Source organism: Diabrotica virgifera, chromosome 4 (assembly GCF_917563875.1).
Source record: "Diabrotica virgifera virgifera chromosome 4, PGI_DIABVI_V3a".
NCBI classification, from domain to species: domain Eukaryota; kingdom Metazoa; phylum Arthropoda; class Insecta; order Coleoptera; family Chrysomelidae; genus Diabrotica; species Diabrotica virgifera.
Window position 1 is genome coordinate 65,076,484 of NC_065446.1, and position 71,108 is coordinate 65,147,591.

Below are 71,108 nucleotides of genomic sequence, written 5' to 3' on the forward strand. Positions count from 1 at the left end.
TATTGGGACAAAAAAAGTGGAAATAGACAAACATAAACAGAACAGCGTTTTTTATAAGGTAACTATTGTGGTTGATAAATAATAAACATTGGAACACTACAAAAAGCTAAATGGTCAAGCAGATAAGAAAACCAGTATACCAGAGGCGAAGTTCTGCTTGAGTTTTAAGCAGTGTTGCCGGATTTAAAATAAAAACAACAATCTACAGGAAATAAAAATAAGAGTACTTTCGAAAAATAAGAATATTTTTGGTGCGTGGATAAGTGGACACACCTCCGCGTGGTTGAAACGGGTGTGGCTCATTTTACGCTACGTAACAAAATAGTAAAATTCTAATCTCTGAGATTGGATAAAAGCAAAGTCTTACGAACCGTCGAAGTGAGAAAGATTCTAACGCTAGCCTAGAGATTTAGAAAAATAATCCATAGTCGAAAAAAGATGGAGGAAATGATGAAAAAGATGAGTGAAAAATTAGATTGTATGGATAATAGAGGCATAAGAATAGAACAAAAACTAAATGAAGTGCAAAATGATTTACAGCTCATGAAACTGGAAATCGTAGAATTAAAAGCTGAAAATATAGCATTAAAATCAGAAAATAAAGTACACGAAAAAAGAATAGAAGATCTAGAAAGAGAGGTAAGAAAGAAAAATATTATAGTATACGGTATAACAGAGAAAGAAGGTGAACAAGAAAATGATATGATAAAAAGTATACAAAATATGGCAATTAAAATCCAAGTTCCACTAAACGAACACACAGACATAATAGACATAAAACGCGTTGGTATACAAAGAGATCCCCTAAGACAGTTACCGAGACCTATACTACTGGAACTTAAAAACGGTTCCAAAAGAACTGAAATATTGAACCAATCGAAAAGACTAAAAGGAACATACATTTACCTAAGTGAAGATTATTCCAAGGAGATACAAGACCAGAGAAAAATACTGAAACAACACTTAAAGGAAGCAAGAGAAAGGGGTCAGAAGGCATCGCTAAATTATAATAAGCTAAAAATAAACGACAAAACATATACTGTGGAAAGCTTAGGATACAAGAGGACACAAAGCGAAACGATGAATACTAAAACACCTCAAGGAAAACCCAGAGGAAGAACATATACTGAAAGATCACCAGGAGATGACGAAAATGAATCAGAAAATATGGCGAAAATAACCAAGACTGCAAATAATTCCGGCACAAAGCCAAAAAATTGAGATTGTATGTAAAAGTAGCACATAGTAAAGAATACCGGCAAACGAATATGGAAAACGCATTTATGGAATGTAAAGAGACTGTAAAGAAAATGGATGAAAACCTGAAGACGAAACTAGCACGGAAAAAGAACAACGAATCAAACATAAGAAAAAGAGATAGAAAAAGAAAAACCAAGAAGAAAAATAGAGTAAAAGTAGGAACCTGGAACGTTCAAACATTATTGAGACCAGGAAATATGGAAGAAGTAGCAAGAGAAATGCAAAGATACAGAATAGACATACTAGCACTACAAGAAGTACGATGGAAAGGAGAAGGAAATATCAAAAAGAAAAACTACACAATATACTACTCGGGAGAAAACAAGCAAGGGAAAAACGGTACAGCATTCATGGTTAACAGTAAGATTAGGGACAAAGTTATAGAATTTAAAGCGATAAATGGACGAATGTCGTATATAAAAGTAGAAAACAAACAAGCCAATATGACAATCATAAACATATATGCACCCACAGAAAATGCACCAGAAAATGATAAAATTGAATTGTATGGACAACTGGAAGAATTATATGAAAGATTACCCAGAAATGATATAGTACTAACGGTTGGTGACTTTAATGCAAAAGTAGGCAAAGAAAACCAGTATAAGGAAGTAGCAGGGAAAGAAACTATTCATGACGAGACAAACGATAACGGAAGAAAATTATGCCAACTAGCAGCAATAACAAACAGTTACATTATAAGTACAAACTTCATGCACAGAAGAGAGCATAAAGTAACATGGTTGATACCTGGCACAACAGATGGCAATCAGATAGATCACATATTAATATCCAAAAAAATGAAAAGCAATAATGTACGATGTCAGATCATTTAGAGGAGCAAACGCGGACACAGACCATTTTCTAGTAATAGGAGAAATCAAAATGAAGATAATTAAAGCAGAGAGAACAAGACAAAACAAAAGAAGATGGAATCTGGAGAAGTTAAAAGTACAGGAACTAAGAGAACAATATGAGACAACCCTAAAGAAAAACCTAACACAAGCAAATAACACAGAGGACATATGGAAAAATATAAAAGAATCCATTTTGAATTCAGTTGACGAGGTGCTAGGACAGAGGGAAATAAAAAGAAGGAAAGAGTGGTTTGATGCAGAATGCGAAAACAAAATCAAACAGAAAAACCAAGCAAGAGATAAATGGATATCAACTAAAGAAGTGCATCATCGAAACGAATATAAAGAAAAAAAGAAAGCAGCCGATAATTGTTGCAAGAACAAAAAAAAACTGTGGATCGAAGAGCTGTTAAAGGAACTAGAAATGAATAGTAAAGACAGCGCAAAACTATTTGGATACCTAAAAGCTCAACAAAGAAAAGGCAGACCAGTAGTTAAAATTGACAATAGATCATGGGAAACACACTTCAAAGAACTATATAGATGCAAAGAAAGCCCGGCAGAGGAGGTAAGCGCAATGGAAGACATTAGAGATAATGAAATAGGGATGCCAACACATGATGAATATTTAGCCATCATTCAAAGAATGAAACAGAAAAGAACACCAGGCCCAGATGAAATTCCCAATGAGCTCATTAAAAACAGAGGGGAAAAGTTATTAACAAGCATCTATAACCTAATAGTTAGAATATGGGAAGCAGAAGAAATGCCCGAGGATTGGAAAGAAGGCAGAATTATACCAATATTTAAGAAAGGAGAAGTAACAAACTGTAACAATTATAGAGCAATATCTCTACTGAGTACAACATATAAAATTCTAACAGCACTCATCAAACAAAAACTCAATCAATTCACAGAGAAAAAAATTGGGGACTACCAGCAAGGATTCAGAGAAGGCAGATCCACTACAGATGCGATCCACATAGTTACACAAACAATCGAAAAATGCCACGAACACAACATAGAACTCCACATCCTCTTCGTAGACTTCAGACAAGCCTTTGACTGTATTGAAAGAAATAAATTATTTATTGAAATGAAAAATCAAGATATACCAACAAAATTAATCAGATTAACAAAAATGACCATGGATGGAGCTCGAGCCAAAGTAACAACAGAAGAAGGTAGCACAAAATCAATTGCAATAGAAACAGGAGTGCGACAAGGCGACTCCCTGTCAACCACATTATTCAACATAGCACTAGAAGGAACAGTCAAGGCCAGCAAAATTAAAGGAACTATAGCCCACTCCTCAACACAAATAGTTGCATATGCAGATGATTTAGTTCTTATGGGAAGAGACAAGGAAAGATTAAAGGAAGCAGTAACAATCCTGGCAAAAGAAGCACGGAAAAGAGGTCTAGAAATTAACGAAGGAAAAACAAAATATCTACTCTGCTCTAGAAGAGAAGATAAGAGGATGAGAGAAATCAAAATAGAAAACTACACTTTTGAAAGAGTCCAACAATTTAAATATTTGGGAGTAATAGTGAATGGCCAAAACAAGAGAAGTGAAGAAGTAACGGAACGAATACTAACAGGCAACAAAACATACTGGAGATATCATAGGCTTATGAAGGACAAGAACTTATCCAGAAATACAAAACTGAAAATATACAGAGTTGCAATCAGACCAGTAGTTACGTACGGAGCTGAGACAATGTGCCTCACGGAAAAAGATGAAGAAAAATTGAGAATATTCGAAAGGAAAATCCTCAGACGCATCATGGGCCCGATAAGAATAGACAACGGAGAAATGAGAAGAAGAATAAACTATGAACTAAGAGGCGTAATGAAGGGAGAAGATATAGTTAGATTTAATAAATCGAAGAGGCTGAGATGGCTGGGACACATAGAAAGAAGGAAAAACGACCGACTGATTAAGAAGATCACCAGATGGAAACCGGCAACTGAAAGACCAAGAGGAAGACCCAGAGAGAGATGGGAGGACCAGGTCATGAGAGATATCCAAATTCTGGAAGTGAGAAACTGGAGGGAACTATGCACATATCGAAATGAGTGGAAGAAAATAATATCGAAAGCCAAGTCATACAACAAACTTTGAAAACATACAAGTGGAATAGTCCAGAGAAATAAGATTTTTCTCGTGACACATCCCCCTCCAGGCTGAAACCAAATTTTTTGAGTAGTATGGACATCTATATTAATAACCTATATGATTCCTGTAGCCGATTTTGATGATATTCATAGCTATAAACAAATGAAGATCAAAAAACGCTAAATTTTCGCTTTTTTCGTCTATTACTAAAAAATGAAGCATTTTAAACAAATTTTAGACTAATAAACTGATAGATCATATAAAAAACTTCAATATGGCGTTCACTGCATATGTTTATCCTTATTTGTTGCTTAGAAAATTGTAAAATAAGTCATAAATTTTGAGATTATATAAATGTTCATAACTTATGCAAAAATTAAGTTAGAACTTTCTTATTACACGGAATGCTGAGACTTTTGGTGCTTAAATTATATTCTAAATTTCAAAGCAATTGGTCAAATAGTTTAAAAGTTATTTAATTTGTTTATCCCAAATTAATTTTTTTGCAACACTATAAGTCAGAAAACGATGAGCTTACAGTAATACTTTGGACAGTTTATGAAAGAAGGAGATTTATTCTATTAACTTAATTTAAAAAAATGACAAAAAATAATTATAAATAGTGTAAAATTATTTTGCAAAAATATGTCGATTTTTTGCTTAAAAACAATTAGAATAACTTTTTAACCGTTACCCGCAGAAAAATTATTTTTCCATATTTAGAAAGACTAAATTTTTATACACATTTAGAAAGAAAAACAATTGTCCTACGACAATTAGGGACAAAGTTAGCCCCCTTCTTTTTTTAATTCACGGCAGCTTTGTTTATAACAATTAAGAAATAAAATTACCAGCATTTGAAAGAACATACTTCAAAGTTTTAACTTACCAAGTATACAAAAGATTTCCTTTCAAGAAAATCGTCCACAAAGCTTAAAAATGTGGCCCTTAAAATCGGCCGGCGCGCGGCGTTGAAACTTGGGATAGCGATGAGAGGGGGGAAGGAGCTGTTAACTGTATCTCTGGTTCTCGATTATTTATTTCGTTGTTTATTTTTTAATTTGTATGTACTTTTTACGTACATTACGAATATGTGTTATTTAAATAAACTAATTGTTATATACACCATCAAATTTGTTTAAACAATTTTTTTCAATTTTTTTAATAATATTTTATGTAACTTTTATTGTAAAACGTACATATTAGTTATACAGGGCGTAACAAAAATACAGGTCATAAATTAAATCACATATTCTGGGACCAAAAATAGATCGATTGGTCCTAACTTACCTTAATACAAATGTGCACATAAAAAAGTTATAGCCCTTTGAAGTTACAAAATGAAAATCGATTTTTTCAAATATATCGAAAACTATTAGAGATTTTTTATTGAAAATGGACATGTATCATTCTCAGGGCCGTCTTAACCCGGGGGTGCAAGGGGTGCGAGGCACCCGGGCGCCAAGCCCAAGGGGCGCAAGCCGAACATTTGCTAAGCTCAAAATTGCGCTTTTTGTCCTTACAAAAAACCTAAAAATAACAAAAACATACAAGTGCGCTTTCGGTATTTTTTACAAAGGCTATTAATCTTACTACACCTACAATACGCAAATGTAATACGAAACCCATTTAGTTTATTCCGACAATAATTTCAAAAAGGTGACGCGTACACTATTTTGACCAATATTGAATGTCGAGTAACAATGAATCACCATCTTGTAAAAATTATCAGTGTATCCGATTCTGCTGATAAAAGAATAATTGCCGTTGGGGAGCTATGTATAGTATGTATTCCACTTTTAGCGACGCCTTTTATAATAGGAAAATATAAATGCTGATCTTCTAAAACCTAATTTTATTTATTACGTTTGCGGCAAGAAAGACGTTTATTTTACGTTTTTAGAAAGACGTGAGAGAAGGGTAGCCACTTAATTTCTGAAAAAAAAAATGTACCTAGATCAGGGGTGGGCAAAAGCCGGCCCGCGGGCCGCATCCGGCCCTTTTGCTTACTTTATCCGGCCCGTTGAGAAATCCCGCAAGCAATTTTTTTTAAGAGCATAGGCGCAATGCTTTTTAAATACATTCATTTTTTTCGAATCCTGAAAAAACTAATAAGTATTTTTAAAAAATTTAAACACTAAATGAAATATTACATTATTGCCGAGGGCCGAAAGTCCCTGAAAACTTTTATGTTTATTTTAACAAGTCACAGGGGTGAAAAAACAAGAGAAAATTGAATGTGCTTTTTAATTCCAAATATCTCATTCAAAAGAAACTGTTTGTTTATTCTAAGGGATTTTCGGCCCTCGGTAATAATGTAATCTGTCATTCTGCGTTTAAATTTTTCAAAAATATTTTTTTTAGTTTTCTCAGGTTTCGAAAAAAAGGAATGCATTTAAAAAGCATTGGTCCGAAATTTTTCGCCTACGCTCTTTATCTCTTTTATGCGATTTTGTTGAAATCAACAGTATTAGTGTTCGTAGTGTTCAATGAAATGAATCTCTACTCTACTGCTTTTCTTAAAAGCATCTATGTTTAACTCGGTCAAGCCGCGAATATTTTTCGGCCAGAGTATTGGTCGTCTACCAGAACCCTTTTCTATCGATTTGACCCTTCATAATCAGCTGCTGCAACAACTTGCAACAACGTACTTATCATTTCTAAGTATGTGCCTTTCTCCTTGCTCTCTTTCTCCTTTTAATGATTTCTCACCATTTCGTTCGTAATATGATTGGTCCATGGTATTTTCAAAATTCTCCTAAAAAGCCACATCTCAAAAGCTTCCAGGTTTCTCATTAAGTCAGCATTAACAATCCAATAAACGAGAATAGAGTAGACATACCATTTTTATTATTATCCCGGTTTTTTATAGGGTTCTCTGCCTTCCGGTTCCCAGTTTCCAGCTTCGTTCGTCCGTCGTTGCGTTCGCCAGGGTAAAGGTTTCTTTTTGACATTACCTTCTGAATGCCACAGGGCTAGGATTGTTTCGACCCTCCTCTCTTCTTTCGCTTGGCGTCAATTTTAAAATTTGTTTTGGCAGCCTGTCGTCGTCCATTCTTTCTACATGACCATACCAGATCAGTTGTCTCTTTTGAATTTCGTCGATGATGGTTGACTTGACATAACGTTTTACCATTCGATATCGGATTTGCAGATTGAATCTTTGGTTACTCGGAAATTTCCTTATCTTCATAAAGGCTGCTCTTGAATTTCTGAATTTCATTTTTTATCTAGATCCTTGTTATGGCTTAATATAATGGACCACATTAAAAATTTCGTAATTTTACTGGGAACAAGTGGTTTGCATGTACACCCACACCCAACTATGACAATTTATTATTAGTATTATCTATTTAACAGTCAAATGTCTTTGTCCAAATTCTTTAAAATGATATACTTACCTATAGTATTGTTGTCAAAAAAATTTTTTGGGCAGAGAAAAACATCCACCAAAAACATTAGCGTGTCGTACATACTGGGTATGGCATAGGTCTCCGGCCCGGGAAACATTTTGAGAATTTCATTTTGGCCCGCGCTTAAAAGTATTTGCCCACCCCTGACCTAGATCTAAAAAAAGCCTTGCTAGAAAGTCATACAGTAGACTCGGTCAATTCAGCAGCAGTTGAACGCGAAAGAAAAAGGTGGACGGCGGTTTTAGAAAGAATTATCGAAATAATAACATTTTTAGCACGACAAAATTTACCATTAAGAGGAACCAGTCAAAGGTTCCATGAATAGGATAACTTTTTAAAATTAATAGAATGTATTTCCAATTTTGATAATACGCTATCAGAACACATATTACACGAATTGTTGTCCAATCTCCCTTTTTTCTGGAAATCTAATGAACTTTCTTATTTTAAATGGAACAACCTGTATATTTTTTGCGTTTTGAAGTCGTTAAGAAATACTGATTATTTTTTATGTGATATTCCTTATACCTCAATGCCATAATTTCGGAGTTATTGCGACATTTATTAAAAAAAAACTTTAAAAGAAATTATAGACATCAATTTTTTCGGCCCGGTTAGACATTTTCTAGGTTCTTTGGATCATTGGGAATAAAAAAAGGTTTTTTGTAATTTTTCTCTGAAGTTAATCGGTTCCGAGTTATAAACAATTTAAAACTGAAAAAAAATTGAAAAATGACGATTTTAAAGGTTCAAAAACACAAGTAAAAAGAATAATTTTTAAAATTACGAAGTACCAAAATTCAAGCTCAAACCTTCTTCTATCAGCTCTCTATAAGAATTGTTGGCACGTTTTATTATAAAACATTATTTTTTATTGTTAATGAAACTCATAAGAGAGGACGGGCGATCGGGCTGGGCTGCATTAACTACTAAAAAACAATATTTTAGAATGAAATAAGACCAAATCACTTATCGGTAGCTGATACAATAAAGTTTGAGTTTGAATTTAGGCACTTTAGTTTCAAAAATAATATTTTTTACTTAAGTTTTTGAACCTAGAAAATCAGCTATTTTCGATTTTTTTCAGAGTTTTAAATTGTTTAGGAAAAAATTATAAAAGACCTTTTTTATTCCCAATGATCCAAAAAACCTAAAAAAATGGCTAACCGGGCCGAAAAAATTGATTTTTAAATTTCCTTTAAAATTGTTTTTAATAAATGTCATAATAACTCCAAAATTGTGGCATTTAGGTATAGGGAACATAACATGAAAATTTCTTGGATACTTAAAAACGCAAAAATATATAGAGTGTTCTATTTAAATTAAGAAAGTTCATTAGATTTCCAGAGAAACGGAAGATTTGACAACAATGTAATTACCACTATAATATCGGCCGCATTAGAAGACCCTGGCTCACAAAAAGCTATAAAAATCGTTTTAGCGGTTTCCGAGAAATTACAGTGTTTCTATACTCTCTCGCTACCCTGTATAATCTTCTGACAAAAGGGGGCGCAAAGATGAGTCTTGCACCCCGGCGCCGTGTATGCTTAAGACGGCCCTGATCATTCTTATGACAGGAACATCTTAAAGAAAAATTATAGTGAAATTTTTGCATCCCATAAAAATTTTATGGGGGTTTTGTTCCCTTAATCCCCCAAACTTTTGTGTACAACCCAATTAAATTATTATTGTGGTACCATTAGTTAAACTCACTGTTTTTAAAACTTTTTTGCCTCTTAGTATTTTTTCGATAAGGCAGTTTTTATCGAGTTGCGGCTTCTTTTTTAATATGATTACATAAAAATTTTATGGGGGTTTGTTCTTTTACACCCCCCAAATGTTTGTGTACGTTCAAATTGAACTATTACTGCGGCACCATTATTTAAACACAATGTTTCTAAAACTTTTTTTGTCTCTTAGTATTTTTTCGATAAGGCACCTTTTATCAAGATGTGGCTTCTTTTTTAATATGGTTCAAAATATGCCTAAAAATGTAAATTATAAATAATAAATTTTCATACGATTACCAAGTCTTCATAATCGTACTTAACCATATTATACAAATATGTGGTGGATTTGACGAATATTTAAAATATCTCAATAAAAACTGACTTTTCGAAAAAGTACTAAGAGGCAAAAAAGTTTTAAAAACATTGTGTTTAACTAATAGTACCACATTAATAATTTAATTGGAACGAACACAAAAGTTTGGGGGGGGGGGGTTTACAGGAAAAAAACCCCCATACAATTTTTATGGGGTGTCAAAATTTTACTATAATTTTTTTGTAAGATGCTCCTGCCATAAAAATACCACATGTCTATTTTCAATAAAAAATCTCTTCTATATATTGAACAAAATCGATTTTCATTTTGTAAATTCAAAGGGCTGTAACTTTTTTTATGTGCATATTTATACTAAGGTAAGTTAGGTTCAATCGAACTATTTTTTGTCCCAGAATATGCGCTTAAATTTATTACCTGTATTTTTGTTACACCCTGTAATTATTATATTACTAATCCTATTCAATTATTCCTAAATCTAAAATTGGCTTATAATATTAAATTGAAAATAAAAAATCTCAAATAAACTAGGATTTATTTCTTGATAAACATGCTACTAGATGAACGAAAAATGAAATGTAACAAAATTAGAGAGAGGATAAAAAGAACAAAATTATTTTCAGAAATTTTCTACAATATTGTAATAATTGTATCTTACAACATTGAAAGTTATAATTTTAAGATTGCAAAAAATCAAAATATATTTCATACATTTTGGTATGATAGCAAGACTATTAAAATAAAATTAAAGGAGGTTTATCTAGGAATACTTGTATTTTTATGAAAAACCTAACAATTATCAGTTACCCATTCATTATAAGTTTTTGTAAAGTCAAGTGCATATGATCCACTCCTATAATTGCCAACAAAGTCATCCTAAAAATATCGTAAAAGAATTTCCAAAAATTGTTTACACAATTTACATAGTTAATTAAATAACCACTTTATTAACAAAAAACATATCCGTAACGTACGCAAAGAGTACATGCAGATTAAAAAAGAAACTCCAAAATAGATAATAGAGAAAGATTGAGGTTTTGATAACCGAAGTCCATAAACTATTTATATCTCTGTACTAACAAGTACTCGGTGCAACCAGTTTTGCAAGAGCAGACAGTTTATTTTAATAAAATATCTGATATAAAGAAGATCTGTTGATCGGATCGGCACTAACGGTTCTTAGCTTAATTTCTAACCCCAATCAATTACGTTTATCTCTTTTTTGGTGGTTCTGTAACTTCAGTTTTTCATTCATCTAATAGCATGTTTACTAAAAAAATAAAACCTAGTTTATTTGAGATTTTCTGATTTCCATAGACCAATACTATTTTTAGAAACAATCGAATGGGATAATTTGTTTTTCATACTTTAAATTATTACTAAGTTTAATAAAAAACTATGTATTCATAAATATGTATGTTTTGTGATTAAAATTACTTCAAATATTATTTAAAAAAATGAAAAAAAATTGTTTAAACAAATTTGATGGTGTATAGAACAATTAATTTATTTAAATAATGCATACTCGTACTGTACGCAAAAAGTACATACAAAATAAAAAAGAAACGTCGAAATTCATAGGCGAGAACAAGAGATACAGCTAACATTTCCTTCCCCCTTCTCATCGATCTCCCAAGTTTCGAGGCCGGCCGATTTTAAGGGTCACATTTTGAAGTTTTGTGGACGATTTGTTTGAAAGTATATATTTTTTATACTTGGTACATTAAAACTCTGAAGTATGCTCTTTCCAATGTGACTGATTTGATTTCGTTGTTATAAAGAAAGCTGCTGTGAATTAAAAAATGGGGGGCGGCAACTTCGTCCCTAATTGTCCTAGGACAATTTTTTCTTTTTTAAATTTGTATAAGAATTCAGTCTTTCTAAATGTGAAAAAATAATTTTTCTACGGGTAGGTAATGGTTAAAAAGTTATTCTAATTGTTTTTAAGCAAAAAATCGACATGTTTTTGCAAAATAATTTTGCGATACTTAGAATTATTTTTTGTCATTCTTTTTAATTAAGTCATTAGTATAAATCTTCTTCTTTCATAAACTATCCAAAGTATTACTATAACTTCATCATTTTCTGGCTTACAGTGTTACAAAAAAAATTAATTTGGGAAAAACAAATTAACTAACTCTTAAACTATTTGACCAATTGTTATTAAATTTAGTGTGTAAGTTAAGCACCAGAAGTCCCAGTATTCCGTATAATAAGAAGATTCTAAGTTCATTTTTAGATAAGTTATGAATATTTATAAAAACTCAAAATTTATGAATTATTTTGCAATTTTCTAAGCAACCAATAAGGATAGACATAATCAGCGGGAGCCATATTGAAGTTTTTTATATGGTTTATGAGTTTCTTATTTCCAAATTTGTTTAAAATGCTTAGCCATTTGGCAATTAACGAAAAAAGCGAAAATTTAGCGTTTTTTGATTTTAATTGTTTATAACTAAATATATCATCAAAATCGGCTGCAGGAAACATATAGGTGATTATTATAGATGTCCACACTACTCAAAAAATTTGGTTTAGGCCTGGAGGGGGTTGTGTCACCAACAGGCTATTTTTTTCCTTATTTCTATGAACTAGAATGCGGAGTGATTCACCGCAATAAGCGAATCTGAGAGCTCTAAGTAAGAGCGGCAAACATTCCACCTGGAATGAAAAGCCCTGATGATGATGATGATTGTGGCATATATGGTATACTAGTGACGTCATCCATTTGGACGTGATGACGTAATCGATGATTTTTTTAAATAAGAATAGGGGTCGTGTGCTAGCTCATTTGAAAGGGTCTTCAATTCTCTATTCAGTAATATAAACATTTACATAAGTCCAAAAAAGAAGTAGAAGGACACCCTGTATAAATAATTATGTAAATGTTTACATTACTTAATAGAGAATTGAAGAACCTTTCAAATGAGCTACCACACGACCCCTATTTTCATTAAAAAAAATCATCGATTACGTCATCACGCCCAGACGGATGACGTCACTAGTATACCATATATGCCACAATATCATAACTTAAAAATAAAAATCGAAAATCGAACTGTTTCGGGATTTTTCCTTAAAGTCGCCGGTTTACGAAATAACGAATTTATTCCTTTCATTTGTACCATACTGTCGGTGGAAAATAGTGTCGCGCACGCTTGAGTAGCAATTAAAAAACAAAGGAGTTTTGAATATTGTATTACAAAAAACTCTTCGGTATTTCATCAATTGATGTTTAAAGAATATCTACCTACCTTGGCAACATTCAAATTTTCAGTTTTTCACATAATTTTTGAGGGTTGAAAATGGCCAATTTCGCAATTTTTCAATTTTTAATCGCTTATATGTCAAAAACTATTATTTTTAGAGAAAAGTCACTAAAGACCTTTTCTGTTTGGAATGATCCAAAAAACCTAAAAAAAACTTTTTTCCATGCAAAAAAAATAATTTTAGGAAAAAAACAAAAAAAAACGTTTAAAAAATTTTTGACCACCTTTTGGTCCTGGCAACATGCAAATTTGTTAAAAGGAGTCCTTTTTGAGTAAGATTGTGCAAAAAATCCGAATTAGAATATTTTTCCTAGCGGATGCGCAGTGGCTTTCTGGACTAAATATTTATTTTTGAATTAAATATTTTTGATTACCTATCCAAAATATGTACATGTACAAAGCTTTTGACGTACCTAATGTTTGTAACATCTGTAATTTGTTAATTAATTTATTCTGTTACAGATATTTATTATTATTAAATAAAAGTTACTATAAAAATACAAAAAGTCGATACGAAACATTTGATGTGCGCCCTCTACTAGTCACAGATATTAGTACCGCAGTAAAATCGCACCGCCAGCAAAGAAATCTATTAAGAGGTACAAGGAAATTATTTCTAAGTCTTAGATGGCTATGAGTGTGTGTTACATCGACTGGGCAAATAAAATAAATAAATATGTACTATAAACTAAAAAATAAAACAACGTGGAATGAAGTAAACACTTCTGTTGTATATAGGTATATGAATTTATTAAAATTCTTAAAATTTATCCACGAAGTAGTGAAAAATGTACAAAACGTTTTCGGTCAAACTGACCATCATTAGTGTAAACGTCCAGTGTACAAGTAATTGTAACTAGCCACTTCAATAGGTGTAAAAGTGGCTGGTTACAATTACTTGTACACTGGACGTTTACACTGATGATGGTCAGTTTTACCGAAAACATTTTGTACATTTTCCACTCCCTCGTGGATACATTTTAAGAATTTTAATAAATTCATATACATACCTATACAAGGTGAGTCATGAGGAAGTGTACATACTCCTACTGTACATTGTTTAATAATATACAGGGCGAGTTTCGCATTTTGACAGAAATTTGTATTCGTCATAATTTTTGAACGGTCAGATCGATGTGTCTCTTATTTTGGTCAATCGTTACACTATTGCCACCTAATCAACTGATTTATTCAAACTAGAAAAAAATCAGGTCCGGCTTTAAAAAAATTAGTTCGTTTGGGTCTTAGAAAAAATTTCACCCTGCATAAGCTTTTTGAAAACTCTAATATGAATTTTACAAATAAGACAAATAGGCAATTAAAATAACATATTTATTTTTTTCCGCACACGATAACTTAATTTTTTATTAAAAAAAATCAAATTTGACTATGAATAACTAAAAGTTTGGTAAAGTGAACCATAGATTAAAAAAAAATAACTTTTATTACAAAAATGAATTTTTTTTTAATAAATATTTAATTTATGTTATCACTCAATCAACTGATTTATTCAAACTAGAAAAAAATCAGGCCCGGATTTAAAAAATTAGTTTGTTTGGGTCTTAGAAAAAATTTCACCTTGTATACGTTTTTTGAAAACTCTAATACGAATTTTACAAATAAGGCAAATATGCAATTAAAATGGCATATTTATTTTTCCCCACACGATTACTTATTTTTTATTAAAAAATTAAATTTGACTATGCATAAAAAGTTTGGCAAAGTTTTTGCATAGATTTAAAAAAATTAACTTTTTTTACAAAAATTAATTTACAAAAACAACGTTTTTGTTGAAATTAAAAGTTTTACCATTTTTTTTTTCTATAACACGTCTAGATCTAAACCTTCTATAACACTTCTTTTGGACTCTATAGTTTAACATAGACGTGATCAAATTGATAAATTTTAAATTTTTCCACCTAATTTTTGCGATTTACAAGTTTGCTACTTTTACAAGAAGAAGACTGAAAGTCTACAACAATTTTCATAGTCTTCACAATGGTAAGAGGTATGTGCTGTAAAAATTTCAGAAAAAAAATATTAAAATGGAACAGAGTTGTAGCGAGCATTTTTTTTTTCATTTTTAGGTTAAAATTCCGATTTTGACAAATTTGATTTTTTAATAAAAAATTAAGTTATCGTGTGGGGAAAAAAATAAATATGCCATTTTAATTGCCTATTTGTTTTATTTGTAAAATTCATATTAGAGTTTTCAAAAAGCGTATACAGGGTGAAATTTTTTCTAAGACCAAAACGAAATAATTTTTTAAATCCGGACCTGATTTTTCTCTATTTTGAATAAATCAGTTGATTGGATGGTAACATAAATTACTTATCTGTGCAAAAAAAATTAATTTTTGTAATAAAAGTTATTTTTTTTAAATCTATGGTTCACTTTACGAAACTTTTAATTCATAGTGAAATTTGATTTTTTTATAAAAAATTAAGTATTCGTGTGCGGAAAAAAATAAATATGCCATTTTAATTGCCTATTTGTCTAATTTGAAAAATTCATATTAGAGTTTTCAAAAAGCATATACAGGGTGAAATTTTTTCTAAGACCCAAACGAACTAATTTTTTTAAAGCCGGACCTGATTTTTTTCTAGTTTGAATAAATTAGTTGATTAGGTGGTAATAGTGTAACGATTGGCCAAAATAAGAGACACATCGATCTGACCGTTCAAAAATTATGACGAATAAAAATTTCTGTCAAAATGCGAAACTTGCCCTGTATATTATTAAACAATGGGAGCAGACACTTTTTAATGGTCATTTGTTATTCCCCATAGGAGCCTCTATACGAGGTAGGAGTATGTACAGTTCCTCATGACTCACCCTGTATACAACAGAAGTGTTTACTTCATTCTACGTTGTTTTATCGAAGGTATACAGCCAACTATAGGGTTTACCCTTTTTAAAGTTTTAAAAAATAAAAAATAAAAAAAATTAAATCGGTTTTTCTAGAAAACCGTGTATATTACCGACTTAAAGCAAGAGTATCGTTTAGTACTATAATAACGCACAATTTAATAATGCAGTGTCAAAAATGCTTAAAAGTTAAAGACACAAAAGTTATGCGATAAAATAACTGTTGTATTACCCAAAACGGACGCCTATGACCGGTACCAGAAATTCGCAATTGCTGAAATCGATATATCTCTGGAAGATAAATAGGTGTACTACTTTTCATTTTTCTAAATATAAACGTTCTGAAGATATTAAAAACAACAAATTACAAGAACAAGAGTTTCCTTAGGCACTGGCGGATCCAGAGGAGGGGTAAAGGGATCATGACTTCCCCCTCAAACGAAAATAAATATCAATTCAATAATCCTAAAAAAAAGAAAATCCAAGAGCTGTCAAACAAAAAAAAATTTAGGCCCATCCAAAAAGTAAGACTAAGTGACCTTGCATCAAAGAAAAGTAATTAAATCACCCTCAAGATCCATGACCCCCCCGAAATTTCTGGATCCGCCACTGCCCTTAGGAAGCATTTTCGGACTAGGTGAATTAAGCGAAATTATCTTAAAATTATCTAAGGAATCTCTGGTCTAATTGGTGTAACCAGCGGGGGGTTTTGGGGGATTATAGCCCTTTCCATTGGAATGTACTTTGAGCTCTACACACCTCATTTAATTCCATACCCCCAGAGACCCTCCAGTAGTTGTAACCCCCTCTTAGGATCATCCTGGTCACTCCGTTGTCCGGTCTTCGTTTGTCTGGAGAGTTTCTGGACACCCTGTATAAAGCCTTTTTTTCTACTACTAAATTACTGCAGTTAGGTAAACTATAATGTTCTAATGAAAAATTAGATCGAAAAGCAGCAGAAATGGATTTGGTAATTTTTTGATTTCAATATCTATACAGTTTTGCATGTCAGTGTTGGGCAATAGTTTATCTAAAATTTTACAAAAAAAGTGGCAACAAAATTTCCGAAGAAAAAAAAATATTTACAAAAATTTTATATATGTTTTATTTATACTTTTTATCAAACTTATCATGCAACTTAACTATCTCACCCACAAAAATTCCAATATGGAATTTCCAAAATTAAAATAGTTTTTATCACTATCTGCCCTAATTGGATTATACATGATATAAAAGCATCCATGTATTAGCCGATTTGCAGATTTAGTTATTTATAATTTAAAAGTGCTAACTCTATTAATTAAAATGATTTCGAAAAGCCTCAATCTAATCCTACTATCTGTATATTTAATTTTGCACTCCTCATATGGTGACGGTAGTACCAAAGATGTCCAAGGTATGTTATTGATGTACTAAATATTATTTTAATTATTGTTAATATATTTCAAAAGCTTCATCATTATACAATGTAACGGTCCACCCGTTATATTATCATTTTTAGCGCTGTAATTATTTTTAAAAAAATAATTATTTTCTCTTGACCTCCCATTTAAATTCTTTAATTTATCGTAAAGGACTTCTCATGTGACGTCACACTGTACGGAACATAGTTGTTGAACCGTTCCTTGTCGTTTAATTCGTGTTCCGTGAGAGTTTGACGTTTTCCTCGCTGACTGTGGGAGGAATGACTGGCACTTGGCCGGTGGCTGCGAGGTTGACAGGTTGGTGTTGGTGGTTAGTACCGTAAATGGCGGTTAATTTCTTCGAAATTAATTTTTATTTCAACTAAGTTTGGAAGTATAGTAAAAAGTTACCACCACTTGTTTCCTGGAGTACGGGTTTCCTGGAGTAAGGATGGGAGTACCATCAGTGGAAGAGGAATAAAAAATTAACCGCCGTTTGGAAGAAAACTAACCCTCATGTGATGTCGTACCCACCTTGACTACCTAGGGAAGCCACCTTGACCTTATTGCAGCTACCGCCAAGTCAACCTGGGAGTATGTTTTGGGAACAAGCTTTTTGGGGGACATTCCAGCTCCTTTTCGTCCTGCCACCTGGGCCTACGGGGGGGCATGGAGGTGCATCATAGTGATGCTCATTTTCTAGGATGCAACCGCAAACTCGTTTGGGAACATTTAGTGAGGAGTTTTAGTAACTATTGGTTTTTTTTATATTTCAGACTATCTGTTAAATACACTATGTTTTTTTTCCAGATTTAGGTTACCTCTGTTTTTTTTGACATATGTATTTGTATATTAGATTATTTGGTTCCCAAACTTTGTATCTACGGTAACTTCTTGTGCACAGGAATAAGCCTAGAGAAAATTAGGTTTTTAATACTTTATTATTGCTTTGATATTGGTTTATGTAATTCGGGTAAATTTATTTTGTAACATTACTTGCTTGTTTCCCAAATATTGTATTTATTCGCTTTATTTCGTTTGTTCGGTTACTTCGTCGTTACTTTATTTCATTGCATTTGCTCGGTTAATTTAGGTCATTTTGTCGGTATTTTTCTTAACTTCACTTCTATAACGTTTATTCATTTGCATATTTAATTTTGCTTTATTCAGTATTGTATTTTCTCTTAGTGAGGCTTGGGCCTATTTATTTGTATTATTTTCATCTTCGTCGGTTTCCTTTAGTTGTACGTAGCAGGCGTACTATAACCATTTGGTAGAAGACTTATGTAATTTTGTACCCTATATGTATGTAAGAGGTATTTAAGTTTATAACAGATAACATTATTGTTGTTATCTTTAAAAAAATATATAACTTTTTGTATAACTTATGTCATTTTAGAGTCACATGATATACACTTTGTGTAACTCAGAGATTGTTAAAAATCTGGTAGTTATTTTTAATAAATATGTTTATTTATTTTGTATATCATTTATTTTTATTATTCCTTTATGTTCATTATTACAGGTTTGATATATTTAATATCTGACAGCAGTATAAGATACCTGGGAGAATGATCGAAGATCATTTTCATGGCGCCCATGATTTGTTAGATTTATTTATCTTGTTCGTCTTTAGAAATTATTCATCTTCATTCCTCTTCAGTACATTATTCTTATTTTATTATTTCATATTTTAGTCATCATTACTATCTATATAGAGCTACTGTTCTTCGACAGGCATGCAAACGAGCCGTATCCATCCTTGAGTGTCAAGTTGCTCTCTTGCATCTATAGCTAGCCAACTCTATTCAGTTTGCCTCTATCTCTTCCCACTTCTACTTCTATCCCCTCTAATTTCCCTTTCTTCAGTACTACTGCACTTTAGTAGTATTTTTTTTTTATTTTTCCTATTGCGGCTTCTCAACGTAGAAGTCACTTCACCCCTTCTTTACAGCCCATCTCTCTACATCTATGTCCCATTAGTTATTTATTTACTTTTTTCCTTATTTCTGTTGGAGTACCTATATCTTTCTTTTTACTTTCACTCCAACAGAAGTTTTCTTATTTTTGTAACACTGGCGCCCAACGTGGGGCGCCAGTGTAACAAAAATAAGAAAACTTCTGTTGGAGTGAAAGTAAAAAGCAAGATATACTCCAACAGAAGTTTTCTTATTTTTGTTACAACAATAGGTACCCAATATAATAGCATATTTATTTTTTTTTTCTAATATTGTTTATACAGTAGGGTGGTGCGAAAAAAGTCAATTTGATAATTGAGTGTCGCTATAGTGCGAAAAAGTTATGCGATTGGTAATTACAAGAAAAACAAAAAAGAAATTATTCAAATCGGATTATCTTCCGATCCCGCAATGGGCCTAAAGATTATGAAGAAAAAAAATTCTAAGTTTTTTTTTAAATTTTTATTTAACCTCCATGTACGTTTTATTTATCGCTATAGTAAAATTTATTTACAGTTTGCATGGTTGGGTAAGAAAAAAAATACTCTTTTGCATTTAACGAATATCTTCCGATCCCGCAAGGTCAATCAAAATCTATAAAAAATTGAAATTTTTGATGATTTTAATAAATTAAAAAATATTTAGTTATCTCATTTTTCTGTTACATTGTGAAGCTCTTCGCTTGTTTAGATATTGTATGACAATATTTAAACAACCAAGAACTCACAACGAGAAGGTGGTTACACTTCTAGCTCCACTCACATCCTTCTTTCCAACCAACCAATGAGTGTGTGTTTTTTACATTATGTACATTTCTTTTGATCTGTTTGTGTCTAGCTTTTAAACGCCAACTTTGTATTGTGATTTGGTAGTAAAATCTGGCAGCATGTACCTTGATTTAAGTGTTGCCCTGATGAATCCATCTCTTGATTGGGGCCCACATTCATTAGATATTAGACGATCCTTCCGTGACCAACTCTACGCACCGCTCGTCAGCTTGCGTGTGGCAGGGATAGCTTTGTACATTCCAGTCTGTCATGCCGCCCGATGTCATGCAAGTACTTATATCTTCATTTGAAACTCTTCAAAGAACTGGCGGTGAAGATAGTTTTGCAACGTTCCACTCTATTATTTTAGTTTAGTCCTTTGCTTCAAAATTTCAAGTAGTACTGAAAAAGTAAATACATTAGAGAGCTAGGGCTATGGAGATAGTTAAAAGCCAGAAAGACTAAAGCCAAGGGCTAAGGTATTAGAAATTTCATTCCTCCTACTTTATATTTTGAAGCACAGGACTACACTGAAATAATAGACTGGAATGTTGCAAAACTATCTTATCCACTAGTTCTTCGCAAAGTTTCAAATGAAGATATAAGTTCCTGCATTACATCATACCAGACTGGAATGTACAAAACTATCCCTGCCACCCGCAAGCTATCGAGCGGTGCGGAAAGTTGGTCACGGAAGCATCGTCTAATGTATGTGGGTCGTCGGTCCCAATCAAGAGATGGATTCATTAGGGCAACACTTAAATCAAGGTACATGCTGACAGATTTTACCACCAAATCACAATACACAGTTGGCGTTTAAAAGCTAGACACAAACAGATCAAAAAGAAATGTACATATGTAAATAATGTAAAATACACACACTCATTTGTTCGTTGGAGAGAAGGGTGTGAGTGGAGCTAGAAGTGCAACCACCTCCTCGTTGTGAGTTCTGGGTTGTTTAAATATTGTCATAAAATATCTACAGTCTGGGCTGATTATCGGAGAATAGTCCATTTTTGGGAAAAGTTATTTACCAGCAATTTTATTGCTGGAATCGAATTATAAGATCCTATATATTAATAATATAGGTATGCAAAGTCCTCAGATAGTGTGCTACTTTTTTTATAAACAAAATGGCGCCCAAAGATCGTGTTTTTTCAATTATTGCTCCATAACTCCGAAAATTTTAACTTTACAACAAAAACACCCAAATAAAAATTCACCGTGATTAAATTCTGCATAGAGACGTGTTTTTCCCGATCTGCTCCGACGAAAATTTTCCTCAGAAAATGCGGGTTTTCGCAACAAAATCTTTAATTTTCAAATAAAGTTTTAGATAAGTAATTATCTACCAATAATTAAATAATTTGGTGACTTAAAAGCCTTCTTGGTTTAGATTATAGTTCCAGAAGCTGGTGAAAATTAAACTAAGATCTTAGCAACAATTCAATTGTTAATTCATAATTTACGGTCGCAGTAATAACCAAAATAATTATGATACACTGATCAAACTTTGAAATCTTATAAAGATGAGATGCCTATTTAACATTTTGTCGACAAAATATTATTTTTTTATTTTTTTGCATAATCATTAAATGTTTAAAAAAATAGTTATAAACAAATTAACGTTTCTCAGAAACTTTTTATTATATTATAATTTTAAAAAATAGCTAAAATGCGCATTTCAAATATCTTGAAAATGAATGCTTTAAAACTTTCTTGCAACCATTTGCAAAAAAGTTATGAAACAGCAAAGTAAACATACGATTACTACGGTGTTTATAATTTTTTTTAATTCTTTCAAAGCGTACAAGTGAGTTTAAAGTACAAGCTAATTATTTACAAAAAAATATCGATTATAAGGTTAACGGTTATATTTTAATTAAAGATTATAAATATATTTTTTGTAATTTACACGCGCGAAAGTCGACTAATACAGTACTGTAGCTAAAATTTTCACTCGGAGCGACGACCGGCCGCGCAACGTACACTTTTAATAAATAATGCATGCCGCGTGTCAGTCGCTTCGAGTGAACATTTTAGCTCCGACTCTGTATCAGGCCTACTTTTGCGCTAAAAATTACAAAAAAAAGTATTTTTAATCTTTGATTAAAATATAACCATTGCACTAATTTTTGACATTCTTTGTGAGTAATTATATTGTACCATAGACTCACTTTTAAGCTTTGAAACAATTAAAACAAATAATAAACAACGGAGATATCGTATATTAATTTTGCTGTTTCAGACCTTTTTTTCAAATGGTTGAAAAATTTTTTTAAAGCATTAATTTTCAAGACCTATGAAATACGCATTTTAAGTATTTTTTAAAATTAGAATATAATAAACCATTTCTGAGAAATGTTAATTTGTTTATAACAATTTTTTTTAAACATTTAAAGATTATGCAAAAAAATGAAAAAATTATATTTTGTCGACAAAATATTAAATATGCATCACACCTTTATAATCTTTCTAAGTTTGATCAATGTCTCATGATTATTTTGGTTGTTATTGCGACTGTAAATTGTTAATTAACAATTGAATTGTTGCTAAAATATTCATTTCATTTTCACCGGCTTCTGACTTTATAATCTATACCAAGAAAGCTTTTATTTCACCAAGCTATATAATTATTGTTAAATAATTACTGGCCCAAAAAATTTATTTGAAAATTCGAGATTTTGTTGGGAAAACCCACATTTTTCAAGGAAAATTTTCGACGGAGCAAATCGGAAAAAACATGCCTCTATGTAGAATTAAATTGGGGTGAATTTTTATTTGAGTGTTTTTGGTGTAAAGTTAAAATCTTCGGAGTTATAGAGCAATAATTGAAAAAATAGGATTTGTCGGCGCCATTTTGTTTATAAAAAAAGTAGCACACTATCTGCCGACTTTGCATACCTATATTAATAATATGTAGGATCTTATAATTCGATTCCAGCAATAAAATTGCTGGTAAATAACCTTTCTTTGTACTTTACTAATTAGACCAGCGTATTATAAACATTTTTTTTTTCAAAATTTAAAGATTATGCAAAAAAAAAGAAAAATTTATATTTTGTCAATAAAATATTAAATAAGCATCTCATCTTTATAATCTTTATAAATTTGATCAATGTATCATGATTATTTTGGTTATTATTGCGATCGTAAATTGTTAATTAACAATTGAATTGTTGCTAAAATATTCGTTTAATTTTCACCGGCTTCTAGAATTACAATCTATACTAAGAAAATTTTGATGTCACTAAGTTATTTAATTATTGATTAATAATTACTTACCTAAAACTTTATTTGAAAATTAGAGTTTTTGTTAGGAAAACCCGCATTTTCCGAGGAAAATTTTCGCCGGAGCAAATCGTGAAAAACATATCTCTATGCAGAATTTAATTGCGGTGAACTTTTATTTGGCTGTTTTTGTTGTAAAGTTAAAATCTTCGGAGTTATAGAGCAATAATTGAAAAAAATACGATTTATCGGCGCCATTTTGTTTATAAAAAAAGTAGCACACTATCTGCGGACTTTGCATACCTATATTATTAATATATAGGATCTTATAATTCGATTCCAGCAATAAAATTGCTGGTAAATAACTTTTCCATGAATTTTGCTAATTAGCCCAGAGTACTAAACAAGCGAAGAGCTTCACAATGCAACAGAAAAATGAGATGACTAAATATTTTTTAATTTATCAAAATCATCAAAAATTTCAATTTTTTATAGATTTTGATTGACCTTGCGGGATCGGAAGATATTTGTTAAATGCGGAAAAGTGTTTTTGTTTTGTTACTCAACCATGCAAACTGTAAATAAATTTTACTATAGCGATAAATAAAACGTACATGGAGGTTAAATAAAATTTTTTGAAAAAAGATAAAATTTATTTTTTTCATAATCTTTAGGCCCCTTGCGGGATCGGAAGATAAAGTCCGATTTGAATAATTTCTTTTTTGTTTTTCTTGTAATTACCAATCGCAACTTTTTCGCACTATAGCGATACGCAATTATCAACTTGACTTTTTTCGCACCACCCTATTATACAGTGTGTCGTGATTTAAGATGAAAACAGACATACTTAGACTATCAAAATAAATACAGATTTGAAGTTTTGCACAGTCATACAGGTTTATGGTACACATTTTTTAAGATACTCAACTGAAATTTAAATTTTAAACTCAGCCTACTGTGACTTTACAAACAAGGCAAAATTTCAATATTTTGTTTCACGATAGAGATAAATGTATTTCATTCTTCTCTATACGGAGTTCCATACACTGTTCGTAGAATGTTTATCTGCTATCTTTTAATATTATTCTGTTGACCAATTCCATTGTTGAACAAATTCGTGTCTATCTTCTTCACATTTGTGCGTAATCATTTTTGGTATCCTTCGTTTTTATGTCGACATCGTCTTCGATTTTTTCAAAAAAAAAAAAGGGATAGTTCTCTGGGTTGGCTCTATACCATGTAGTCAAATAAACTCTAACATCGAAGTAAAATGACTTCTAAGTACAGTATCCGCCAAAATAAACAGTATCGAATATAAAAAATAGTTATTTATGATATAAGTGTTGAAAGTACAATTTTAAGGCATGCATGTGAAAGTTTTCTTCTGCAATTCACATGAGTGCCTTAAAAATATACTTTTTAACACGTATATCATACAATATTTTTTCTACAAACGTTATAAATATATAAAATACAATATTTTTGTTAATTTCTGAAACCATGAAACCTATGACCCGTAAAAGGTAGAACTGGTTGTCTACACTCGAGGGGAATGTCTAAAAATTCTTAGCGAAAATATTATACCGTTACATAAACTTTTTTTTTCTACAAACGTGTTAAAAATGCAATAATACAGTTTAAATTAAATTTTAAAAAAACCTTTTAAACCACCTTTTTCAAATTGCGCAAGTTGTACTATTAATATTAATGTTAATAAATGAAATATAAATATTTTGACGTTTCACAATTTGACAATTCACTTTTAACTGCAGTGCCTTAAAAATTTTAAAGCACTAGTGCCTTAAAGTAGCATTTTTAACGCTCCTATGGAGTGCTAAAAATTGAATTTTTAACACGGTTGTAGAAAAATATATTTATGAATTGATTTTTCTAATACATATATTATGTTCAAAATGTGCACCATGGCGTTGCAAAAAGCTTCATAACGTGTCTGAAGATCATTAAGCATATTTAAGAAAAGTGGTTGCTGAAAATGTTAAAAATAAGTTATTATTCTTTGCCTTATTTCTCTGGCAGACAACCGGTTTTTTTGGCCGGTTATAACCGCCAGGTTAAACCATAAGCAAAAAAAACCGGTATAACCGAAAACCGGTGTTTTTTCAAAAACCGCCATCCCTAGCGTACGCATGTTGAGCGGTTGCATTTGTTTCTATGTTAACTTGAACCGCGGCGGTTGGGTTTTTCAGGTAAACCGCGACGTCAACGTTGACAAACCCCCCTCATGTGGACGAGCTGTTAGGTTCACTGATGATGGATTGATAGGTCCGAAAACGTTCGTTCTGAACATATTTTAAGCAATCCATTGGGATTTTTTAGCATTTTATTTAATTATAGGATACTACTTAGAAGACCCTTAAAACATGGACCCTTAAAACATCAACCGTAAATAAGTTAGAGTCCTTTGAAATGTGGATCTACCGGAGAATTCTCAAAATTTCGTGGACATCGCATACCTCAAACGAAGAAGAGCTGCATAGAATAGGCAAGGCAAGAGAACTTTTCAACACAGTGAAAGTTAGAAAAACATCATACTTAGGCCACATACTGAGAAATAATAAGTACCAATATGCTCAACTTATAGTGAAAGGAAAGATCGAGGGAAGAAGAGGACTAGGAAGGAAAAAATTATCGTGGCTCAGAAACATCCGACAATGGACAGGGCTAAATTTTGAGCTAATAAGAACATCTGAAAACAGAGAAGAGTTCGCAATTGTAGTAGCCAACCTCCATGGAGGAGACGGCACTAAGAAGAGAAGACTTAGAAGTCGTTTTACTTCGATGTAAGAGTTTATTCGATTTTTTCGTTCCACCATATCTTCTTACTTACACACCTATTTCATTTTCTATCTTAGATCGTATAATGATTGACCGTTCGGTAATTGGACCTTATTTTTTATTTTATTTTCTTACTATTTTTTCTCTTTTGGCTCAGGAGGAGGCTGGAAAGACAACCGACTACATAACACCACTACATTTATACCCGATGATCCTTCTTATCGAGCATTCAGAGTAGTTTTAGGTGGTACATTTGGATTACCGTGTAACATAGAAGATGCAGTTGGTAAGTAATAAAATATGTACTATATGACAAAAAATAACTATACAAAGGGTGATCGTCCCCAGTATGCACAGGTACTGTTGCACTGTGGTTCCAAATGCCAAAAAGGTGGTCGTGAACATTTAAAAGCGTATATTGTTCATATTGCGACCGTGCGCAAGTTCGACCTGGTTTCATAGGTCGGCAACATTTTTAGCACTTTTAATTATGAAGTAAAAGTCAGACTTACGCTCGGCAACAGTTAAAATAAATTAAATCAAATGTAGTGCTCCAGACCTACCAAATTCCCTCATTGTTTTTTGTATCGTCCTTTGTCCTGTGTGTTTCTATTTGTTCAATTGTGAGGTGAATTTACTTAACTAGCTATTTATTTATTTATTGACGAAATTTTATAACACAATGTAGGTATACCACGAAAATATAATTTACTACTAATTTCTTTTATCTGGTTCAATAGATTATTAATATCTATCCATAGCTTATTTCACTTAAAACATAGTTGCCATTCACAACCAATTATTTCTTACTACATTTATATTCCTATTTACTTTCTATTCTAATTCTCCACCCTTTAATTTATAATGTTTTATTTACCTACATTGTTGTTTTAATTCACATTTTAATTCACATTCGCATAATATAGCATTTTAACTACAATTTGAAGCTTTCGATCTACCTACACTTATGCGAACAATAATCCTACACGAGCAGTACTCGTCAAAGATCAAGTACGGACCTTAAATATTCAGTTTGCAACTGCACATCCAGTTCTGACATACACAATAAATACTCGCTACATTTGTGATCCAAACGTTGTCAATCTTACATCTACTAATAAATAGAATTCTTTAATATATATATATATATATATATATATATATATATATATATATATATTTGTACAAATATTTTCGACCGTACTGTGTTATAGTGGTTTGAAGTTTCAGCAATTCGGTCATGTGAAATAAAAGTCTATTTGTTATTTCTCAATATTTCGTCACACTTTTGTGACTTCTTCAAATATATATATATATATATATATATATATATATATATATATATATATATATATATATATATATATATATATATATATATATATATATAAATATAAATAAAATTAAAACAAAATCTTTAAAATCAACACACATTAAAATTGTATATATGTCATTCACTAATTTGATCTACACAAACATTATAACAGGCACAGATTTGTTGGTTGACTTACACCAACTATCTCATCACCCTCAAGAATTCCTAAATCCCATAAATTTGTTTACCTTTGCTGCATCCTCCGTCTATTCCACCATATCCCGTCAACATAACTTTATGATAATGAATACTGAGTTGGTAGCACCTTGTATCCGAATCATTTTGTAACTTGTTACCTTTGACCTGAAGATGCTCTACAAATTTTAAAGAGCGAAACCGGTCGTCGGAAGTTATAATAAAGATTGAGAGTAAGTCTGACTTTTACTTCATTTAAAATGAACTCTCACATGCAACACATTCAAGACTTTTAATTATATTGGCCAATTATATTAGTCCTGGTTACTGGATAATTGTCAAGGCCATAGCCCAAAAAAGAATAAGAAGAAAAAGTAAGATTGAGGTTATGTTATTAAAAGGTAAACATTGTACTACAAACAAAATAATTAATTAAATTCACTTTAATAATTGCATATTATATCAATATTATTGTGGAGCCACATATAATTTTTACAATTTATATCACATCATTTGCGAAATCCCATTTTCTTCATTGACAGTAGGTATGAAATATACGTCAATTTGACAATTTCAATCATTAACAATATGAATTATTTAGGAAATATATGTTAAGAAAGTTGTAAGGTTTGTCCGCTATACGCGCACGATCGTTCCTCGTATCCCCTCCAAGTACTTGCACACAGCGAGTACTTCAGAATTACTTTCGTGCATAAGGATTTTTGACATCGCTGATTACGAATCTGACATTATTTTTTTCAAAAACCAAATGACGAATCCATTAGGGCCGAAAGAAATTCGGCGTCCATAAAGTAACGCATAAATTCATTATTTCGTAAACCGGCAATTATAAGGAAAAATCCCGAAACAGGTCGATCTTTATTTTTAAATTTCGATTTTCTGGCATATAAATCATACTAATGACGTCATCCGTCTGGGCATGATGACGTAATCGATGATTTTTTTAAATGAGAATAGAGGTCATGTGATAGCTCATTTGAAAGGGTATTCAATTATTATCTATTCAGGAATATAAACATTAACATAACTATTTATACAGGGTGTTCCAAAAAAAATTTTATTTAAATTAATTGAGACAAAAAGAAGGATGTATGTAATTTATTTAATTCAAAATACGTTTTACTGTTGTCAGAAAATAGGAGAAAAAATATTTATTTGAGAAATAAATATTGTTTTTCGCTTAAATTCAATGTTAAAGCTGCCACCCGCCTACCTCTTGGCAGTTTGAACATTTCGTTTAAGCGAAAATCAATGTTTATTTTTTAAACAAAATTTTTTTCTGTCTTCTGATAGTATCAAAATGTATTTAGAATTAAATAAATTGCATACATTCACCTTTTTGTGTCAATGAATGTAATAAAAAAATTTTTTTGACACCTTTATAACTAATTATGTTAATGTTTGTATTTGTGAATAGAGAATTGAATACCCTTTCAAATAAGCTATCACATGACTCCTATTCTCATTTAAAAAAATCATCGATTACGTCATCACGCCCAGATTGATGACGTCACTAGTATGATATATATATATATATATATATATATATATATATGCCAAAAAATCGTAAAATAAAATTAAAAATTGACCTGTTTCGGGATTTTTCCTCAAAGTCGCAGGTTTACGAAATAATGAATTTATGCGTTACTTTATGGACTCACTGTATAAATATTGGCAATATAATATAATTATATTTAATTGGAAATATATTTAATAACTCATAGATATTGGCAATATCATTTTAAAGTCTTCTACTTTAAAATGTATAATATAATATTATATTATATGTGTGAATTGCAGATATAAATGAATCAGATTAAGGCCATCGGCACATAATTCGCATATTTTTTTCGGCTATCCCTACTTTTTCTGTCTTTACACGGCAAATTACGTGTAGTAAAATTTACACTGGTATGGATATGTAAACATTACTAGAATATCATTCTACTTGACAATGTCATCATTAACTTTAAAGAGATGGCTTTTGAATGTTCTTGGATATTTGTATAATTGCAAATTATTAATTCAGTTAATAAATGTGATTATTTCATTCATAGGAGATTCTGACCAATAGAAAGCTAAAGGCATGCAAATTAAGGTGATAATTTTTGATAATCTCCCGTCGTTAAGCATATTACGTCAGATCCCGTCGTTGGTACGAAAAAATACATTCAGTGACATTAATGACAAATGTTTTAAAAATTATAAAAGTGATGACTTTCAACCGTCAAATACATATTTATAACAACTGTGTGTTTAATTTCACTAATTGGTACTTACATATATAAATTACAATAAAATTTTGGTTTTGAACAGTTTTATTCATGAAATAATCGCAACAAATTGCACTCGAACTCTAAAATTAATATAGAATTTTTGCCCTCGTGACACTTTGACATAATTTCACTCGCCTTCGGCTCGTGAAATTAAAACTGCCAAAGTGACACTCGGGAAAAATTCAATAATTTTAGAGCTCTTGTGCAATTACTACTGATAATTTTTTCACTAACTAGGTATTTAGTGATTGTAATAATTTATATGTACAACAAAAACTAATACTCAATCGAGAAAAGAGGAAAAGTGTTAAGTGGTTTTTAACCCTTAACTGATGACCATGCGTCTCACAGACTCCGCACGTTTATTAACGCGTCTGCGTTTCTCGCCACAAATACGTAGCAACCTGTAATTCGGTGTACCTTCCTAGCTTTTAGAGTATATTCGAATGTGTTAATGGGAGGTACCTCGCTCGTCCCGTTTTCGAAATATTTAAGTCGCGGAGTCTACTAGACGCAAGGTCACCATTAGTGTTACATATTTTAATATGGATAGTTCTCGTAAAGCTGTAAGAGTATAATTATAGACGATGATTTCGAAGAAGTGTGCACACAATGGTATAATGAGGCGAACAGTGACATTACTGATGATGATGTGGAAGAAGGATATTATATAGAAAGTGATGAAATTTGTATAAATTGTACCAGGGTAGAATAGATTTTTAACATTTTTTGTGAATTGCAGGTTTTGTGCAGAATTGCAATTGTGTTGTTTTTAACAATTTTCTATATAAAATGTACCTATTTTTAAACATACATATATTATATTTTTTTGTATATGTTTAATTTTTTTGGAATATGACTTTAAAAATGTTGTGTTATAAAACATGTTACCATTTTTTCTGTTTTTGTTATAAGTCCTACAGTTTGATTTTTTTTCTTTTTGGCTAAATAAAAATGGCATTACAATATTGTTTTATTATTAAAAACTGTTTTATTGCATTTTTTAGGTGCCAGCTTGACAAAAACAGCTTTTTTCAGCCAGGAGTCTGTTAGACTCATGGTCACCATTTATGTAATTACAAATAGGGTCACCAGTTAAGGGTTAATAATATATTGTTACTATGTAACGCTTACAATCTTGAACATCTTTAACAAAAAAATACTTGGATTACGGAATATATTCTGATGTATTCTCTGCTTGGACCTTCCCTAAATAATAAACAATAAATAACTTATACAATAAATAAACAATAAATAACAGTGCGTTGTATGACAAAAATAGCTAATGTTCGATTTGGAAAATATCACCACGGACATGGTGTTCATTTTTATCGAATCTTGAAAAAACTAGTAAATATTTTTAAAAGATTTAAACGCAGAATGAAATACTAAATTAATATCGAGGGCCGAAAGTTCTTTAGAATAAATAAAAAGTTTCTTTTGAATGAGATATTTGAAATTAAAAATCACACTACATTTTCTCTTAGTTTTTCACCCCTGTAATTTATTAAAATAAACATTATAGAAGTTTTCAGGGACTTTGGGCCCTCGGTAAGAACGTATTCTTTTATTCTGCGTTTAAATTTTTCAAAAATATTAATTAGTTTTCTGAGGATTCGAAAAAAATGATTCCCCATTTGAATAGCATTGCAGCCGAAAATACGTACCCATCCCCTTAAATAAATTATTAGAAGAATTTTTAATAAGCAACAACATTTTTGTTTAATTTAGTAATATTTTGTATTTTGACAACGACGTCCGATTTGGGCGTCGAAACGTTAATAAAATCATTTTTTTTTTGTTAAATTGTGGCTTATTTCCCATTTAGAATAGTTGAATATTAATATTCTTTTTCTGTGTTTTAAGATTCAAAATTAAATGTTAGTTGGTCAAGAATAGACGGTCATCCATTACCTACCAACTCTAGCCAACGAAGTGGAGTTTTGTACATCTACAACGTCGAGAAAGAAGCTCAAGGAGAATACAAATGCTCAGCTCTCGATTCTAATGACAGACCAGTCTCCGACTTCAAAGCTTATCTCATGGTTATGTGTAAGTATAATTTGTTTTACTCTTCTATAGAATATATAATAGAGTATTCTTCCGAGTCGAATTTAATATAAAGCTGTCTTCCTTTATTTCATTTTATGTACTCATATTTGAGTACTAAGGATGCAGAATTCTGTTGGAACTTTTATTTAGACAAGCGGACAGGTGAGGAGTGTACATACAGTTCAATAGCGTAACAAGTCAAAAAATTCAAATTTTAGTTATTGCAATCATGGCATTCGTAATACATGTCTCTACCAATTTCAATAGTGAAATAAGTCGAAATTCGTCTTTTAGTTCGTATAGGACGTAATCAATTTATGTAACAACTCCAAATTTATAAATGTTTTAGTTCAATGCTGTAACAACTTGACTTGTTACAGTATTGAACAAGAAGGATTTTTCTTTCAATGTGACACGCGGTTTCTTAGTTGTTACATCTTTATCTAATAATGAGTGAATTTAAATTAACTAATATGAACAAAAAGCTTTTTAACTCCCGTGGTGCATTCATTTTACATTTGGCAAGAACCAGAATTCAAGGAATCAACGAAAATGCAGTGGTCATAAAGTTTCTCACATTCCCAAAAAAAGACCAATTCAACTTATGTACTAGTTACACAAATGGAAATGATGAAGAGAAAAATGACCTAAGAAGCAAATGAAGCGCATTTAAGTGAGAAAGATTTATGTAAGCCGACAAAAAAAGATTCAAGATTTGCAATTAGGTGAAAACGTTCAAGTGTTGTGTTTCGACATTCAAGCCGTTCTCTCTACTCCTTGTGGTGAAATTAGTAGTTTCTATTATAAACGGAGTGTCTAGTTACAACTTTACCGTGTTTGACATAAAATCAAAAATTGGATAGTGCTTTTTCTGACATGAAGGAATTGCAAAGAGGGGAACTAATGATATTGGTAACGGTATCTATAATTTTTTGAAAAGTGAAGCATGCAAAGGAGGACATGTCATTATCTACTCTGATAACTGCGCAGGGCAAAATAAAAAAAAAATGGTTTGTATGGACCTGTTCTGTGTGATGCATGTCAATGAAATCAAGACAATTACACACAAATTTTTAGAGGAAGGTCACACACAAAATGAAGGTGAAGGTGATAGCATGCATGCCACCATAGAAAGAGAGAAAAAGCGTGTTATTGAAAGTTGTCCAATTTACGTCCCTGTACAATGGGCAAGTATACTCAAATCAGCAAAAAAAAACTGGGATTCTCTTCAATGTGAAGGAAATTTGCATTCAAGATATTTATGATTTATAGTCACTAAGTAGCGAAATGGGTAAAAATTTCAGTAAAAATGCAGAAAAAGAAAAAGTTATTTGGAATGACTTAAAAATTATCAAAATAGAAAAAATGCACCCGAATAAAATTTTTTATAAAACTTCTTATGCACAAGATACTTTCAAGACTATTGACATCAAACAAAATAATAAAGAACTTAGGAATCAAGGACAAAATAAGAAAATCCAGATAAAACCAGTCTTTAAAAAAAGCCCTTCAATCGATAAAAATAAAAAGAAAGATCTACTGAATCCTTGTGAGGAAAATGCCATTAGACAGGTTTATTGGCCATTTTACCAACATTTGCCGCAAGAAAATGGAGTAGAGAAAGGGCCTGAGCCCGACTCTGAATAACTTGTATTTATTTAATTTTGTTTCAAATTAAAAGTTTAATTTTCTAACAAGTTAATTTTATCTCAAATTCATAGTCACCAGACAGACCTCTATTTACAAAAAGTAGCTAATTTATGTTATGATTCAATAAAAAAGTTTAGTTCAATAGTGTAACAATGTCACTAAAGTTTAAATTCCAGTTAGTTTAAACAAATATTATATAAATATTTTCATGCACTCAAATGTTCTACAGTCCTATAAAACTAAATTACTTATTTTCGTTCATAAAAAATGAAAATTAAAAAACAAATATATCGAATATAAAATACGAAATTTCTTTGTCTTCGTTTTCTCAAATATTCTAATTTTGGACTTGTTACGCTATTGACGTGAGGTATCGATATATTGTAAGCTCTCCCATGTCCGCTATTTATCAGCCCGTGTCTTTATAGATTTTAAAAAAGCTCAGGCCACAGATAGTTACCAAGGATTCTGCACTTCCACTTAAAGAAAATTTTCTGTGTGTACAGATAGATGTCTCTAACGCGTTCGTACGCATTTAATATTTTATTAATATGCATAGTTCGACAGCTGGATTCAGTTCGTGTCGGTAGACAGCACAGGCGGCTCTGAAGACGGTAAAAAGCAGAAACCTTGGTCAACCGATGGTGTTGGCCCCGAATCGAATTTAATCTAAAGCTGTCTTTCATTACCTATTGTTGTATTGCTTTTTTTAAGTCATGGTCAAAAAAATTGGCCGGATAGGGGATGACGATGGTCGTTTATGTATGTAGATGTTCTGCCACACTCTGCATTTTCTTGCTTATTACTAAAGAGCGATGTCTGACAATGAGTAAAGTTGTTTAACTATTGTTGGCTTCAGACAGGTGGTAATCAGTGAGATTACCATCTGTTTATCACATTCTCTAGTGTGCCTTGCTGCATAGAAATGCTGGACAATGTTAATATTGATGAGAAAGATATAAGAGTTATCCAGAATCTCTATTGAAATAAAAAAGCACGAGTGAGGCTGAACAAATCAACAAACACAGAGGAATTTTAAATTTTAAGAGGGGTGCGACAGGGGTGTATTTTGTCTCCTGAGAATGTTTTGGAGAGGAACTTGAAGGCACTGACTGTGGTAAAAAGATCAACGGGTACATGGTAAATAACATTCGTTACGCCGACGACACCTCGATAATCACAGATAACGAACATGATATGCAGTTGATGCTAAATAAGATAAACACCGTAGGAAAAATATATGGCTTGAACATAAATGCAGGAAAAACTAAATGTATGGCAATACAAGAAGACATACAAGAAGATATGCAATGCAGTACAAGAAGAGGTGGGTCCTCCAGACCTCTTCTTGTATTTTTAAGAGTACAACTGCAAGTTGATAATGCTCCAATCGAGCAAGTGAAAACATTCAAATACTTGGGAACGATGGTGAATGACCAATGAGCTCCTCAGGAAGAAATAAAATATCGTGCCGGATAAGCAAGACAAACTTTTATTAAATTTAAACTGCTACTTTGTAACCACAATCTTTCCTTCAATCTCCGTTACAGAATGGTTAAGTGATATGTATGGTGTATGGTCCATATTGTTATACTGCATGGAGACATGGACGTTGAAAGTATCTTCCAATAATGTTCCGCATACCCTGGACAGATAGGGTGAGGAACGAGGAAGTCTTAAGAAGAGTAAATACTAAGAGAGAATGGCTCAACTTGATCAAGACACGAAAAATTGGATACCTGGGCCATACCCTGAGTTCTCTGAGAGGGAAAAATATATGATAATAAAGTCTTTAAGACAGACAGACCAGCTTCTGGTCAGGCTTGAGCGGCGCTCATCCTAGTCGATTTAACCATAAGGACAGATTGGCTAGCGATGGTTTCATGATCCCCGTCGAGCCGGCCATCTGACCCAGGTAGCGGAAACCATCCACCCCGTCTACTGCGGGAATTTTCCCCGCCGCAGACGGAGTAGCCGGCGTCCGACTGATTTACCCTGGAATGATATCGCTGAGACTGCAGAACACTTTGCGGGATTGAAGGCCATACCATGGCCATGGTATGGTCATCACGGATAAGATAATTCGCCAACGCACTATAGGTGCACGGTACCGTAAGAAGAAAAAGAAGTGTGTCTTGACCATTCTCAAACAGGACAGGCATATTCTACTGTTGATAGGCAGAGTGTTAGGTCTGCTTGTCGTAACACACTTAGGTTAGCTGTTTATCTGAATGATGTTAGTCTTTGTAGCACATTATTTCTAGCTTGTCTCTTAGTTTTCGTACTTTCAGTGAGCTGCTTGTAGCTCAATGTTTTATCTAGCGTACCTCCGAGGTATTTGGGGAATGGTCAGTGTGACAATGTGACAATACCATTGAACGGTAAGTTTTTGTGTGGCTTCTCTGTTATTGATATGGAAGACGATAAGTTATTGTGTTTTTTGTGCATTTGGATGTAACTGATTTCCCCTGAAGCCATAGTCTTATATTTTGTGAACATTTTGTTTTTTGAAGGTGCCTGATATCTTTAGAAACAAAGAAAATAGCGGTTTTGTAGATAAACATGTGTTTTAACTGAAACAAAAGTTTGAGACGCCATGTAAGGAGGAAAAGTTAAGAAGGTGGTTATGCATGAATACTATGTTGTAGTTTCATATTCTGTGAACCTTTTATTTTTTTAATTTCTCTGATATCTCTAATAACAAAGAAACTAGACGGTTTTACTCTTTAATATGCGTTTTAATTGACGACTGCGATACGTGAGTAGGTCATGTCTTATCATACCACTAAGATGAAATTATTTCCTATACATAGTGCGAAAGGAAAAGAGTGTTTAAAGAAAAAGAATGTGTGTAATGTACCTCTCACTATTTAATGAGCCTCCAAGTAGCAAGCGCGGCTCCTCCTTAGGGTCAATTGGTCAATGACCCCCCTAAAATAATCTCATAAAAATACCAATTTTATTAAAAATATCTTTTATCTAAAACTTCACTCTGAAATATAAAATTCTCTCTCAGCAGTCTGCATTGGCAAAACAAATATAATAGATATAATAACGTCGCGCCTCGCGCTATACACAAGCCCGTGGCTGGGCCGTATTTTAAATTGTCTATATACAGTTCTTATGGCTTATGGACAAATGCATGTAAAATAGAAAAGAGACGGCAGATAGCAATTTCGTGGGCGAGAGTGGGAGTGACCTTTCCGTCGTATACCTCTAGTAGAGTCGACGGCCTCACGTTTAGTTAGTTACCGTCTGCTGACCGCACTTCACGGCAGGTCTATATCGATCGCGGCGTATTTGCGTAATTTATTTTGTTTTGTTGGATTTTTTTGTGATTGTAACAAAAACAAGATGAGTGTTGTTGACGAAATAATTGCCTTAAAATCTGCTGGAACACTAAATTATGAACGGCGGCTTGAGAAAAAAGAAAGTGGTCGACCAAAACCAAACATGAATTTAAAACAAACAACAAAGGATAGGGGTAAGGACATTCAAAGATATTTTAAAGAATCAATGTACAATTTGTGTGATTGGATTTGTGGCTGCAGTGTGAGAAATGCATTTTTTTGCTATCCGTGTTTACTGTTTTCGAATGACGCTGTATGGGCGAAAAATGGAGTAACTGACATTAAGCATTTAAAAGTGAAAATTACAAAACATGCCTCTTCAACTACTCATATAAATTCATCAATGAGTTACGCAAGTTTAGGACGTGTTAACATAAGACAGCAACTTGATAGTGTATATCGTAAATCTGTGCATGACTTTAATGAATTGGTATCTAAAAATAGGTATATTTTAAACAAACTAATCGACTGTGTAAAATTTTGTGGAGTTTTCGAAATTGCATTGCGCGGTCATGACGAAAGTGACAGCTCCAATAATCGTGGAATTTTTCTGGGCCTTATCGATTTTGTTTCTGAACTGGATTTAATGTTTAAAGAACACATTGAAAAAAGTACAGTATTTAAAGGAACATCGAAAACAATTCAGAACGATATTTTAGAATCAATGTTAGCCATTGTGCATACTCATATCATGAAGGAGATTGGCCAGACAAATTTTGTGGCCATTCAAGTAGATGAGACCACAGACAGCTCCAATAAAACGCAGATGATTATCATATTGCGATATGTATTAACTGGTATTGTACATGAAAGATTTTGGAAATTTGTTAACCCCCTAGGTACTACAGCACAACATTTAACTAATGTAATATTGGAAGAACTTCAATTATTAAAAATTAATGAAGCACCTGAAAAATTGATTGCCCAAAGTTACGATGGTGCATCAGTCATGAGCGGTAAACTGGGAGGAGTACAAACAAAAATTAAAGAAATATACCCAAATGCACACTTCATTCACTGCTATGCCCATCAATTTAATCTTATCCTCCAAAAAGCGGCGAGTCAACACAAACCGATAAAAATATTTTTTGCAAATTTACACGGATTTTCGTCCTTTTTCGGCCGATCTCCAAAACGTACGATGGTTCTGGATAGAGTGGTTAAAGTAAGGCTACCTAAAGCTGCGCCTACTCGATGGGCTTTCAATACAAAATGTGTTGAAATTGTATACACTTATAAAGATGATTTAAAATCTTGCTTAGAGGAAATTATTGATGAGGAGCAAGATGGTAACAATATAAATCAAGCAACTGGTTTAAAAAGACATTTGGAAGATGAGCATTTTTTATTTTGGTTAAATTTTTTCCATAAAATAATGCCCCATGTTGATATATTGTTTAAACAATTGCAAATGCGAGACATTGATGTTATATCTGTCAAAAATTGTATCCTGTCTTTTAACAACAATATCCAAATAATTAGAAATACTATTTTGGAATCAGAAGTACCAAGCACATCAACAGCAAAAAAAAGAAAAACTACTGCAGAGGATCCAAAGCGACGAACTGCACTTGAAATTTGTGATATTATTATATCTGAAATAAATCACAGGTTTAGTTTCAATGATCATCTCATGATTTCACAGTTATTCTACATAGAGAAATTTGAAGCATACACTACCAACTTTCCGCAAAATATTTTAAAAATGGTGACGGCTAATTATCCCACAGTGAATATTTCCAAACTAAAATCGGAACTTGAAGTCTTATATTGTCGTGAGGATTTTCGCAATAGTGCTGGTGCAGTAGCCATACTTCAGCTTTTTATTAACATGAATTTGTCTGAAACATTTTCTGAAGCAGTGAAGTTATTAAATATTTTGTGCACACTCCCTATGACAACCGTGGAAAGTGAGAGATGTTTTTCTACTTTAAAAAGAGTAAAAACATTCCTGCGTAATACGATGGGACAACCTAGACTTAGTGCCTTGTCTATGCTGAGCATCGAGAAAACGCTTGTCAAGAGCATTCCAAATTTCAATGAGAAGGTCATAGACTATTTTGCAGAACTAAAGGATAGAAGAATTGACTTAAAATATAAAAATATTTAAAGTAAGTTTCGTTTTAATAAATTTACAATTTATTATACTATAAATATTCCTATCTATATATCAGTCAATAACCTGTTCATACCATTTTTCCTATATTTTTTAAAAGATTTACTCTAAAAAAAGACAAATTTAATTTTCGGAAAACTAGGGTAAATAGTATTGAGTTTTATCTAAGTCTGTATTTTTTATCTAAAATATAAATGCTAAAAGATCTTTTAAATACTTTAAAAAATCAACAGTTTGAAGTTTTCAAACCAAAATGACCCCCCTGAAGATTGACCCACGAGCCGCCGCTGCCAAGTAGACACCAAATCCCTATTACTTTCAGGGAAATTTCACCCCAATTATGTTGCGCTGTGCATACCGCTTACCTGATCGACAAATAACTCTTACAGGTGTCGATAAGAACTACTTACGTTATGTGCCTTTCTGTTTTTAAAGTTTTATTAACTGTTATTTTTTATTGTTAATTTAGTTTTGTTTCAGTTAAAACACATGTTAAGGAGTAAAATCACCTATTTTCTTTGTTATTTTCTTTGTTTCTAAAGATATCAGGGAGATTCAAAAAACAAAATGTTCACAAAACATAAGACTACAATAAAATTCCGATCTATACTCAGATTTGTACCTGGTCCTCCCTACCGGGTGTTTCAAACTTAACATAAGAGAAACGTTTCTTTCCTTTCACCCGGTATAAGTAAAAAAATAAGTTTGTAAAATAAGAGTAAATATTTGCACAAAAATCAACAAAAGCCGTTAATCCGTTCACGAAAAAAATCAACTATGAAAATGGGCATACATTTTCTATATCATTAACTTATGCCTCGCAGTGTATTTAACTGATATGCTGCTGATCGAGCATTAGCACAAATAAATATTTTTGGCGCATGTCGGTTGTTCTTGTGTGTATGTTGAATAGTACTAGTTGAAGAGTTTATATTGCAATCCCTGTCTAGTCTGACAACAGGCCGCCCATTCTGCTAAACAACGAAGTACAATTACTACAAATAATAACAATATTATGATAAAACTTTACAATAAAATACAATGGCTGCATCAACTCATTTGAACGTTAAAGCTGGATAATAATACAAAAAAAAGATCACCATCAATCAGTCAATCGTGTCCACTTCTGGACAGAGGCCTCCCTCAGTTCTTTCCAGTGTTCTCTACGCGGGGCCCCTTGTATCCAGTTTCCCGCTATTTTTTTATGTCGGTGGTCGTCCTCGGCGTCTTTTATAGTTTCTGCGCCTCCATTCCATGCTTCGTTGCCACCATCCATAAAAAGAGATAACAGGAGTAAAATACTCAAAATGAAGACTCAAAAATAAACAAAATAATACAGAACAAAAGAAAAATTACACAAACAGAATGACTAACTAATCCAAAACCTGGATTAAACGAACGAGCAAAAGTAAATACTAATATTAAATTGCACTAATTTAAATCTACTTTTTGTTTATAATTACATTGTGTTAATTCTGCCTTCTTTTTTTATAGCCCCTCCAAAGATCAACTTGACTGCGACTAAACTAGTAGTCTATCCAGGCGGGACTGCTCAAGTCACCTGCAAAGCCACTGGCGACCAACCCATCAAAATCACCTGGTCGCCTTTAGCACATAATATGTCCAATTCAGTTTACGCCAAAGAAGGACACATGCACTTCAACAATATCAATTATGAGCATGGAGGTAAATTTTTATGCGTGGCTAAGAATCAAGCTGGCGAAGCAAGTGCCGAAGTTGATGTCATCGTAAAAGGTTGGTACTGTATTCTTCTTCCTCCACCTCTTTCTCTTCTTCCTCTTCCTCTTTCTTTTCCTCTTCCTCTTCCTTTTTATAACTAATTCTGCTTGTTCATTGGCAGAGTGATACCTATATGGAAGGTTGTAACTCCATCTTTTGCGGAGTTGGCCCATACCTACTTCTTCTACCGATTGCTGATTTACCTCTTGCTTTTTAACTACACGGGTCTCCCCCATTAGTCTAAGAGCTAGTGAACCCTCCGACTAACGGTCGTCCTGTAAGGCTAGAAATTTGTATAGTGATAATTCATAGCACACCAAGGCTCAAAACCATTACCTGGCAGGCAGCAGCCGTGCACGTGTATCTACCAGGTGAATCGAAAAGTGCAAATTTAGACGGTAAAATAAACTTTCTCCTGTAAAGTTTAAATTTAAGTATGTGTTTGAGTAAGACATTTAGAAGAAATGTGTACAATGACAGGCGATTCTGAAGAGCACAAGACCTTGCCAGGCGAGGGGAAAGATTAGGGGTTTTTCCTAAAATTATTTTTTTTGCATCGAATAATTTTTTTTAGGTTTTTTGAATCATTCCAAACAGAAAAGGTCTCTAGTGATTTTTCGCTTAGGTTAATAGTTTTTGTTATATAAGCGATCAACAATTTTGAAAATTGCGAAATCGGCCATTTTTAACCCTAAATCGGACATTTAACTAAAAATTTCAATGTTGCCAAAGTAGGTAGATATTCTTTAAACATTGATTGATGAAATTCCGAAGAGTTTTTTGCAATACAATATCGAAAACCCCTTTGTTTTTTAATTGCTAATCAAGCGGGCGATCACACTGTAGTATAAGTGAGGGCGTTTGAGTTTGCATATATTCATTATCTCGAGAATGGGCAAATTTAAAGAGAAATTCTCAGACAGATCGATTTTTATTTTTAAATTAGGACTTTTTGGAATACATATAATACTAGTGACGTCATCCATCTGGGCGTGATGACGTAATCGATGATTTTTTTAAATGAGAGGAGGGGTTGTGTGATAGCTCATTTGAAAGATTATTTAATGCTCTATTCAGTAATATAAACATTAACATAATTATTTATACAGGGTGTACAAAAACAATTTTTCTTCTGTTTGTCTAAATTAATTTAATAAAAAATTTTTTTTTGTACACCCTGTATAAATAATTATGTTAATGTTTATATTACTGAATAGAGAATTAAATAACCTTTCAAATGAGCTATCACACAACTACTACTCTCATTTAAAAAAATCATCGATTACGTCATCACGCCCAGATGGATGACGTCACTAGTATTATATATATGCCAAAAAGTTCTAATTTAAGAATTAAAATCGACATGTCTGAGGATTTCTCTTCAAATTTGCCCATTCTCGAGATAATGAATTTATGCAAACTCAAACGTCCTCACTTATACTACAGTGTGATAGCCCGCTTGATTAGCAATTAAAAAACAAAGGGGTTTTCGATATTGTATTGCAAAAAACTCTTCGGAATTTCATCAATCAATGTTTAAAGAATATCTACCTACCTTGGTAACATTAAAATTTTTAGTTAAATGTCCGATTTAGGGTTAACAATGGCCGATTTCGCAATTTTCAAAATATTTAATCGCTTATACCGGGTGTCCACTTATATTTTCCCCCATTTTAACTGCCTATAACTTCTAAACGGCTCAAGATAGAAATATGCGGTTTTCACTGAAATGTTTTATTTTAGTAAAAGTCTTGTCTGAATGGATGGAATTTTTTATATCGCTTTCAAATACGAAATAAAAAATCGCGGATTTTTGCAAAAAACTTCGTTGACTTTTTTTTTAATGTAACACCCAGTATACTCTTTTGTAAATTGAAAGAAAGGTCATTCACCTATCTAGTGGTATAAAGTTTTTCAAAATCGGTTGTGAAATCACTGAGTAATTAATTTTTAAAATGAGAGGTGCAACGTGGATATCACATACCTAAATAACATAACTAAGCAAGTTATGTGATTTCCACATTACATCTCTCATTTTAAAAATTAATTGCTCAGTCATTTGACAACCGATTTTAAAAATTTTTATTTCGCTGGATAGATAAATCACTGTTTTTTCAAGTTTTTAGGTAAATAACCATTTTTATATCGCTTTTAAATAAAAAATGGCGGATTTTTGAAAAAAAAACGTTGTTGACTTTTTTTATTAAAACACCCAGTATATTTTTTTGTGTCTTGAACAAACGGTCATTTACCTATCCAGCGATATAAAAATTTTTAAAATTGGTTGCTAAATGACTGAGCAATTAATTTTTAAAATGAGAGATGCAATGTGGAAATCACATAACATAGTATCATTTTGCTCAGTTATGTTATTTAGGTATGTGATATCCACGTTGCACTCCTCATTTTAAAAATTAATTACTCAATGATTTGACAACCGATTTTGAAAAACTTTATATCACTGGATAGGTGAATGACCTTTCTTTCAATTTACAAAGAAATATACTGGGTGTTCCATTAAAAAAAATCAACAAAGTTTTTTTCAAAAATCCGCCATTTTTTATTTCGTATTTGAAAGCGATATAAAAAATTCAATTCATTCAGACAAAACTTTTACTAAAATAAAACATTTCAGCGAAAACCGCATATTTCTATCTTGAACCGTTTAGAAGTTATAGGCAGTTAAAATGGGGGAAAATATAAGTGGACACCCGGTATAACAAAAACTATTAACATAAGAGAAAAATCACTAGAGACCTTTTCTGTTTGGAATGATTCAAAAAACTTAAAAAACTTTTTTCGATGCCAAAAAAATAATTTTAGGAAAAGCCCCTAATCTTTCTCCTCGCCTGGCAAGGTCTTGTGCTCTTCAGAATCGCCTGTCATTGTACACATGTCTTCTAAATGACTCAAATACGTACTTAAATTTAAACTTTACAGGAGAAAGTTTATTTTACCCCCTAAATTTGCACTTTTCGATTCACCTGGTAGATACACGTGCTCGGCTGATGCCTGCCAGGTAACGGTTTTTAGCCTTGGTGTGCTATGAATTATCACTATACAAATTTCTAGCCTTACAGGACGACCGTTAGTCGGAGGGTTCACTAGCTCTTAGACTACATTCTGCTTATGTGGTTATTTAAATTTTTTCTATTTAGTGTTTATTCGTTTATACACTGTACGTTACATTTACTTGTTTTCACTCCTCTTTCGATCTCTTACCGTATTTCCTGTAAATCTTCTGAGTACTATCATCTCTGCCGTTTTCAGTAGTCCTTGTGTTGTGGCTGTATTGGGTCTTGTTTCTAATGCATAATGTCATTATTGGTCTTTATTGGAAAGTATGTACATCCCTTTCTGACTTATTTTTTTTATACAGTGATGAGCACGTTAATAACCGGCAAAATAACGCAAAAGATGGAAAACATAATATACAGTGATGAGCGCGCTAATAACCGGCAAAATAGCGCAAAAGATGGAAAACATAATACATTGCGAAACAAAAAGAGATGAAGCTAGTGGAGATGAAATGATCGTTATAAACGTATAAATTAACATTACATTACATAGTTTCCCACCTTTAGACGTATCAGAGGAGTATGACAACTGTCACTGTGACAGTAGAATTTTATAAAATACTCCTGTCACAGACGTCTGAAGGTGGGAAACTATGTAATGTACTGTTAATTTCTACGTTTATAACGATCATTTCCTCCTCCACTAGTTTCATGTCTTTTTGTTTCGCAATGTTTTCCATCTTTTGCTTTATTTTGCCGGTTATTAGCCCGCTCATCACTGTATTCTGAAATAAAGAGAGATTTAACTGGTAAAGGTGGAAATTATCGATATACACGTATAAATTAACATTATATTACATAGTTTCCCATCTTTAGACATCTCTGGCAGGAGTATTTTATAAAATTCTTCTGTCACATTGATAGTTTTCATACTCCTCCGATGCGTCTAAAGGTGGAAAACTATGTAATATAACTTTAATTTCTACGTTTCTATCGATTATTTCATTCATAGGAGATTCTGACCACTAGAAAGCTACAGAAAAGTCAAATTAAGGTGATAATTTTTGATAATATCCCGTCGTTAAGCATATTACGTTAGATGCCCTTCGTTGCTACGAAAAAATACATTCAGTGACATTAATGACAATTAATGTTTTAAAAATTATAAAAGTGATGACTTTCAATCGTCATATTATATTTATAAAAACTGTGTGTTTAATGGTACTTTGTACTTACATAAATAAATTACAATTAAATTTTGGTTTTGAACAGTTTTATTCATGAAATAATCGCAACAAATTGCACACGATCTCTGAAATTAATATAGAATTTTTGCTCTCGTGACACTTTGACATAATTTCACTCGCCTTCGGCTCGTGAAATTAAAACTGTCAAAGTGTCACTCGGGAAAAATTCAATAATTTCAGAGCTCTTGTGAAATTACTACTGATTATTTCATTCATAGGAGATTCTGACCAATAGAAAGCTACAGAAATCTGAATTAAATCGATAATTTTTGATAATCTCCCGTCGTTAAGTATATTACGTCAGATGCCCACCGTTGCTACGAAAAAATTCATTCAGTGACATTAATGACAATTAATGACAATTAAAACTGTGTGTTTAATGTTACTTACATAAATAAATTACAATAAAATTTTGGTTTTGAACAGTTTTATTCATGAAATAATCGCAACAAATTGCACTCGACCTCTGAAATTAATATAGAATTTTTGTTCTCGTGACACTTTGACATAATTAAATTAAAACTGTCAAAGTGCCACTCGGGAAAAATTCAATAATTTCAGAGCTCTTGTGCAATTACTACTGATAATTTTCTCTCTAGACTCTACTACTTTTATCCTTTTTCACTTCACAATGTATTATGCTTTTCATCTTTTACATTATTCTGCCGGTTATTAGCGCGCTCATCACTGTATATCATTTTTGTTTCAGAAATTACATAATTAGTGTTTATAAGTTTTAGTAGTTCTAATGCTTTTCTCATCTTCAATCAATTTCTAAATTTAAGGTTGCTATGACTCTTCTACAGTATTTCTCATGATCATCTTTCAGTGCGTCACAGTTTTTCGATTTCTTTCTAACGCCTTAAATTGTATGTGACAGAAAAAAAGGCACGTCGGTGTTTACATTTCGTCGGTGACATTTTTATAACATTTATTCTAGTTATTCTAGTTGTCGATAGATGGCGCCATAATAAAAAAATTATTTTTTTTAATTAGATAATAATATTACAAATATAATCTGTATGATTTATAAGACTATACAAATCAAAGAAAATACCGTTTATTAAATGCAAGAAACACATTTGATTTGTTTTTATTCCAAATTGAAAATAAAATTTGACAACTGTCAGATTTAACTAAAATGTCATGTTAGAATAAATGTCATAAATGTGTATTATCACGGACTTACCCTTTTTCCTATCATTTGTTACGCACTGAAAAATGATCATGAAAAGGACAATACTTATCTGTGTTCGTGTTAATAGTAGGTATATGGGATAAAAAACAAAAACCGTACTTATCAGTAAGACGGGTGAAGTTATAACAAAAATTCGGATTAAAAAGGGAGATACTGAACAAGTGGATAAAATGAAATACTACTGAGGAGTGTCGATAACTGAAAATCTAAATCCAAAATCGGAAATTCTATCATGAACAAAGCAATCAATAATAGTCTTTTACAAGATGAGAAAATTTCTTTTTAACCAAAGTCTCAATCAGCCAATGCGATATTGGATTGTAGCATTTTGTTTACACACTTTTGATATTTTTATGTATCTTCTTACATTTTTTCCATTTCTTCCACTAAAAATTCTCTTTTTTCCTCTTCTTCTTGTCTGGTACTTCGCAAATACATAGTTCGTCATTTTTCATATAATAGTACTTCTACAGTGTACATACATAATTCATCTTCATATACATATATCTTCATATTCATATTTCATATATCAATCATACATCATTTATATTGGTACTATATCATGCAACATTTCATATTTCACATAACAGCATAATCAACAGTAATGTGTAGTGTTTGTGTTGAGTAAGTGTCTTGTTACTTTGACTTTGCAAAGTAACAAGACACTTACTCAACACACACACTACACATTACTCCCTTGACTTAGTAATAAGTTATACAATTACGTGGCTAAAGGTTCTAGTTCTAAACCAAAGCCAGAATCAGAGAAAAAAAAAATCATAATCAACACTTCATTTATACAGGGTGTCCAGAAACTCTACCGACAAACGAAGACAGGGGATTCCTCGGATAATTTTAAGACAATTTAACTTAATTCACCTAGTCCGAAAATGCTTTTTAAGGGAGCTAGAGCTCTTTGAATATGGCGTCATGAAATTAGTTCCTCTTAAATACCTCCAGAACGCTTTTATTTAGAAAAACAAAAATTGGTATGCATATTTACTTTTCAGAGATAAATCAATTCCATCCATTGCAAATCTCTAGTGCCGGTCATAGGCGTCCGTTTTGGGTAGAGCAACGGGTATTTTATCGCATAACTTTTTTGTCCTTAACTTTTATGCATTTTTGATACCGGATTATTAAATTGTGAGGTATTCTAGTACAAAAAGGTACTCTTTCTTTAAGTCGGTAGGACACACCGTTTTCTAGAAAAATCGTTTTAAAAGTTTTTCGTTTTTGGAATTTGAAAAAAAATTGAAAAAACTTTTCAACAAAAAACGAAGTATTTTACCAACATAAAGTAAGAGTAACTTTTAGTACTCGAATACCTCATAATTTAATAATCTAATGTCAAAAATGCCCAAAAATTCAAGACAAAAAAGGTATGCTATAAAATAACTGTTGACCTACCCAAAACGGACGCCTATGACCAGTACTATAAATTCTCAATTAATAAAATAGATTTATCTCTGGAATATAAATAAATGTTCCAGTGTTCGTCTTTCTAAACAGTTTTTGTTTGAATTTTTTTTTAATTCAAAAAGCGAAAAATTTTCAAATCGATTTTTCTAGAAAACGGTGTGTCCTACCGATTTAAAACAAGAGTACCTTTTAGTACTAGTATTCTTCACAATTTAATAATCCAGTGTCAGAAATACATAAAGGTTAAAGATAAAAAAGTTATGCGATAAAATAACCGTTGCCCTACCCAAAATGGACGCCTATGATCGGTACTAGAAATTTGCAATGGATGGATTAGATTTATATCTTGAAAATAAATACGCGTACCAATTTTTGTTTTTCTAAATAGAAGCGTTCTGGAGGTATTTAAGAAAAACTAATTACAAGACGCCATCTTCAAAGAGCTCTAGCTCCCTTAGGAAGCATTTTCGGACTAAGTGAATTGGGTTAAATTATCTTAAAATTATCTGAAGAATCTCCTGTCTTCGTTTGTCGGTAGAGTTTCTGGACACCCTGTATAGCCCCAATACCTACGTTTGACTTTAATCAAAGTGGTTTAACTCGGAGAGTTGCTTTTCGCAAATCTTAATCCTGAATTTTAGCTTTGATCCTTATGCACAATCCTTGGGGTGACATGATTAACTCAAAACACGAAATGGATATTTTACGAGCTTCAAATTCTTCTACATATTTTACAACCTCAAATCCTGTTTTGATCCAACGCTTAGCCTTAAAGCTAAGTAAACTTCAAAACACATAGTGAATCTTCTATAAGCTTTCAAGCTTCTATAACCCCTGGTTGCACCAACAGATTTTAATATTAAGACATGCCTTATGCTGAGCTTACGAAACATACGTGTTGCTCTATTGAGTATTAGATCAATTTTGTAGCTGCCAATCATTTTCATTCATTTAATTCTTCTTCATGATTGATTTTAAACAGTTCCTCAAAATGGTTCGCCTATCTTTTAAGTATCCGTCCTTTGTCACTAATTAAAGAAGCAACCTATTTTTACATGTTTATATTCTGGGTTTGAATTCATATCTACAGTTGTTCAGCTGATGTTGGAATCTACGTGAGTTTTCACAAAGTGCATAAGTGCACAAAGAGAATGGCTAACTAATTTCTTTAATGACTGAAGGAACTGAAATGAATTAACTGGAATGAATGAAGAAGGAAAGCAAAATACAATCTTCAAATTACACTCTTTTGAAACTGCAGCTCATTTAATTTAGATACATCAATAAAATATATAATGTTGCTTATAAGCCTTACATTGTGTTAATTCTGCATTTTTTACAGACCCTCCAAGAATCAGATTTACTCTGCCTATAACAGTAGTCCGGGCAGGCAAGTTTATGTCTATCTACTGCAACACCACTGGAGACCCAACCGCCAGATTTTCCTTTAAGAGTCGTGTACGTGAGAACCAATTAGTTTACAACAATGAGGGATATATTTACTTAGACAAAAACCAATTTGAAGATGTCGGTAAACATAGATGCGTGGCGAAGAATCAAGCCGGCACAGTAGAAGCTTTTTCTGATGTCACTCTAATAGGTTGATACTGTATTCGTGATCAAGATTTTATGAGGGTACAATACTTTTCATCGTTCTAAGTCTACTTTATTTTGCAATTTCTATATTGTCTACTTTACTTAACGGGAAAAGACCACCACGGTGGTTGAAATTATATTAATTTTTTTCAAATAAAACGTATTTTTATTTAGAATTTTGGTTTATTTCTGAACAATTAAGGCATGTAAGTCTTTAGCGAAATTAATAATATAATTTTAAAGTTGTGTGATCTCTATTAGAGGTTGCTGGTTCAAAGGAAATTCAAAGAGGAATTATGTTATACAGACAATATCTAAATAAGTTTATAAACCATCTTACCCAAGTCACTGTTTCACTCGCGAATTGTGGTACAATAACTCCAGAGGTCAGCGATCCCAATCAGCAGTTTTACCTTTTATATTCAGCATTTTGATTTTATATAAAAGTAATATCAAAGTAATTAATTTCAGTTATTTTCGATCAATTAAAAAGTGAAGTGTATTTGTAAAAGTTAATAAAGGGTCTTTTTAAAAAGTACCTTATGCCTGGTTGCACCAACAAATCTTAAGCTCCAGCTTAGCCCAGCTCAGCTTATAGATAGGGCAGCTTTAAGTATCATTTACGTTGCACCATAATTTTAGATTCTTATCTAAACACGTCTTAACTGAGACAAAGTTTAAGATGGAATCCATGTGGCAATCCATTGTGGCAAGCTGAAAATTGATCAAAAGCTAAATGGTGCAACGCGTATGTTTCGTAAGCTGAGCTTAAAGCACGTCTCGTCTTAAGCTTAAGTTCTGTTGGTGCAACCAAGCATTAGTGAGCTTAAACCTTTAAGTCGCACATCGATCATAATCACCTATGCAGGTTTCACACGCGGCGGATTATCACGGCTAAAACCGGGATATATGCGGGATATATATAACCAGATATAACCGGGATGTCATCTGTCATTTGCGGGTACAAGTATACTGTGCACGTCCGTTCACGTCGAGAAATGGCAGCAGAGAGGAAGAATTCTCGTTTAGTGTCTAAATAAAATGTCTATACTTGCGTAAGGAGTGGAGTGGAATCTGTAATAGGACATTAAGAAGGGTTAGATTAAGGAAGAGTTTAAAATTGAGGGTGAAAGTTATCGAAATAATACAGAGGAAAATATAAGACTATTTGTTGCATGTCAACATTGAACAATTTTAATTAAAGACAATTGTTTTATCCCGAATGAAGATTTCATAATGCAAAGGATTTTTAGCCAATTTTATGTCCTTTATTTCCTGCATATCAGCATTAGATTGTATCTTAATATTTAAAATCTCAATGTCAACATAAAATGTCTTTACTTCAACAAAAATTAAAACTAAATAGTTTGTAATGACTTTTGTATTATGTGCAGGACAGTCGTCTTGCTGAAACCTAATTTCGTTTGAAGTTAATTTGAAGACGTTGAAGATCAGGAATAATTTGACTTTGCAGCAATTGAAGATTATTTTGAATTCGTTTAAATTTCCTTCGATAAAAAAATGACCAGTAATATGGTCTATATAGTGCAAAGATGCAAAGATGTTAATCAGCCAGTACATATGTGTTTCTTGGATTACAACAAAGCTTCGGTAAGGTCAGACATAAACACCTTATCGAATTACTTGAAAAGTAAAGCTTAGACATGAGAGACATCAGGACCATTAGCAATAATAGGTATCTATTATAATCAGATCGCTGTGGTAAAAGATAACAACGTCTTTTCAAATGAAATACAGATTGAGAGAGGCGTCAGGCAGGGCTGTATCATATCTTGTTCAATTTGTATTCAGAGGAAATTATCCAGGAAGCACTAGAAGAACTAACTACGGGAATAAAAGTAAATTGTCGACCAATTAATAATACGAGTAGGTATACGGTTATTCGACGACGGTTTTTATTTTATAAGCAGAATGTCTTAAAGATTTATAACAAATGTCTGAGAGAGTGCTAAAAGTTAGCGAAGAAAACGGACTTAATAACAAAAACCTATCAGCGCCAACAAAGCATAACAGTACATGGAGAATAAATTAAAAAAGTGGAAAATATAAATATCTGGGTACAATAAATTAATGAAAATAATGAATACACGGAAGACATTAAAGCGAGAATAGGACAGGCAGGAAATGCTTTCAACAAACGGTAAAAGTATTCTGTAGCAGGGATATTACAATTTACTTAAAGATAAGACTTCTGAGACGCTATGTGTTCTCCGTATTGTTTTATGGGTTGGAAGCTTGGATATTAAAGAAAGATGTATAGGAGAGATTAGAAGCCTTCGAGTTATAGGCATATAGAACACAGAAGGATATTAAAAATAAGTTGGGTCGATAGAATCACGAACGTCGAGGTGTTGAGAATAATGGGAAAAGAAAGAGAGGTTTTGAATACAATTAAAGTTAGAGAACTGCAATATCTGGGACACGTCACACAGTGTTCAAATTTGAGGGAAACGTGATCGTAATTACAAAAATAAAAAAAATCTGAGGATATCGAAACTAAGGGGTTTGTTTGTACTACTCATGATCCAACTTCTCAGCAAAAATTGTTTTTTGATGTTTGATAGGGACAGATATATTAATGATCAAAAGTACAAAATTAAATACAAAATTAAAAAAAAAGTAATTATGCCAGACAAAAGTACCTACTTTAAAAACACTAGAAATACTCAGCTTTAAAACGGATTTATTACAATACAATGAAAACTTTTACACACAATGAAAACTTTAAACTTCAAATGCTCAATTACTACTGTTTTTTAAGTATCAAACACATAATGTTTATATAGATTTTCTGACATTCTAGAGGTCACCAGACATTACTGATTGATCCAAAAGATGGCATAACCCAGACATCCAAAGTGAAAGTTCTCCTCTAACACCAAATATGTTCAGAAATAAGTCACACCGTTTTGAGCGTCGGGTTTGGGGGGAGAGGGGGAAAAAATTGGTAAGTTCGTAGTTTTTTGCGTTTTTCGTCAATATTTCTAAAACTATGCGGTTTATCATGAACAACCTTCTATACAAAAATGTTCTACATTAAATTTGAAATAAAAAAAGGTCCAATGCATAATCCTTCTAAAATGAACGGTTCCAAAGTTACAGAGGTAGTATAGTATAATTGGTCCAAAAAAAGGCCTAACCCAGACATCAAAAATAAAAGTTTTCCTCCAACACCAAAATATTCTATATGGTCCACATATGGTTCAGTAAGAAGTAACACCATTTTGAGCGTCCGGTTTGGGGGGGGGGGGGGAGATCAGGGAGAATTCGGTAAATTAGTAGTTTTTTTACGTTTTTCGTCAATATTTCTAAAACAATGCTTTACCGTAAACAATATTCTATACAAAAATATTCAGCATAAAATTTAAAACAAAAAAAGGTCCGATACATAATTGTTATAAAATCAACGGTTCCAGAGTTACGGAGGGTGAAAAGTGGAGGTTTTCAATAATTTTTATATTTTTTGGACAATTGATGATTTTGGGTGGTGAGGTTGACGTTTCTTCAAGGGCTTATCACTAACATACCATCGACCACTGAAATAGCAAATTTGATTTATAAAACCCAATCCTGTTAAAGAAAATCAGTAGAAAATTGCCCAAAAAATATAAAAAGTATCGAAAACCTCCAGTTTTCACCCTCCGTAACTCTGGAACCGTTGATTTTATAACAATTATGTATTGGACCTTTTTTGTTGTAAATTTTATGTAGAACAATTTTCTATAGAAAATTGTTTACGCTAAAGCAAAGTTTTAGAAATATTGACGAAAAACGTAAAAACTATTAATTTACCGATTTCCCCCCATCTCCCCCCCCCCCCCCCCCCAAACCGGCTCCTCAAAATGGTGTAACTTTTTACTGAACAATATGTGGACCATATAGAACAATTTGGTGTTGGAGGAAAACTTTTACTTTGGATTTTTAGGTTAGGCCTTTTTTGGACCAATTATACTATACTACCTCCGTAACTTTGAAACCGTTCATTTTAGAAGGATTATGCATAGGGCCTTTTTTATTTCAAATTTAATGTAGAATATCTTTGTATAGAGAGTTGTTTATGCTAAATCGTATAGTTTTAGAAATATTTACGAAAAACCTAAAAAACTACGAATTTACCGATTTCTCCCCCTCTCCCCCCCCCCCAAACCAGACGCTCAAAATGGTGTGACTTTTATCTGAACATTATGTGGACCATATTGAACAATTTGGTGTTGGAGGATAACTTTTACTTTGGATGTCTGGGTTTGGGTCTAGTTATATCATACTAAAGGTACCTACTTTTTCTATGTAGGATCAATCTACGGAACTGTTCTAACACCATGAATTTAAACGTCAATACTGTCCAAATTTCATAAATATCAATAGTGTCAAAATTTGACAATTTACTGGAGTAAACTTGCCTGCGGTTATACCAGTTACAAACAAGCATTACGACCCAGTAAATTTGAATTACTCCTCCTAGTTTAAAACAAGGTATACGCTCTGAACTTCGCTGGTGTCCCTCCTAGCGGATTAGTAATGCAACGTTTACCGGTAATTTTTAAATTTATTATTTAATTGTTATCGCTTAATATTTACAACGCAAAAAAGTAATTAAATTGTAATCGATTTTTTTAAGATTTTGCTAATCGTTTTGACGTTCTATTGATGAAATATGAATTTCTTACTTCGGATACTTTCACAATTATCGTGTAGATGGCGCTAAGATTAATAGATTAATTTATAATTACATATTACGGAACATTAAAAAAAACTTAAATTCAGTATTTAAAACGTAAGTATATTTAAGGTAAAAATATTTACCACAGCTTTGACCAACTAATATTTTTTATAATTAATGTGTTTATTTTTAATTTTAAATTAATCACTTTGACATTTATGTCAAATTTCCAATAAACGTTTACAGATTTGTCACTACTGGCGCTCGCGAATTTTTAAATATCCCCTCTACGTACGAGCTCACAGCGTATAGTTGTTATACATACAGTTGAGTCCGCGAGTCTTTACCCGTGCGTCATTAATACCTGAAGAGATAAAACACATACTTTTTATCTAGCATCATTCTCTTCCACGCATGAAACTCATGACAAACCAGCTGCCGTTTGTTATTAAGTAACAACACATGTTATTTTTATGAACCATCTAGACTCAGTGCATTGAAAAGAGATAGGTACACAAAAAGACGATTCGGTATGTTTTCATATTTTAAGCACAATTTGTTTGACGTTTCTGCTTTGTTTACTTTTGTGGCTGTCAATTAGTTATTTTTTGCGGTTTTTGTCGAATTTTTGCGTTTTGAAGTTTCTTTATATTACACAAACAGTTGTTTTCACAACTAATTTTATATTGGGCTTTGAAATTTTAAGGTAAATAATTATATTTTGGCAACTATATTTAAAACATACAAAGCTAACGTCATTCACACAGTAAAGAAATGATTGTGTTTAGATTTCCTTCAAAGTGAATAAAATAACAAAAATAAAATATGTTACCGATTTTTTTTTAAATTGTTTATTTATTTATAAATCAATAATAATATAAGAATTTATTAAGCTACTTCAAATGTAGCTGTAATTCTGCACAAAAATTTTGAAGCAAAACTTACATTTGACATTCTATATATTATTTGATAACGTCAAATTTTATAATAAAACCCGTAATCGGAACAGTAGCCACTTTCTGTCAGTTGTTGTTGCGTGAAATAGATTTCCGACTTATTTCGTATGCTTTAAATGATGACGCACGGGTAAAGACTCGCGGACTCAACTGTATTTAAATATTCCCATTAGTTTAATTCCGTAAAATATTCACACATCACTGTCCTAGATTTTAGTAGATTACCTAGTAATTAACTGCGTAGCTGTCTTAACAAAGGTATTGGTAATCCACTGTTGAGTAATAAAGCAGTCAATACTATAATTATTATAGTCCGTTAAAGAAGTATGAACGAAAACCCAATCAATAGAAAGAGTTCTAGACTTGATATTCGAAATTGGATCAACCTTGATTTTGCACGATTCTAAAGCAAGGTTATTTATGTAGATATTACCTATAGATAATTATTATGTTTGAAGTTCTTAATCTTACAAAATGTTAAAAAATAGGAATTCATATTATTTCTTCTTGGAGTCGAATCCAGGTATTAAATACGGATTGTAACTTTCGATAAGCAGACAATTGTTAAAAGTAATAATTGGGAAGGGGAATAATTGGGGCAGCATTATGGTTATTGATGTTCCTATTTCCCTGTTATATTATTAGGGCAGTCAATGAGGGTATTTGTCTCCGAATTCCATCCTACTACATCGATTTACTTGATATTTTCACAGTAAGTAGGGAATAGTTCATGAAACCAAGTCTACCCTAAGCCGATGTGCGCTTTTATCTTGGGGGTGGTTCCCACACCTTCTCGGGAGTGAAAAATGTTTTGGTTAAAATAGCTGCGGAAGAGGCTGGAGAACCTAATTTTAAGCAAAAACTGTTCTATGATTATTTTTTGAAAACTCAATATTTTTTGAGTTATTTGTGGTTGAAAATTGGCCATTTTCATTGAAAAATGACACCTTTTAGGACGGATTTTTGTGAATACCTTAAAAACTATGCGTCTAACAAAAAAACTATATAAAATATTTCTGTAGGTTATAAAAAAACAAAGAATTTAAAAATTTAAAAATTAAAAATTTCCTTCATAAATCTTCTAGCTAATATAGAAAGAGGGATATGGTAGGTAAGAAGAGTTTGTTTTTTTGCTGCATGCTCAAATCGGTGTATTCAACTTGAAATAACAGAGAAAAGAAAAGGTTGATTTTAGATGTACAATGATACTTGCAACTATTATAGTACTTGAAAAGACCTTTATAATGAGTAGAGAGCGGAATATATGCAAAGTGCATATAGATGCATATATTGCATATTTTCGGACAACAAACACAACATTGCATATTTAAGCTAAACACGATTTATTTTGCATATTTTAAAAATAAATTATATAAAAGTTTAAAATTTTCCTCTCTTAGTTGGAATTTTATAACTTCGATATGAACGAGCTCGTTATTTATCTATCTATCGCTCATTATTATCTATCTGGACTTTCCCATTACTACCTGAATTTAACAATTATGGGTGTTCCCAGAAAAATATTATTTTATTAACGTAGCAAGTCGTAGGTACCTACCTGCTTTTAAGGGTCTAATATTTATTTTGTCAGTTTCCGGCCAACATTTGTTTAAAGTAAACGTTGTATCGTATTTAGTGTTTTTGAAGTGATTGGTATATATTAAATTTAAATATGTCTACCATTCAAAAAAGTGCTTGGATAAAGTGTTTTCCCGAGTTAAAGCTAAGTGGAGACAAAGTATTTTGCAAGGCCTGTTTCCAAAATCGTAAGTTACATTCATTTTCACATTTCATTTTTTAAATGAGGAACTGACAAACAAAAGCATCATGTCCCACAAAAGAAATTTTTCTGGAAAGAGTGCACAAATTGCTAAAGAACTTATGTTCAAAAAGTTAATTTTAGTTTTTTACCAGATCTAATAAAGTCATCAGAACAAAGGAATTTACAATTAAGAGATTCGGTTAATCTTGCTAACACTTTTTCTGCTCATTGTCAAAAAATTCCCGGAAATACATTGATTACAATTAGAAATAAATTAAAAAATGTTTTAGAAAAAAATGAGGGCTTCGATTGTTTGAGGAAAGTTGTACGTATTTTTGAAGGCAACTTTTCTGAAGATCTTACGACTTGGCAAATTAGTTTACTGCCTAAATTAAAATATTGTCCTACAACATCATTAGATGTAGAACGAACTTTTTCTGTGTCCAAACACGTTTTTAGTGATAGAAGGCAAAAGTTGCTAGTTGAAAATTTTGAAAAATATTTGATTATAAATTTATACTATAATTTAGATTCTTAATTTAATTATAATATCAGTTTTTGTGTGTCATTTCATTTGTTTTTATGTGAAAAATAAATATGTATTAAACATAAATGTAAGTTGAATTTTTTTAACATAAATGTTTATATTTAATATATTGTTTTATTTTTGAGTATTTTTAATATGCATTTGCATATTTAGACAAATTTAGAAAAAATACCTGCATATTTGTAGTAAAAGTAATGCATATATATGCGCATATTTTGGTAATGTTGTGTTGCATATATTCCGCTCTCTAATAATGAGCAATACTAAATGTCGATTACATTCAAACTAAGCGAGATATTCTGCAAAAAATTGATGACTAATGTATTTTAAGAAGAAATTAGTTAACCCCTCATCCATCAAAATTTAAATACATCGTTTTCCTTCTACAATACTTTTAATTATAGTGTTATTTATATGTTCAAAAAGTTGGACTGGTTTAAAATGAATAGTTTTTGACAAAAATAAGATTAAATTGTACAGCGCATTTTTAAATTTTCTTAAAAATCCTCCTTTTTCTCCATTTAACTCGAAAATGATAAGAGATACGAAAACAAGATACTAAACAAAAATGTAGGGTTTTCTAAGATAAAAATTTCCTTTTTATTTTTCATTACTGTATCTCTTATTATTTTCAAGTTACATGGAGAAAAAGGAAGATTTTTAAGAAAATTTAAAAATGCTCTCTATGATTTGATCTTTTTTTTCAAAAACCATTCATTTCAAACCCGTCAAACTTTCTGAACATAGAAATAACACTATAGTAAAAGGTGTTGTAGAAGGAAAACAATGCATTTATATTTTGGTGGATGAGGGTTAAAATTACTTCTCATTTTTTCTTAAAACACATTAGTTATCAATTTTGTTTCCAGCATATCTCGCTTAATTTTAATGTAAGGGACCTTTAATATAGCTCATTTTTAGTACGTTCTTTAACGGTAAAATATTGCAAAACCTCTAAATTTTAAAGAACCGCTTGGATTGACATGAAATTTGGCATACACATAGCTAATAAGTCAAAGAAAAAAAGTGATATTGTGCCAATGTGTGCTTTTGCCCTGGGGTGAGTTTCACCCCTTCTCGGGGGTGAAAAGGTATATGTCCAAAATAAGTTCGGAAGTCTATAAACTGACTAATTCTAAGCAACTTTTGTTCTATAGACTTTTTTTACCAAGTCAATACGTTTCGAGTTATTTGCGAGTGAATTTGTTCATTTTTAAACAAAATAAACACGTTTTTAGACGGTTTTTCTCAAATAACTCAAAAAGTAAGTATTTTGTCGAAAAAAATATTCTTAATAAAACTATAATTTATAAAAGAATGAAAAAAATGATGCATACATTAAGTCTATAGACCCAGTACAAGCAAAGTGGTAGCTAATGAAAAGTAGGTTCTTATTCGTCAAATTCCAAATCGAATATTTCATCGAGAAATAACCAAAAAACGATACTTTTTTCGGGGAACACTTATTTTAACTTTTTAAAGTGTTTAAAAAACGTTTATTGTTGTTTTTTAAAAAAACTTCTAACCTTAAAAGTAAGTGAGTTATGCTCAAAATATTGTTGGTACCTTTTATTTTTTGGTAAAACGAATCGCGAAAATACTCCCTAATTAGCATATCAAATAAAATTAATTGTTATTGCTTCACAAGTTACTTTACTTATTTATTTTTTTATACGATCTGTAAGTCTCAGCGGTTCAAAGTGCTTATTCTTGAAAATGCTGTAGGTAAAATGGCTTGAACGAGTCACTAATCCCGAGTGTATGGAGACTTTGAACAGCCATAGCATAACCGATTTTTGTCTAACAGGAAAACAAAAAGTCCAAAATATTCAGAAAAGCAACACGTACATTTTATTACTTTTTGAGATTTTTGGTATAACTAATAATTTTTAAGTTATTTTAAAAAAAGAATTTTTTCAAAATTAAAAATTTGAATCGATGAAACTTACAGATCATATAGATATAATATAATAAGCACGTTGAATCGATGAAACTTACAGATCATATAGATACAACATAAATAAAGCAACTTGTTAAGAGGTAAAGGGGCGTTTTCCTACAAATTCGCCGGTCGCTGGTAGCAGCGAATTGGTAGCCGCTACCAATTGATTCAGGCATCGTTAATGCGTTTTAAGTAGAACTATTCTCCTAGAAGCTACTGGGTCGCTGCTACCAACGACTGAGTCATCAGTCGTCGGTCGCCAGTCGTAGGTCTCGTTGGGAAGCAGATTAGTGTCCCCAGTCGCCACAAATAATAATGTTTTTGTTTGTTGCATATTTCTTTAAAAACTATCGAAATAGGTTTAACAGGTAAATATTTGTGTTTATTGTTTATATTTGGTGTATGTACATGCATACATATTTTTTTATAATTGGTAGGTACTACATTAGTTGAAAAAGTCGCCGGTCGCCAGTCGTAGGTCTCGTTCGGAAGCAGACTAGCGTCCCCAGTCGCTGCGAATAGTAGATAGTGTTTGTATTTTTTGCATACATATTTATATAACGACTATAGAAATAGGTTTAAAAATAAATACAATGCTCAACAATTGATAAGAATCAAAGTAATATTTTAAGTCAGCAATAGTCGGGAGTTTGTATATTAATAACCGCCCTTTGTTATTAAGTTTAAACAAAATAAAATAAATTTTGTTATTGTGGCCATCCGTTTTTTCTTTTTTTTTTACTATCGTCAGCAAAATGTTGAACACACAGTTAGGGTTCAGTTGTTTTTAATAATGGAGTAGTTTTATTAGTCAGTTATAAACTATGCCTTGAAGACGTTTAGATATTGTCCGAATGCAAGAGATTGTGAGGTGGGTCAACGAAAAGTGAAGTGGCTCAACGTTTGGGGTTTTTACAAAGTGTTGTAAGTAGAGCTTGGAATCGTTATATCACAAATGGTGTAGGTTCATACCGTTCATGGTGGAGGGCGGCAACGGAGTACCAGGCCTATTGATGACCGATATATGCGAATTATTGCTAGATGGAACCCAACATAATATTATATTACTCACATCAACAGAACATTGCGTAACGCCACTGAAAGAATAATTTCAAACCAAACCGTTAGAAGAAGGTTGCATATGAGTGGCTTAAGAGCAAGAATATATCCATATCATCCAGTAATAATCAGGGAACATCGCGGATTGAGAAGATTATGGGCTGAATAACACAACAACTGGACAATCAACGAATGGAGAATCTGTTTATTTACAGATGCTTCTAGATTTCATATAAACAATTCCGATGATCATATTTTGGTTTGGAGGAAACAAGGAGAGAGGTATAATGAACATTATAGGGTGCCTACTACTTCTGGGGAGGTTCTATTTGCGTTTGGGGTGGTATTTGTTTTGATGGCCGCACTGACTTAGTGAATCTGATAAATTCTACGATGATGGCTCAAAAATGTAGAGATATGGCTGTATAACCAACTATTGTACCATTTGCAGGTATAATCGGAGAAAGTTTTGTCCTTATTGGCCAGTATCCCGTATCCAGTATCACGGTATTGACAGAATGAAGTGGCCTGTCCTGTCACTAGATATGAACTGCATAGAACTTGTCTGGCCTGCTATATTACAATTAGATGTGTTAGATAATAATACGCTTATAATAAATTATACCGCATTTATACTCAGCCTTGTTGGACAGGGAATTGGGCAGGGAAGTGGGCAGCGTGAATGTGTAAATAGCTCACTCGCGCTGCCGCTCCTAATGCTACTGCCATTGCACGGCGCTCCCTCAAAAATCGGTTTTCGAGATGGAATTCAAAGGACTGGCAGCGCAAGAGCGAGTAAGCATTAACATTCAACTACTCTCTTTCACTTGCCGCCGGCAAAGCGGCAAGTGAGTTAAGCGCTGGTTTCCTCGAAAGCGGCACCGATAAACTGCGACCGGAGCACTGCGATGAATTACGTCAGATTACGGTGAAAAATTCAAGGTTCTTCACTGCGGCAATGGAATGTGCAAGCTCAGCAAGCGGTGGCTTCCAACGCATTCTTGGAAACCACCGCTATTATTTTTCATGGTACAGTTTTTTATGATGTCATTCATCGCAGTGCTACGATCGCAGGTTGTCGGCACCGCTTTCGAGGAAACCAGCGCTTTAAGGGATCAAGACGATGCTGTCGTCACATTCCATTCTTGAAAGTCGTTCACATCCGGCATCAGATGTGAATACGCTTCAACAGTTAAGTGAAACTGTGAAGCACATATGGACAACTTGGGATCAAAATTTTTTGAATGAATTAATTGAGAGTACGTAATAGAGCAAGTCTAATCCATCCACGAGGAAGTCCAATAAAATATTAGAATTTTTTATTTAAGTTTTGTAGGCCAATTATCTCGTTATTTTTGATTTTGTGGAACACAATTTTAAATTCCCTTATTTTAATAAATTGATTTTCTTGTTAACATATATTATTTTTGCTCTTGAGTATTTATATTTCGAATAATAATCGATTTTAATTTTAATATTAATTCTTTTATTGATAATGATTTTAGCTTTAAGTTTCATAAGGTTCTTTTCATGAGCATTTCAGTGCGTCACAGTTTTTCGATTTCTCTCTAACGCATTAAATTGTATGTGACAGAAAAAAACGCACGTCGCGATTACATTTCGTCGGTGACATTTATAACATTTATTCTAGTTGTCAATAGATGGCGCTAATAATATAATATTAAATAATATTATATTATTCTATATAAAAAAATTTTAATCTGTACAATTTATAAGACTACCTATACAAATCAAAGAAAATACCATTTTATAAATGCAATCAACAAAATTGATTTGTTCTTATACCAAATTGCAAATAAAATGTGACAACTGTCAGATTTAACTAAAATGTCATGTTAGAATAAATGTCATAAATGTGTATTTATCACAAACTAACCTTTTTTTTGTGACCATAGAGGTATATATTAACATAGAGGGAGCCTACCTTGCGCGCTTCCTGACGACAAGATCTTATGAACTGGTTTGCTGCATCTCTTTCTAACGCATTCTATCGAAAATCTATGATGACATTCAGTGTGAATATAGGCACGGAAGAGGAGGACAACTGTAGCAGCTTTACTATGCGTAAGAGTGAAACAGCACTAATCCAAATAAAAAAGATGGTGTCGTCACTTCGCTCTGAATGACACTCTCTCTATGCTAATATATAACTCTATGTTTGTGACGCACTGAAAAATGCTCATGAAAAGGACCATATATATACAGTATGTCCCTGTAAGTTGTATCCATATGGAAAACTTTTTTATTATTAATTTTACAGAAAAAAGTTATTCTTTATAAAAAGCTCTGCATGGTCCAAAACCTAAGATTTAACCATCAAATATCAATTTTTTTGAATATTATACGAGGTTTGTCAAAAAGTTTGAATTTCACTCAAGAGTAAAGTAGCTTCATTTTTCACAATATTGAAAATTGCTATTATGAAAAGTTGTTTGGAATTAAAAACTATATTCTAATATGCAATTACATCCTTCTAATTGAAAAAAAAATTTTTTTGAAAAATTATGGATAACTAACATTATTTTCAGTTATTTCAATTTTGATAACCCTTTTATTATTAATTTTACGAAAAAAAGTTATTCTTAATAAAAAGTTCTGGATAGTCTAAAACCTAAAATACAACTATCTTATATGAAGTTTTATCAATTTTATACGAGGTATGCCAAAAAAGATAAATTTAGATCAAAAGTAAAGTACCTTTATAGTTCAGAATATTTCAATTAAAAGGATGTAATTACATAATGAAACATAGTTTTTAATTCTAAATAACTTTTCATAATAACAATTTTTGCTATTGTGAAAAATAAACGTATTTTACTCTTGAGCGAAATTCATATTTTTTGACATACCTCGTATAAAATTGATAAAATTTAACATAAGATGGTTTTATTTAAGGTTTTAGACCAGGCAGAACTTTTTATTAAGAATCACTTTTTTTCGTAAAATTAGTAATAAAAGAGTTATCTGAATTAAAATAACTGAAAATAATGTTAGTTATCCAAAATTATTAAAAAAAAATTTTCAATTAGAAGGATGTAATTGCATACTAGAATATAGTTTTTAATTCCAAACAACTTTTCATAATAGCAATTTTCAATATTGTGAAAAATAATGCTACTTTACTCTTGAGTGAAATTCAAACTTTTTGACATACCTCGTATAATATTCAAAAAATTTGATATTTGATGGTTAAATTTTAGGTTTTGGACCAAGCAGAGATTTTTATGAAGAATAACTTTTTTTCGTAAAATTAATAATAAAAAAGTTTTCCATATGGATACAACTTACAGGGACATACTGTATATATATTGTCTAACTATAACCAACGAAAAAATACTGCAACGTCAACAAATTTTTAAAATATTTTAAATAATAATTATTATGACCCTTATTTATGGTTGAGCAGTGTATTTGTGTTTATTGTTTATATTTGGTGTATGTATTTAACTATTTTATACTGCATTAGTTGAAAAACAGACCCATTAATACATTTTGGAAAAAACTGATATGTCAGTTCGCTAAACTCAGACACAACTGGCTAGTGATTTTAGTAGGTATTTTTTTTGTTTTTGGGCAATTTGGCCAAAACTGGCAAAATTACTAACTATTTAGTAATTATTAACTATTTAGTAATTATTTTTTTTGCCAATTTTACCAAATTGGCAAAATTACTTACTAAAATTACTAGCCAATTGTGTCTGAGTTTAGCGAACCGACTCAAAGTAGATATTCATTGTTATTGTACCTACCGTATATTGTTATTATATCTACCTACCTACAGTAATGGCTTTTATCACACAAGATGATGAGCAACTGATTCATGTTGTTAGCAATTATTCTGAATTTTACGATCCAAAAAGTGAATCATATTAGTTGACAGTAAAGAAAAACATTTAATTTCGGTAATTAAATAGAGAAGTATTCGCAGCTACCAGCGACTCGGTGGTAGCGGCTACCAATTCGCGGCTACCAGCGACCGGCGAATTTGTAGGAAAATTGTGCCTTATCGATTAATTCTATTTAAGTTGTTAATTAGGGGGCAATTTTCCCGTTTTTCTTATGCCAAATCAAAACAGACCAACTGTGTTTTGAGCGTAACTTGCTCACATCACATTTGATGCCAGAATATTTTTTTATAAAAATGGACATAAAGATTTTAAACTCTTTAAAAATGTTGTAATGAGTTTTTTCCAAAAAGTGTTTAATTTTTTGGTTATTCCACGTTGAAATATATTAATTTGAAGTTTGGCGAATATGATCCTATTTTTCTTTAGCTATAACTCTGCTTCTACTAGGCTTCATGTATAAAACATTTTGTTCAATTTTTTACAAGCTATACTTTTGCTGACAACGGTTTTTTCGATAAAATAACTTACTTTTTGAATTATTTGCGAAAAATTGTCTAAAAATGTGTTTGTTTTGTTGAAAAATGAACATATTCACTCGAAAATAACTCGAAAAGTATTAACTTGGTGAAAAAATTGTATAGAATAAAAGTTGCTTAGAATTAGGCATTTTACCGAATTTCGGACTTATTTTGAACGTATGTTTTTCACCCCCGAGAATGGGTGATACTCACCTTCAGGGCAAAAGCACACATCGACACAATATCACTTTTTTTCTTTGACAGGTTGGCTATGCGTATGCCAAATTTTATGTCAATCCAAACGGTTCTTTAAAATTTACAGCAAAAACCGTCAAATAATGTACTATTTAAAGGTCTTTTCAAGCACTACAAAAAGTATTGTTAGCATTATACACCTAAAATCGACCGTTTCTCTGTTATTTGAAGTTGAATACACCAATTTAAGAATGTACCAAAAGACAAACTATTTTCACCTACCATATCTCTTTTTGTATTATAACTACAAGAGTTATGGAGGCAAGTGTCTCTTTGTTTTTTTATAACTTACAAAAATGTTGAATATAGTTTTTTTCGTTAGCTGCATAGTTTTTAAGGTATTCGCAAAAAACCGTTCGAGTTATGTTTCAATGAAAATGGCCAATTTTCAACCAATTCAAAAATGTAATTCAAAAAGTAATGAGTTTTAAAAAAAAATTATAGAACATTTTTTGCTTAGAATTAGGTTGTCTAGTGAATTCCGTGATAATTTTAAACAAAAAATTTTCCACCCCTGAGAAGGGGTGGGAACCACCCCCTAGATAAAAGCGCACATCGGCATTGGGTAGACTTTGAATTAGGAGATAAGTGGAGGCTAGGTCCAAAATTTCATTAAAATCCATGCAGTAGGATAGAATTTGGAGGTAATATCCTATTCTTGCTCCCATGGACTGGCGTATAAACACTGTGTGAGTTCTCATAATATGAGAAATCATATTATGATTAATTTCACTTATACAGTGCGCTGGAATAAGTGTTACACCCCACCCTCACCCTTAATTACTTATTTATTTTTAGCACATAAGCAAAACGCTCGGACAGGTCGATTTTTAAAATAATCAAAGTATATTATAACATCAGTGTTTCGAACTTTACAAGATCCCTCTTCAGGTGACAGGCATAACTTTGATTTTCCTAAATAGGAAAATACATCATGTGACAGCTCATTTAAAAGCGTTTGAAATAGTGATTACAAAAATGTATAACAATTTAATTCTTTTTGAGAGCGCAGGTGCAAAATTTAGATCGAATTCTTTTTAAACGCATTCATTTTTTTTGGAATCCTGAGAAAACTAATAAGTCGTTTTGAAAAATTTAAACGCAGAATAAAAGATTACATTATTACCGAGGGCTGAAAGTCCCTTAGAATAAACAAAAAGTTTCTTTTGAATGGTATATTTGAAATTAAAAATAATACTAAATTTTCTCTTTTTCACCCCTGTGACTTATTAAAATAATCATTATAGAAGTTCTCAGGGACTTCAGACCCTCGATAATACTGTAATATTTTATTCTGCGTTTAAATTTTAAAAAATACTAACTAGTTTTCCCGGATTCGAAAAAAATTTAAAAAGAATTCGACCGAAATTTCACGATAATAGACACACGAAAACTTCCTTCTACTACGGACTACACTTGAAAACGAAATGAAATTATTATTCGGCACTTCGGCAGAGGTTGTTTAACAAAGAACGATAAGGAAAAGCCGTTACATTTCAAATGATCAAGCAAAACATTTATTGTCTCAACAACTATGTTTATTGTCACCATGAACGCATTGATTGTAGTTATTAAACGCAGTAGTAGATTGATTAATGCATTCGTTGTCACAACAATCAGTTTACATTTATACAATAATCATATATTACTCTATATTAACAACATTTGTACATTGTTTTAATGAAATATGTACGGTGTTACGATAAACCAAGGTAATTGCTTGTCATCTACGAAATCAAGAAACTGAGTTGATGTCAGACTTAACATTATTTATTAAATATACGAAACTAAGTTATTGGCTGAATAAATTGAGTGTTATTGATTAATTTACTCTAGTTATTTTCACAATTATTATTCAATCATTGTGACAATAACCAAATACATTCGTCAATGTCTAAAAGTTTGTTGAAACAAAAAATTAAATTGAAAACAAAAACGAAATACTCAGGACCGCGCCGTCCACGCGTGCAATGTTTGCGGCGCACACAGGCGCCAGCAATTAAGGGGCGCCACTAGAGTTGTTACAAAAATTTTACGCAGGTTAAAACAACACTTATCCATTTAACGAACTTGCATATCTCAACTTCAAAGGTAAGTAAATCACGTATTGATTTATACAATCTGCATAAATAAGGAAAATCCTGTAGACTTGCAGCCACCAGTCCAGCAGAATGTATGCTTTAAAGCCATTGCACAAAAATTTGATAGAAATGTATGATGCTTTATGTGATAATTTTGATCTTAATTCATATATGCTCAGTCCACATATAGGTATAATATCAAGTTCTGATGAACGTTAACTTCGTTAGCAAAGTTTTACAATCAAAAACAATGAATGTGCATGCAGCCTACCTTAAATGATTTACAAGAGTTAAGGACGTAGGCGCAAAATTTCGGGCCAATGTGTTTTAAATTCATTTATTTTTTTTAATTCTGAAAAAACTAATAGGTGTTTTTAAAAAATTTAAACCTAGAATGAAAGATTGTATTATTACCGAGGGACGAAAGTCCTGAAAACATCTATAATGTTTATATTATTAGGCTACAGGGGTAAAAAAAATAAGTGTGATTTTTAATTTCAAATATCTCAAACTTTTTGGTTATTCTAAGGGACTTTCTGCACTTGGTAATAATGTAATCTTTCATTCTGCGTTTAAATTTTTTTTAAATTTTTATTAGTTTTCTCAGAATTCGAAAAAAATAGAGCATATAAAATACATTGGAGCGAAATTTTGCGCCTACGCCCTTAAAAAAATTCTTGCTCTAGTTTCGGATAGATAGTAAATTTAATGTTATTACTAAAGCAAATGAAACTGCAGAGAAACTGAATGTGGAGCCTAGTTTTCAACTAGACACACAGTTCGGCGTAGGAATAAAAGCAAACAGTTCGATTACGAACATAAAGACGAAACGATTTTGTATCCTAAAATGTCATACAAAGTTCATTTCTTTTATTGTGCTCTCAACCAAGCATTAATTTCAGTAAATGAAAGATTTTCCATATTGGAAAATCCTGTTGATTCTTTCAAATCTTTATATAATTTAAACACAGTACAGAACACTCACAATTAAAACTTGTGTGTAGAAATTTGTAAAAAAATGAGATTTAATGATCATCTATATATAGTGGGAGACGATTTAATTGAAGACATTATACAGCTTCAGCCTTTGTTAAAAGAATTAAAAATAATGTTTGTAAAATTTTAAGATTTATATTTTTAAACGAATTTACTGCAGTTTACCCAAATTTAACAATAGTACTTCGCATTCTGCTCACTCTGCCCATATCTGATGCCATTGCTGAGTGCATAAACTGAAACTTAAAATTTTTTTTGAGATCGAGCATCAGTCAAGGGCGGTTGATTACCATCTCTACAGAGTCGTCAGTATTAAATCAAATTGATATTTACCATATTATAAACAGATTTTTCCAACTGAATACGCGAAAATTTAATTTTTTATAAAATAACTAAGTATTTCATGTTTTCATACCTATACCTACCTATCTTTAGTTTTTTATGCTGTTACGCCAAATATTTATTTTTGCTTAATTATTTTAACTTACTTTATTTTCCTGTTGCATGTGTAAGAATTTTTAGTTATTATTTTTTGGTTACAATAAATAATTGTTCATTTTGGGCGTCATCAAATGTTTTGCACACAGGCGCTACCACGTGCTGGCGCGGCACTGGAAATACTATTCAATAATCACTGTTAATCAATATTACGAACTAAATTTTTTTGAGTGGACAATTGTTAAAAGTAATAATTGGGAAGGGGAATACTTGGGGCAGCATTATGGTTATTGATGTTCCTATTTCCCTGTTGTATTATGTCACTTTTTTAAACTATACGAGAGACTCATCCTCGCCAGAATAGAAAAAAAAAATGCCGACAAGCACCTAATCCCACAGCAAAGAGAATGCAGACCCGGCAAATTCTTCACCGGCCAAGTCCTCGCACTAACAGAACACATTGAAGAGGGCTTCGAAGAACTTATAACAGGGGCTGTTTAGTAGATTCGACAACAGCCTATGACACAGTAAGGCACAAAACATTGCTCCACAAATTGTGCGTCACTTTCAGTGACCACTATCTAGGTTAGGTCGTTTATTTCTTACTGTAAAACAGACGTTTTTTGTCATGCTGGAGGGCAAAGTAAGTAAGTGGAGAGTTCAAAACAACGGCCTCCCACAGCGAAGCTTTTCAATTATCAATACAAATGACCAACTCGCATCGACTGAAACCAAGCCCTTCTTCTACGCTTATCTTGAAATACACTAAACGCAAAAAGTATCGCATAATTTTTGAAACAGAAAAAAAGTGTAAAACTAATTTTTAATTTTTTTCAGAATATTATATTACCCGCCTATCGTCGTCTTTAGGTGTCTACAAACCCATAACATTTCAAGTTGAAGCCTGTTTTTGCAGAAAAAAAACAAGAAACAAAACGTTGTTAAAGCAGAAAATTTATTTTGGACATTTGTGTTCGATATTTTGATCTGTGCACTATGTTTGCTCGAGTTGTCAATGAGTAGGTGCGTTCTTACAAAAAATGAGCAATATAACGTCAGAACAAGCAGCCCAAATTGTAGGTTTAATTGGAGATGGCCGATCACAGCAATATCTTGCTGAAGTTATGGGAATCCACCAATTCAGCGTTTCAATAGCTTTAAAATGGTATGGAGAAAGTGGAGGGTACACAAAAAGACCAGTTTCAGGACTTTCCAGGTGCATGAACCCAGCAGATGAGCGTTATTTACATCTGCAGACTTTGTGTACACATCATGTTACAGCTAGAAAACTGCAAAATGATCTTTTCACAGTCCGTTGCCCATAATGTTTGATTCGTAAAGTGCCAATTCGGTTAGAAACAGATTAAGGGAATTTGCAATCAGAGTCAAAATGACTGCTACTGCTCCACTGTTAACGAGGGCACACCGTATGTTATGTTTAAGTTTTGCACCAGAACATTATCCATGGGATATTAACGACTGGACTAATATTCTTTTTATTGATGGGTCAAAATTTGCACTTTTTGGATCCGATAGACACTTTGCACTGTCGGATCCAGAAAGTGCACATTTTGACCCCTCAGTAAAAATAATATTAGTCCAGTCGCTAATATTCCAATTGACATGTTCTGGTGCAAAATTTATACGTGCCATACAGTGTGCCTTCGTTAACAGTGGAGCAGTAGCAGACATTCTGACTCTGATTCCAAATTCCCTTAATCTGTTTCTAACCGAATTGGCACTTTACGAAGTGAACATTACGGGCCACGGGCTATGGAAAGATCATTTCGCAGTTATCTAGCTGTAACATGATGTGTACGCAGAGTCTGTAGATGTAAATAACGTTCATCTGTTGGATTCGTGCCCCTGGGAAGTCCTGGAACTTGTCTTCTTGAGTATCCTCCACATTCTCTATACCTTCTTAAAGCTCTTGAAACGCTGGATTGGTGGATTCCCATAACTTCAGCAGTATGTTGCTGCGATCAGCCGTGGCCAATTAAACCTACAATTTGGGTAGCTTGTTCTGACGTTATATTACTTATTTTTTGTAAGAACGCACCTCCTCATTGAAAACTCAAGCAGACATAGTGCACACAAATATATTTAAAATAAATATTCTGCTTTAACAACGTTTTGTTTCTTGTTTTTTTTTCGGCAAAAACACGCTTTAACTTGAAATGTTATGGGTTTGTAGACACCTAAAGTAGACGATAGACGGGTATTATTAGGGCAGTCAATGCGGGTATTTGGCTGCGAATTCCATCCTACTACATCGATTTACTTGATATTTTTATTGTAAGTAGGGAATACCTCAATAAACAAAGTCTACCATATGTCGATGTGCGCTTTTATCTTGGGGGCGGGTCCCACCCCTCCTCGTGGGTGGAAATTTTTTGGTTAAAATAGCCATGAAAGTAGCTAGAGAACTTAATTCTAAATAAAACTATTGTATAGTTTTTTTTGAAAACTTAATACTTTTTGAGTTATGCGTGTTTGAAAATTGGCCATTTTCATTGAAAAATGACACCTTAGCGGTTTTTTGCGAATCCCTTAAAAACTATGCATCTAACGAAAAAATCTGTATAAGATATTTTTGTAGCTTATAAACAAATAAAGAGATTCGTTCTTTCATAAATCTTATAGTTATAATACAAAAAGAGATATGGTAGGTGAGAAGAGTTTGTTTTTTGTGCATGCTCAAATCGGTGTATTCAACTTAAATAAGAGAGAAACGGTCGATTTTAGGTATAAATGCTACTCATACTTTTTGTAGCTCTTGAACAGGCCTTTAAAATAAGCCATATTA

General features: G+C 32.1%; 1 protein-coding gene across 1 annotated transcript; it reads left to right on the forward strand.

Moving 5' to 3' along the window:
• The first annotated feature begins 17,123 nt into the window (after positions 1-17,123).
• LOC114325834 (peroxidasin homolog) lies at positions 17,124-49,374 on the forward strand. Its single transcript, XM_028273963.2, has 5 exons — positions 17,124-17,244; positions 26,161-26,289; positions 31,677-31,862; positions 40,473-40,733; positions 48,945-49,374. Exons 1-5 carry the CDS (start codon positions 17,154-17,156, stop codon positions 49,205-49,207), a joined length of 930 nt encoding a protein of 309 aa, XP_028129764.1. The 5' UTR covers positions 17,124-17,153; the 3' UTR covers positions 49,208-49,374.
• Positions 49,375-71,108: the final 21,734 nt, after the last annotated feature.

Coding starts and splice junctions, on each gene's coding strand:
- LOC114325834 (XM_028273963.2), top strand. CDS start 17,154: ATGATTTCGAAAAGCCTCAATCTAATCCTACTATCTGTATATTTAATT. Junction 26,290..31,676: donor TAACATAGAAGATGCAGTTG/GTAAGTAATAAA, acceptor CTGTGTTTTAAG/ATTCAAAATTAAATGTTAGT. Junction 31,863..40,472: donor AGCTTATCTCATGGTTATGT/GTAAGTATAATT, acceptor CTTTTTTTATAG/CCCCTCCAAAGATCAACTTG.